Source organism: Ranitomeya variabilis, chromosome 3 (genome assembly GCF_051348905.1).
Source record: "Ranitomeya variabilis isolate aRanVar5 chromosome 3, aRanVar5.hap1, whole genome shotgun sequence".
In the NCBI taxonomy this organism is placed as follows: Eukaryota; Metazoa; Chordata; class Amphibia; order Anura; family Dendrobatidae; genus Ranitomeya; species Ranitomeya variabilis.
This window is the reverse complement of record NC_135234.1, coordinates 9719739-9791827: the sequence shown is the minus strand read 5'-3', so window position 1 is coordinate 9791827 and position 72089 is coordinate 9719739. Positions and strand designations below refer to the sequence as shown.

Here is a 72089-nt window from a genome sequence, read left to right as displayed (position 1 = left end):
CGGCCAAAGGAAGATGGCCGCCCCCACCGATCACCAATGAAATGTCGCACATCACGCTATTTTCACTCCCCTGTGCAGTGGATTCGGGACCTTGGGCATGCGCACACCACTACGCCACCAACGGAAAACTAAGCAAGATCTGGGGGAAGACACCACGCCCATCTGACCAGACCAGCCTGATTGACAGGCAAAAACGACTACTTTGGTAACGTATTTCGGCAGCATAGGTGGGGAATCGGGGTCCACAAAATACACTATTGCAATGCACAGCTCAGGCCCTATTTAACAGTATTTTTATCTCATACGGAAAAAACGGGGTGACAGGTTCCCTTTAAGAGAAAGCCAAAATAACCCCGGGACAGAAGGCGAGAGCAGGGGGGAGGTGCGGGACAGAGCCGCTTTAGGCTAGTTTCACACTAGCGTTAACTGCAATACGCCGCAAATGCGTCATTTTGCCGAAAATACGCATCCAGCAAAAGTTCTTGCTGGATACGTTTTTTCGTCATAGACTAACATTAGCGACGCATTTGCGACGCATTGCCAAACGTCGCGTCCGTTTTGCGACGCTTGGGCGTGTGGTAGTGGACCGTCGGGAGAAAAAAACCTTACATGTAACGTTTTTTGCTCCCGACGGTCCACTTTTTCCGACCGCGCATGCGCGGCCGGAACTCCGCCCCCACCTCCCCGCACCTCACAATGGGGCAGCGGATGCGTGGGAAAAATGCATCCGCTGCCCCCGTTGTGCGGCGGAGACCACACTAGCGTCGGGAACGTCGGCCCGACGCACAGCGACGGGTTGTTCCCGACGCTAGTGTGAAACTAGCCTTAGTCAGGAGAAGCTGAGGAGCTGCAGCCGGTTTACATCAGCCACCCCTGTACCAGAGAGGAGATTGTGAGTTGTGTATATGAGCTGGTATCTCTGGTGTGTGTGTGTGTGTGTGTGGTATCTGTAGTGTGTGTGTGATATCTGTAGTATGATGTGTGTGTGTGTGATATCTGTAGTGTGTGTATGTGTGTGTGTGTGTGTGTGATATCTGTAGTGTGTGTGATATCTGTAGTGTGTGTGTGTGTGTTATCTGTAGTGTGTGTGTGTGTGTGTGTGATATCTGTAGTATGATGTGTGTGTGTGTGATATCTGTAGTATGTCTGTGTGTGTGTGTGATATCTGTAGTGTGTGTGTGTGATAACTGTAGTATGTGTGTGATATCTGTAATATGATGTGTGTGTGATATCTGTAGTATGATGTGTGTGTGTGATATCTGTAGTGTGTGTGTGATATCTGTAGTATGTGTGTGTGTGAGGCAGCGGCGTAACTACTACGGTCGCAGCTGCAAGCGGCTCTGGCAGGTCAGGGGGCCGTGAGTCCCCTTGAGCCTGTCTCCCTTATGCTTGTGTCCCCATGTGCCAGTCTCCCTTGCCCATTAGTCCCTGTGTGTCCCCATGTGCCTGTCTCCCTTGTCCCCTTATGCTTGTGTCCCTTGTCCCCGTGTGCCAGTCTCCCTTGCCCATTAGTCCCTGTGTGTCCCCTTGAGCCTGTCTCCCTTATGCTTGTGTCCCCGTGTGCCAGTCTCCCTTGCCCATTAGTCCCTGTGTGTCCCCATGTGCCTGTCTCCTATGTCCCCTTGTGCTTCTGTCAGTCTCCTTTGTCCCCTTGTGCTTGTGTCAGTCTCCTTTGCCCACTAGTCCCTGTGTGTCAGTCTCCCTTTCCCACTTGTCCCTGTGTGTCCCCTTGTGCTTGTATCCCTTGTCCCCTTGTGTCAGTCTCTTGCTCACTAGTCCCTATGTGTCCCCTTGTGCCTGTCTCCCTTGTCCCCTTGTGCTTGTCCCTTGTCCCCGTGTGTCAGTCTCCATTGCCCACTAGTCCCCTTGTATCAGTCTCCCTTGCCCACTATTCCCCGTGTGTCAGTCTCCCTTGCCCACTAGTCCGTGTCCCCGTGTGCCAGTCTCTCTTGTCCACTAGTCCCCGTGTGCCCTTTGTGTCAGTCTCCCTTGCCCACTTGTGTCAGTCTCCCTTGCCCACTAGACCCCTTGTATCCTTCTCCCCTGCCTCCTAGCCCCCATGTGTCCCCTAGTGCCTGTCTTCCTTGCCCCCTTGTTCCCTCTCCTCTGCCCCCTCGTCACCATTTGCTCGTGTCTTTGTCACTGCCCCTGTATGGAGGGGCTGCATTATACTATGAGGGGGGGGGCTGCATTGTATTCTATGGGGCTTACATTGAATTTTATGGCGGGGGGGGGCCCCATTTGGAAGTTCGCACCGGGGCCCATAACTTTGTAGTTACGCCACTGCCGGTCATCCTGGGATTTTTGGTACCAGAGATTTGGTTGCTAGGTCCTTTTGGTGGCCTTCCTTGTCGCGGGATGTGCGTTCTTTTGTGCAGTCCTGTGGGACTTGTGCCCGGGCCAAGCCTTGCTGTTCCTGCGCTAGTGGGTTGCTTTTGCCTTTGCCTGTTCCGGAGAGGCCTTGGACGCATATTTCCATGGATTTTATTTCGGATCTTCCTGTGTCCCAGAGGATGTCTGTTATCTGGTTGGTTTGTGACCGGTTCTCTAAAATGGTCCATTTGGTACCTTTGCCTAAATTGCCTTCCTCCTCTGATTTGGTTCCATTATTTTTTCAGCATGTGGTTCGTTTGCATGGCATTCCAGAGAATATTGTGTCTGACAGAGGTTCACAGTTTGTCTCCAGGTTTTGGCGGGCCTTTTGTGCTAAGATGGGCATTAATTTGTCTTTTTCTTCGGCGCTCCATCCTCAGACAAATGGCCAAACTGAGCGAACTAACCAAACCTTGGAAACCTATTTGAGATGCTTTGTGTCTGCTGATCAGGATGATTGGGTGGCTTTCTTGTCGTTGGCCGAGTTTGCCCTTAATAATCGGGCCAGTTCGGCTACTTTGGTTTCGCCTTTCTTTTGTAATTTTGGTTTCCATCCTCGTTTTTCTTCAGGGCAGGTTGAGTCTTCTGATTGTCCTGGTGTGGATTCTGTGATGGACAGGTTGCAGCAGATTTGGACTCATGTGGTGGACAATTTGACGTTGTCCCAGGAAAAGGCTCAGCGTTTTGCTAACCGCCGTCGGTGTGTTGGTCCTCGGCTTCGTGTGGGGGATTTGGTCTGGTTATCCTCTCGTCATGTTCCTATGAAGGTTTCTTCCCCTAAGTTCAAGCCTCGGTTTATTGGTCCTTATAAGATTTCTGAGATTATCAATCCAGTGTCTTTTCGTTTGGCCCTTCCAGCCTCTTTTGCCATCCACAATGTTTTCCATAGATCGTTGTTGCAGAGATATGTGGTACCTGTGGTTCCCTCTGTTGATCCTCCTGCCCCGGTGTTGGTTGAGGGGGAGTTGGAATATGTGGTTGAGAAAATTTTGGATTCTCGTTTTTCGAGGCGGAGGCTTCAGTATCTTGTCAAGTGGAAGGGTTATGGCCAAGAGGATAATTCTTGGGTGGTTGCCTCCGATGTCCATGCCGCCGATTTGGTTTGTGCTTTTCATTTGGCTCGTCCTGATCGGCCTGGGGGCTTTGGTGAGGGTTCGGTGACCCCTCCTCAAGGGGGGGTACTGTTGTGAATTCCGCTCTTCGGCTCCCTCTGGTGGTTGTAAGTGGCATTTTTGGGCTCCCTCCTGTGGTTTTGAGTGGCATGGCTGCTTCTGGGATTTAGCATCAGCAGCTGTTTTCACTGATCGTCTTTCTGGCTCGGCTATATTAGTCTGGCCTGTTCTCTCATTCAATGCCAGTTGCCAATTGTTGAGCTTGGAGTCATGGCTCTCTGAGGATTTCCCTGCCACTCTGACCATTTCAGCAAAGCTAAGTCCTTGCTTGTGTTTTTGCAGTTCACTTGTTGTGGACTTTGTTGTTCAGCATTTTCTATGTTTTGCTCATTTGTCCAGCTTATCAGTATGTATCTAGTCAGCTAAGCTGGAAGCTCTGGGCAGCAGAGTTTGCCCTCCACACCTTTAGTCAGGTGTGGAGATTTTTGCATTTCTCTGCGGTGGACTTTTTCTGGTTTTTATTACTGACCGCACAGTGTTCTGTCCTGTACTAATTCTGTCTAGCTAGTAGTGGCCTCCTTTGCTAAATCTTGTTTCATACTACGTATGTCATTTCCTTCTCCTCTCACAGTCATTATTTGTAGGGGGCTGTCCTATCCTTTGGGGATTTTCTCTGAGGCAAGATAGCTTTCCTGTTTCTACCTTTAGGGGTAGCTAGTTCTCCGGCTGTGACGAGGTGTCCAGGGAGTGACAGGAACATCCCACGGCTACTGCTAGTGTCTGTGTTAAGATCAGGAACTGCGGTCGGTATAGTTACCACCTGCTCAGAGCTAGTCGCATGTCGCTCCTTAATCACCAGACCATAACATGTCCCCCACCATGGATGAGTGATCCCCTCCATGGATGAGAAGCCCCCGCACATGGTGAGTGACCCCCTCCATGGATGAGAAGCCCCCGCACATTGTGAGTGATCCCCCTCCATGGATGAGAAGCCCCCACACATTGTGAGTGATCCCCTCCATGGATGAGAAGCCCCCACACATTGTGAGTGATACCCTCCATGGATGAGAAGCCCCCACACATTGTGAGTGACCCCATCCATGGATGAGAAGCCCCCGCACATTATGAGTGATCCCCTCCATGGATGAGAAGCCCCCGCACATTGTGAGTGACCCCCTCCATGGATGAGAAGCCTCCGCACATTGTGAGTGACCCCCTCCATGGATGAGAAGCCCCCGCACATTGTGAGTGATCCCCTCATGGATGAGAAGCCCCCACACATTGTGAGTGACCCCCTCCATGGATGAGAAGCCTCCACACATTGTGAGTGATCCCCTCCATGGATGAGAAGCCCCCACACATTGTGAGTGATCCCCTCATGGATGAGAAGCCCCCACACATTGTGAGTGACCCCCTCCATGGATGAGAAGCCCCCACACATTGTGAGTGATCCCCTCCATGGATGAGAAGCCCCCACACATTGTGAGTGATCCCCTCCATGGATGAGAAGCCCCCGCACATTGTGAGTGATCCTCTCCATGGATGAGAAGCCCCCGCACATTGTGAGTGATCCCCTCCATGGATGAGAAGCCCCCACACATTGTGAGTGATCCCCTCCATGGATGAGAAGCCCCCGCACATTGTGAGTGACCCCCTCCATGGATGAGAAGCCCCCACACATTGTGAGTGATCCCCTCCATGGATGAGAAGCCCCCACACATTGTGAGTGATCCCCTCCATGGATGAGAAGCCCCCACACATTGTGAATGATCCCCTCCATGGATGAGAAGCCCCCGCACATTGTGAGTGACCCCCTCCATGGATGAGAAGCCCCCACACATTGTGAATGATCCCCTCCATGGATGAGAAGCCCCCACACATTGTGAGTGACCCCCTCCATGGATGAGAAGCCCCCGCACATTGTGAGTGACCCCCTCCATGGATGAGAAGCCTCCACACATTGTGAGTGATCCCTTCCATGGATGAGAAGCCCCCACACATTGTGAGTGACCCCTCCATGGATGAGAAGCCCCAACACATTGTGAGTGATCCCCTCCATGGATGAGAAGCCCCCACACATTGTGAGTGATCCCCTCCATGGATGAGAAGCCTCCACACATTGTGAGTGATCCCCTGCATGGATGAGAAGCCTCCACACATTGTGAGTGATCCTCTCCATGGATGAGAAGTCCCCACACATTGTGAGTGATACCCTCCATGGATGAGAAGCCCCCACACATTGTGAGTGACCCCTCCATGGATGAGAAGCCCCCACACATTGTGAGTGATCCCCTCCATGGATGAGAAGCCCCCACACATTGTGAGTGATCCCCTCCATGGATGAGAAGCCCCCACACATTGTGAATGATCCCCTCCATGGATGAGAAGCCCCCACACATTGTGAGTGACCCCCCATGGATGAGAAGCCCCCACACATTGTGAGTGACCCCCTCCATGGATGAGAAGCCCCCACACATTGTGAGTGATCCCCTCCATGGATGAGAAGCCCCCACACATTGTGAGTGATCCCCTCCATGGATGAGAAGCCCCCACACATTGTGAGTGACCCCTCCATGGATGAGAAGCCCCCACACATTGTCAGTGATCCCCTCCATGTATGAGAAGCCCCCGCACATTGTGAGTGCCCCCCTCCATGGATGAGAAGCCCCCGCACATTGTGAGTGATCCCCTCCATGGATGAGAAGCCCCCACACATTGTGAGTGACCCTCTCCATGGATGCGAAGCCCCCACACATTGTGAGTGATCCCCTCCATGGATGAGAAGCCCCCGCACATTGTGAGTGATCTCCTCCATGGATGAGAAGCCCCCACACATTGTCAGTGATCCCCTCCATGGATGAGAAGCCCCCACACATTGTGAGTGATCCCCTCCATGGATGAGAAGCCCCCACACATTGTGAGTGACCCTCTCCATGGATGCGAAGCCCCCACACATTGTGAGTGATCCCCTCCATGGATGAGAAGCCCCCACACATTGTGAGTGACCCGCTCCATGGATGAGAAACCCCCACACATTGTGAGTGATCCCCTCCATGGATGAGAAGCCTCCACACATTGTGAGTGACCCCTCCATGGATGAGAAGCCCTCACACATTGTCAGTGATCCCCTCCATGGATGAGAAGCCCCCGCACATTGTGAGTGATCCCCTCCATGGATGAGAAGCCCCCGCACATTGTGAGTGACCCCCTCCATGGATGAGAAGCCCCCACACATTGTGAGTGATCCCCTCCATGGATGAGAAGCCCCCACACATTGTGAGTGATCCCCTCCATGGATGAGAAGCCCCCGCACATTGTGAGTGATCCCCTCCATGGATGAGAAGCCTCCACACATTGTGAGTGATCCCCTCCATGGATGAGAAGCCCCCGCACATTGTGAGTGATCCCCTCCATGGATGAGAAGCCCCCACACATTGTGAGTGATCCCCTCCATGGATGAGAAGCCCCCACACATTGTGAGTGACCCCTCCATGGACGAGAAGCCCCTGCACATTGTGAGTGATCCCCTCCATGGACGAGAAGCCCCTGCACATTGTGAGTGATCCCCTCCATGGATGAGAAGCCCCCGCACATTGTGAGTGACCCCCTCCATGGATGAGAAGCCCCCACACATTGTGAGTGATCCCCTCCATGGATGAGAAGCCCCCACACATTGTGAGTGATCCCCTCCATGGATGAGAAGCCCCCGCACATTGTGAGTGATCCTCTCCATGGATGAGAAGCCCCCACACATTGTGAGTGACCCCCTCCATGGATGAGAAGCCCCCACACATTGTGAGTGATCCCCTCCATGGATGAGAAGCCCCCGCACATTGTGAGTGACCCCCTCCATGGATGAGAAGCCTCCACACATTGTGAGTGACCCCCTCCATGGATGAGAAGCCCCCACACATTGTGAGTGATCCCCTCCATGGATGAGAAGCCCCCGCACATTGTGAGTGACCCCCTTCATGGATGAGAAGCCCCCACACATTGTGAGTGACCCCCTCCATGGATGAGAAGCCCCCACACATTGTGAGTGATCCCCTCCATGGATGAGAAGCCTCCACACATTGTGAGTGATCCCCTCCATGGATGAGAAGTCCCCACAAATTGTGAGTGATACCCTCCATGGATGAGAAGCCCCCACACATTGTGAGTGACCCCTCCATGGATGAGAAGCCCCCACACATTGTGAGTGATCCCCTCCATGGATGAGAAGCCCCCACACATTGTGAGTGATCCCCTCCATGGATGAGAAGCCCCCACACATTGTGAATGATCCCCTCCATGGATGAGAAGCCCCCACACATTGTGAGTGACCCCCCATGGATGAGAAGCCCCCACACATTGTGAGTGACCCCCTCCATGGATGAGAAGCCCCCACACATTGTGAGTGATCCCCTCCATGGATGAGAAGCCCCCACACATTGTCAGTGATCCCCTCCATGGATGAGAAGCCCCCACACATTGTGAGTGACCCCTCCATGGATGAGAAGCCCCCACACATTGTCAGTGATCCCCTCCATGGATGAGAAGCCCCCGCACATTGTCAGTGATCCCCTCCATGGATGAGAAGCCCCCACACATTGTGAGTGACCCTCTCCATGGATGCGAAGCCCCCACACATTGTGAGTGATCCCCTCCATGGATGAGAAGCCCCCACACATTGTGAGTGACCCCCTCCATGGATGAGAAGCCCCCACACATTGTGAGTGACCCCTCCATGGATGAGAAGCCCCCGCACATTGTGAGTGACCCCCTCCATGGATGAGAAGCCCCCACACATTGTGAATGACCCCCTCCATGGATGAGAAGCCTCCACACATTGTGAGTGATCCCCTCCATGGATGAGAAGCCCCCATACATTGTGAGTGATCCCCTCCATGGATGAGAAGCCCCCGCATATTGTGAGTGACCCCTCCATGGATGAGAAGCCCCCACACATTGTGAGTGACCCCCTCCATGGATGAGAAGCCCCCACACATTGTGAGTGACCCCCTCCATGGATGAGAAGCCCCCACACATTGTGAGTGATCCCCTCCATGGATGAGAAGCCTCCACACATTGTGAGTGACCCCCTCCATGGATGAGAAGCCCCCACACATTGTAAGTGACCCCCTCCATGGATGAGAAGCCTCCACACATTGTGAGTGACCCCCTCCATGGATGAGAAGCCCCCACACATTGTGAGTGATCCCCTCCATGGATGAGAAGCCCCCACACATTGTGAGTGACCCCCTCCATGGATGAGAAGCCCCCGCACATTGTGAGTGACATCCTCCATGGATGAGAAGCCTCCACACATTGTAAGTGATCCCCTCCATGGATGAGAAGCCCCCACACATTGTGAGTGACCCCTCCATGGATGAGAAGCCCCCGCACATTGTGAGTGATCCCCTCCATGGATGAGAAGCCCCCGCACATTGTGAGTGATCCCCTCCATGGATGAGAAGCCCCCACACATTGTGAGTGATCCCCTCCATGGATGAGAAGCCCCCGCACATTGTCAGTGACCCCCTCCATGGATGAGAAGCCCCTGCACATTGTGAGTGACCCCGTCCATGGATGAGAAGCCCCCACACATTGTGAGTGATCCCCTCCATGTATGAGAAGCCCCCACACATTGTGAGTGATCCCCTCCATGGATGAGAAGCCCCCACACATTGTGAGTGACCCCCTCCATGGATGAGAAGCCCCCACACATTGTGAGTGACCCCCTCCATGGATGTGAAGCCCCCCGCACATTGTGAGTGATCCCCTCCATGGATGAGAAGCCCCCGCACATTGTCAGTGACCCCCTCCATGGATGAGAAGCCCCCGCACATTGTGAGTGACCCCCTCCATGGATGAGAAGCCCCCGCACATTGTGAGTGATCCCCTCCATGGATGAGAAGTCTCCACACATTGTCAGTGATACCCTCCATGGATGAGAAGCCTCCACACATTGTGAGTGATCCCCTCCATGGATGAGAAGCCCCCACACATTGTGAGTGACCCCCTCCATGGATGAGAAGCCCCCACACATTGTGAGTGACCCCCTCCATGGATGAGAAGCCCCTGCACATTGTGAGTGACCCCGTCCATGGATGAGAAGCCCCCACACATTGTGAGTGATCCCCTCCATGTATGAGAAGCCCCCACACATTGTGAGTGATCCCCTCCATGGATGAGAAGCCCCCACACATTGTGAGTGACCCCCTCCATGGATGAGAAGCCCCCACACATTGTGAGTGACCCCCTCCATGGATGTGAAGCCCCCCGCACATTGTGAGTGATCCCCTCCATGGATGAGAAGCCCCCGCACATTGTGAGTGATCCCATCCATGGAGGAGAAGCCCCCACACATTGTGAGTGACCCCCTCCATGGATGAGAAGCCCCCACACATTGTGAGTGATCCCCTCCATGGATGAGAAGCCCCCACACATTGTGAGTGACTCCCTCCATGGATGAGAAGCCCCCACACATTGTGAGTGACACCTCCATGGATGAGAAGCCCCCACACATTGTGAGTGATCCCTCCATGGATGAGAAGCCCCCGCACATTGTGAGTGACCCCCTCCATGGATGAGAAGCCCCCGCACATTGTGAGTGACCCCCTCCATGGATGAGAAGCCCCCACACATTGTGAATGATCCCCTCCATGGATGAGAAGCCCCCACACATTGTGAGTGACCCCCTCCATGGATGAGAAGCCCCCGCACATTGTGAGTGACCCCCTCCATGGATGAGAAGCCTCCACACATTGTGAGTGATCCCTTCCATGGATGAGAAGCCCCCACACATTGTGAGTGATACCCTCCATGGATGAGAAGCCCCCACACATTGTGAGTGACCCCTCCATGGATGAGAAGCCCCCACACATTGTGAGTGATCCCCTCCATGGATGAGAAGCCCCCACACATTGTGAGTGATCCCCTCCATGGATGAGAAGCCCCCACACATTGTGAATGATCCCCTCCATGGATGAGAAGCCCCCACACATTGTGAGTGACCCCCCATGGATGAGAAGCCCCCACACATTGTGAGTGACCCCCTCCATGGATGAGAAGCCCCCACACATTGTGAGTGATCCCCTCCATGGATGAGAAGCCCCCACACATTGTGAGTGATCCCCTCCATGGATGAGAAGCCCCCACACATTGTGAGTGACCCCTCCATGGATGAGAAGCCCCCACACATTGTCAGTGATCCCCTCCATGTATGAGAAGCCCCCGCACATTGTGAGTGCCCCCCTCCATGGATGAGAAGCCCCCGCACATTGTGAGTGATCCCCTCCATGGATGAGAAGCCCCCACACATTGTGAGTGACCCTCTCCATGGATGCGAAGCCCCCACACATTGTGAGTGATCCCCTCCATGGATGAGAAGCCCCCACACATTGTGAGTGATCTCCTCCATGGATGAGAAGCCCCCACACATTGTCAGTGATCCCCTCCATGGATGAGAAGCCCCCACACATTGTGAGTGATCCCCTCCATGGATGAGAAGCCCCCACACATTGTGAGTGACCCTCTCCATGGATGCGAAGCCCCCACACATTGTGAGTGATCCCCTCCATGGATGAGAAGCCCCCACACATTGTGAGTGACCCTCTCCATGGATGAGAAACCCCCACACATTGTGAGTGATCCCCTCCATGGATGAGAAGCCTCCACACATTGTGAGTGACCCCTCCATGGATGAGAAGCCCTCACACATTGTCAGTGATCCCCTCCATGGATGAGAAGCCCCCGCACATTGTGAGTGATCCCCTCCATGGATGAGAAGCCCCCGCACATTGTGAGTGACCCCCTCCATGGATGAGAAGCCCCCACACATTGTGAGTGATCCCCTCCATGGATGAGAAGCCCCCACACATTGTGAGTGACCCCTCCATGGATGAGAAGCCCCAACACATTGTGAGTGATCCCCTCCATGGATGAGAAGCCCCCACACATTGTGAGTGATCCTCTCCATGGATGAGAAGTCCCCACACATTGTGAGTGATACCCTCCATGGATGAGAAGCCCCCACACATTGTGAGTGACCCCTCCATGGATGAGAAGCCCCCACACATTGTGAGTGATCCCCTCCATGGATGAGAAGCCCCCACACATTGTGAGTGATCCCCTCCATGGATGAGAAGCCCCCACACATTGTGAATGATCCCCTCCATGGATGAGAAGCCCCCACACATTGTGAGTGACCCCCCATGGATGAGAAGCCCCCACACATTGTGAGTGACCCCCTCCATGGATGAGAAGCCCCCACACATTGTGAGTGATCCCCTCCATGGATGAGAAGCCCCCACACATTGTGAGTGATCCCCTCCATGGATGAGAAGCCCCCACACATTGTGAGTGACCCCTCCATGGATGAGAAGCCCCCACACATTGTCAGTGATCCCCTCCATGTATGAGAAGCCCCCGCACATTGTGAGTGCCCCCCTCCATGGATGAGAAGCCCCCGCACATTGTGAGTGATCCCCTCCATGGATGAGAAGCCCCCGCACATTGTGAGTGACCCTCTCCATGGATGCGAAGCCCCCACACATTGTGAGTGATCCCCTCCATGGATGAGAAGCCCCCACACATTGTGAGTGATCTCCTCCATGGATGAGAAGCCCCCACACATTGTCAGTGATCCCCTCCATGGATGAGAAGCCCCCACACATTGTGAGTGATCCCCTCCATGGATGAGAAGCCCCCACACATTGTGAGTGACCCTCTCCATGGATGCGAAGCCCCCACACATTGTGAGTGATCCCCTCCATGGATGAGAAGCCCCCACACATTGTGAGTGACCCTCTCCATGGATGCGAAGCCCCCACACATTGTGAGTGATCCCCTCCATGGATGAGAAGCCCCCACACATTGTGAGTGACCCTCTCCATGGATGAGAAACCCCCACACATTGTGAGTGATCCCCTCCATGGATGAGAAGCCTCCACACATTGTGAGTGACCCCTCCATGGATGAGAAGCCCTCACACATTGTCAGTGATCCCCTCCATGGATGAGAAGCCCCCGCACATTGTGAGTGATCCCCTCCATGGATGAGAAGCCCCCGCACATTGTGAGTGACCCCCTCCATGGATGAGAAGCCCCCACACATTGTGAGTGATCCCCTCCATGGATGAGAAGCCCCCACACATTGTGAGTGATCCCCTCCATGGATGAGAAGCCCCCGCACATTGTGAGTGATCCCCTCCATGGATGAGAAGCCTCCACACATTGTGAGTGATCCCCTCCATGGATGGGAAGCCCCCGCACATTGTGAGTGATCCCCTCCATGGATGAGAAGCCCCCACACATTGTGAGTGATCCCCTCCATGGATGAGAAGCCCCCACACATTGTGAGTGACCCCTCCATGGACGAGAAGCCCCTGCACATTGTGAGTGATCCCCTCCATGGATGAGAAGCCCCCGCACATTGTGAGTGACCCCCTCCATGGATGAGAAGCCCCCACACATTGTGAGTGATCCCCTCCATGGATGAGAAGCCCCCACACATTGTGAGTGATCCCCTCCATGGATGAGAAGCCCCCGCACATTGTGAGTGATCCTCTCCATGGATGAGAAGCCCCCGCACATTGTGAGTGACCCCCTCCATGGATGAGAAGCCCCCACACATTGTGAGTGATCCCCTCCATGGATGAGAAGCCCCCGCACATTGTGAGTGACCCCCTCCATGGATGAGAAGCCTCCACACATTGTGAGTGACCCCCTCCATGGATGAGAAGCCCCCACACATTGTGAGTGACCCCCTCCATGGATGAGAAGCCCCCACACATTGTGAGTGACCCCTCCATGGATGAGAAGCCCCCACACATTGTGAGTGACCCCCTCCATGGATGAGAAGCCCCCACACATTGTGAGTGACCCCTCCATGGATGAGAAGCCCCCACACATTGTGAGTGATCCCCTCCATGGATGAGAAGCCCCCGCACATTGTGAGTGACCCCCTTCATGGATGAGAAGCCCCCACACATTGTGAGTGACCCCCTCCATGGATGAGAAGCCCCCACACATTGTGAGTGATCCCCTCCATGGATGAGAAGCCTCCACACATTGTGAGTGATCCCCTCCATGGATGAGAAGTCCCCACAAATTGTGAGTGATACCCTCCATGGATGAGAAGCCCCCACACATTGTGAGTGACCCCTCCATGGATGAGAAGCCCCCACACATTGTGAGTGATCCCCTCCATGGATGAGAAGCCCCCACACATTGTGAGTGATCCCCTCCATGGATGAGAAGCCCCCACACATTGTGAATGATCCCCTCCATGGATGAGAAGCCCCCACACATTGTGAGTGACCCCCCATGGATGAGAAGCCCCCACACATTGTGAGTGACCCCCTCCATGGATGAGAAGCCCCCACACATTGTGAGTGATCCCCTCCATGGATGAGAAGCCCCCACACATTGTCAGTGATCCCCTCCATGGATGAGAAGCCCCCACACATTGTGAGTGACCCCTCCATGGATGAGAAGCCCCCACACATTGTCAGTGATCCCCTCCATGGATGAGAAGCCCCCGCACATTGTCAGTGATCCCCTCCATGGATGAGAAGCCCCCACACATTGTGAGTGACCCTCTCCATGGATGCGAAGCCCCCACACATTGTGAGTGATCCCCTCCATGGATGAGAAGCCCCCGCACATTGTGAGTGACCCCCTCCATGGATGAGAAGCCCCCACACATTGTGAGTGACCCCTCCATGGATGAGAAGCCCCCGCACATTGTGAGTGACCCCCTCCATGGATGAGAAGCCCCCACACATTGTGAATGACCCCCTCCATGGATGAGAAGCCTCCACACATTGTGAGTGATCCCCTCCATGGATGAGAAGCCCCCATACATTGTGAGTGATCCCCTCCATGGATGAGAAGCCCCCGCATATTGTGAGTGACCCCTCCATGGATGAGAAGCCCCCACACATTGTGAGTGATCCCCTCCATGGATGAGAAGCCTCCACACATTGTGAGTGACCCCTCCATGGATGAGAAGCCCCCACACATTGTCAGTGATCCCCTCCATGGATGAGAAGCCCCCGCACATTGTGAGTGACCCCCTCCATGGATGAGAAGCCCCCGCACATTGTGAGTGATCCCCTCCATGGATGAGAAGCCCCCGCACATTGTCAGTGATCCCCTCCATGGATGAGAAGCCCCCGCACATTGTGAGTGATCCCCTCCATGGATGAGAAGCCCCCACACATTGTGAGTGATCCCCTCCATGGATGAGAAGCCCCCACACATTGTGAGTGACCCCCTCCATGGATGAGAAGCCCCCGCACATTGTGTGTGATCCCCTCCATGGATGAGAAGCCCCCACACATTGTGAGTGACCCCCTCCATGGATGAGAAGCCTCCACACATTGTGAGTGATCCCCTCCATGGATGAGAAGCCCCCACACATTGTGAGTGACCCCCTCCATGGATGAGAAGCCCCCACACATTGTGAGTGACCCCCTCCATGGATGAGAAGCCCCCACACATTGTGAGTGACCCCCTCCATGGATGAGAAGCCTCCACACATTGTGAGTGATCCCCTCCATGGATGAGAAGCCCCCACACATTGTGAGTGATCCCCTCCATGGATGAGAAGCCCCCGCACATTGTGAGTGACCCCCTCCATGGATGAGAAGCCCCCACACATTGTCAGTGATCCCCTCCATGGATGAGAAGCCCCCACACATTGTGAGTGATCCCCTCCATGGATGAGAAGCCCCCACACATTGAGAATGATCCCCTCCATGGATGAGAAGCCCCCGCACATTCTGAGTGACCCCCTCCATGGATGAGAAGCCCCCACACATTGTGAATGATCCCCTCCATGGATGAGAAGCCCCCGCACATTGTGAGTGATCCCCTCCATGGATGGGAAGCCCCCGCACATTGTGAGTGATCCCCTCCATGGATGAGAAGCCTCCACACATTGTGAGTGATCCCCTCCATGGATGAGAAGCCCCCGCACATTGTGAGTGACCCCCTCCATGGATGAGAAGCCCCCACACATTGTGAGTGACCCCCTCCATGGATGAGAAGCCCCCACACATTGTGAGTGATCCCCTCCATGGATGAGAAGCCCCCACACATTGTGAGTGACCCCCTCCATGGATGAGAAGCCCCCGCACATTGAGAATGATCCCCTCCATGGATGAGAAGCCCCCGCACATTCTGAGTGACCCCCTCCATGGATGAGAAGCCCCCACACATTGTGAATGATCCCCTCCATGGATGAGAAGCCCCCGCACATTGTGAGTGATCCCCTCCATGGATGGGAAGCCCCCGCACATTGTGAGTGATCCCCTCCATGGATGAGAAGCCTCCACACATTGTGAGTGATCCCCTCCATGGATGAGAAGCCCCCGCACATTGTGAGTGACCCCTCCATGGATGAGAAGCCCCCACACATTGTGAATGATCCCCTCCATGGATGAGAAGCCCCCACACATTGTGAGTGACCCCCTCCATGGATGAGAAGCCTCCACACATTGTGAGTGATCCCCTCCATGGATGAGAAGTCCCCACACATTGTGAGTGATACCCTCCATGAATGAGAAGCCCCCACACATTGTGAGTGACCCCTCCATGGATGAGAAGCCCCAACACATTGTGAGTGATCCCCTCCATGGATGAGAAGCCCCCACACATTGTGAGTGATCCCCTCCATGGATGAGAAGCCTCCACACATTGTGAGTGATCCCCTCCATGGATGAGAAGCCTCCACACATTGTGAGTGACCCCCTCCATGGATGAGAAGCCCCCACAAATTGTGAGTGATCCTCTCCATGGATGAGAAGTCCCCACACATTGTGAGTGATACCCTCCATGGATGAGAAGCCCCCACACATTGTGAGTGACCCCTCCATGGATGAGAAGCCCCCACACATTGTGAGTGATCCCCTCCATGGATGAGAAGCCCCCACACATTGTGAGTGATCCCCTCCATGGATGAGAAGCCCCCACACATTGTGAATGATCCCCTCCATGGATGAGAAGCCCCCACACATTGTGAGTGACCCCCCATGGATGAGAAGCCCCCACACATTGTGAGTGACCCCCTCCATGGATGAGAAGCCCCCACACATTGTGAGTGATCCCCTCCATGGATGAGAAGCCCCCACACATTGTGAGTGATCCCCTCCATGGATGAGAAGCCCCCACACATTGTGAGTGACCCCTCCATGGATGAGAAGCCCCCACACATTGTCAGTGATCCCCTCCATGTATGAGAAGCCCCCGCACATTGTGAGTGCCCCCCTCCATGGATGAGAAGCCCCCGCACATTGTGAGTGATCCCCTCCATGGATGAGAAGCCCCCACACATTGTGAGTGACCCTCTCCATGGATGCGAAGCCCCCACACATTGTGAGTGATCCCCTCCATGGATGAGAAGCCCCCACACATTGTGAGTGATCTCCTCCATGGATGAGAAGCCCCCACACATTGTCAGTGATCCCCTCCATGGATGAGAAGCCCCCACACATTGTGAGTGATCCCCTCCATGGATGAGAAGCCCCCACACATTGTGAGTGACCCTCTCCATGGATGCGAAGCCCCCACACATTGTGAGTGATCCCCTCCATGGATGAGAAGCCCCCACACATTGTGAGTGACCCCTCCATGGATGAGAAGCCCTCACACATTGTCAGTGATCCCCTCCATGGATGAGAAGCCCCCGCACATTGTGAGTGATCCCCTCCATGGATGAGAAGCCCCCGCACATTGTGAGTGACCCCCTCCATGGATGAGAAGCCCCCACACATTGTGAGTGATCCCCTCCATGGATGAGAAGCCCCCACACATTGTGAGTGATCCCCTCCATGGATGAGAAGCCCCCGCACATTGTGAGTGATCCCCTCCATGGATGAGAAGCCTCCACACATTGTGAGTGATCCCCTCCATGGACGAGAAGCCCCTGCACATTGTGAGTGATCCCCTCCATGGATGAGAAGCCCCCGCACATTGTGAGTGACCCCCTCCATGGATGAGAAGCCCCCGCACATTGTGAGTGACCCCCTCCATGGATGAGAAGCCCCCACACATTGTGAGTGATCCCCTCCATGGATGAGAAGCCCCCACACATTGTGAGTGATCCCCTCCATGGATGAGAAGCCCCCGCACATTGTGAGTGACCCCCTCCATGGATGAGAAGCCCCCACACATTGTGAGTGATCCCCTCCATGGATGAGAAGCCCCCGCACATTGTGAGTGACCCCCTCCATGGATGAGAAGCCTCCACACATTGTGAGTGACCCCCTCCATGGATGAGAAGCCCCCACACATTGTGAGTGACCCCCTCCATGGATGAGAAGCCCCCACACATTGTGAGTGACCCCTCCATGGATGAGAAGCCCCCACACATTGTGAGTGACCCCCTCCATGGATGAGAAGCCTCCACACATTGTGAGTGACCCCCTCCATGGATGAGAAGCCCCCACACATTGTGAGTGACCCCTCCATGGATGAGAAGCCCCCACACATTGTGAGTGATCCCCTCCATGGATGAGAAGCCCCCACACATTGTGAGTGACCCCCTTCATGGATGAGAAGCCCCCACACATTGTGAGTGACCCCCTCCATGGATGAGAAGCCCCCATACATTGTGAGTGATCCCCTCCATGGATGAGAAGTCCCCACAAATTGTGAGTGATACCCTCCATGGATGAGAAGCCCCCACACATTGTGAGTGACCCCTCCATGGATGAGAAGCCCCCACACATTGTGAGTGATACCCTCCATGGATGAGAAGCCCCCACACATTGTGAGTGACCCCTCCATGGATGAGAAGCCCCCACACATTGTGAGTGATCCCCTCCATGGATGAGAAGCCCCCACACATTGTGAGTGATCCCCTCCATGGATGAGAAGCCCCCACACATTGTGAGTGATCCCCTCCATGGATGAGAAGCCCCCACACATTGTGAGTGATCCCCTCCATGGATGAGAAGCCCCCACACATTGTGAGTGACCCCTCCATGGATGAGAAGCCCCCACACATTGTCAGTGATCCCCTCCATGGATGAGAAGCCCCCACACATTGTGAGTGACCCTCTCCATGGATGCGAAGCCCCCACACATTGTGAGTGACCCCCTCCATGGATGAGAAGCCCCCACACATTGTGAGTGATCCCCTCCATGGATGAGAAGCCCCCACACATTGTGAGTGACCCCTCCATGGATGAGAAGCCCCCGCACATTGTCAGTGATCCCCTCCATGGATGAGAAGCCCCCACACATTGTGAGTGACCCTCTCCATGGATGCGAAGCCCCCACACATTGTGAGTGATCCCCTCCATGGATGAGAAGCCCCCACACATTGTGAGTGACCCCCTCCATGGATGAGAAGCCCCCACACATTGTGAGTGACCCCTCCATGGATGAGAAGCCCCCGCACATTGTGAGTGACCCCCTCCATGGATGAGAAGCCCCCACACATTGTGAATGACCCCCTCCATGGATGAGAAGCCTCCACACATTGTGAGTGATCCCCTCCATGGATGAGAAGCCCCCATACATTGTGAGTGATCCCCTCCATGGATGAGAAGCCCCCGCATATTGTGAGTGACCCCTCCATGGATGAGAAGCCCCCACACATTGTGAGTGATCCCCTCCATGGATGAGAAGCCTCCACACATTGTGAGTGACCCCTCCATGGATGAGAAGCCCCCACACATTGTCAGTGATCCCCTCCATGGATGAGAAGCCCCCGCACATTGTGAGTGACCCCCTCCATGGATGAGAAGCCCCCGCACATTGTGAGTGATCCCCTCCATGGATGAGAAGCCCCCACACATTGTCAGTGATCCCCTCCATGGATGAGAAGCCCCCGCACATTGTGAGTGATCCCCTCCATGGATGAGAAGCCCCCACACATTGTGAGTGATCCCCTCCATGGATGAGAAGCCCCCACACATTGTGAGTGACCCCCTCCATGGATGAGAAGCCCCCACACATTGTGAGTGACCCCCTCCATGGATGAGAAGCCCCCACACATTGTGAGTGATCCCCTCCATGGATGAGAAGCCCCCACACATTGTGAGTGACCCCCTCCATGGATGAGAAGCCCCCGCACATTGTGAGTGACCCCCTCCATGGATGAGAAGCCCCCGCACATTGTGAGTGACCCCTCCATGGATGAGAAGCCACCACACATTGTGTGTGATCCCCTCCATGGATGAGAAGCCTCCACACATTGTGAGTGATCCCCTCCATGGATGAGAAGCCCCCACACATTGTGAGTGATCCCCTCCATGGATGAGAAGCCCCCACACATTGTGAGTGATCCCCTCCATGGATGAGAAGCCCCCACACATTGTGAGTGACCCCCTCCATGGATGAGAAGCCCCCGCACATTGTGAGTGACCCCCTCCATGGATGAGAAGCCCCCGCACATTGTCAGTGATCCCCTCCATGGATGAGAAGCCACCACACATTGTGTGTGATCCCCTCCATGGATGAGAAGCCTCCACACATTGTGAGTGATCCCCTCCATGGATGAGAAGCCCCCACACATTGTGAGTGATCCCCTCCATGGATGAGAAGCCCCCGCACATTGTGAGTGATCCCCTCCATGGATGAGAAGCCCCCACACATTGTGAGTGACCCTTCCATAGTTATTTATCTGATGAATCCCCCTGAGATGTCTAGGACAAAGACTGAGTTCTACCAGAATGGGATCTGAGCCTTCTCCAAACTACGACTCTTGGGAGACATTATGGCCGCCCTTCTCACTTGCGCCTGAAATCCCAATTTCACTGGTGTCCGCATCATCATCAGCTCCGTCTCCCATCACTCAACCATGTGCAGAACCCGGGGAACGGAGGCGAGGGGAGTCGTGTTCGTTTTTTCACTCATTCGTAGAGGGAATATGTGGAGCCGTTGCTTTTTGTTGGGGGAGCTGTGGGGGACTATAGGGGCCATCATCCTGTGTTGGGGCAGCCCAGGACCACCCTGTGTGATGGTTGGTGTGGGTAGTCATACTGTGTCTGGAATTATATTTTAGGGGGCAGTGGGGACATCATACTGTTTTTGGGGATCTGTTGATCATAGTACTCAGGCTGAATAACAGGAGCAGACGAGTTGCTGCTTTATATAAACGTTATAAAAATCAGTAAATGATAGAAGTCTCGATCCGGTCAATAAGCAATTAAATTGTTACAAAATAATAATCATATTCCTAGATCAGCGCCGACCTAGAGCTCCGCGTAGCTGTGAGTATGACCCCCTTCTCTCCTATATTCTTTTTCCCGGTCCCCATTGTTTTCTGCATTTTTCAGGTTATTTCAGAATCTTCTGGAGTAAACAGGATGGAAAGTTTCCTCAGAAGAGACCTTGAAAGTTCTCACAAGTTTCTTTCCATCTCATCCCTGAGCAGAGATTAGTCCTTGTGTCTACAGATAAGATACTGAGTATGGGGGGGGATCATTGAAGGTCAGCAGCTCAGCCAGAAAGAATCCCCCATGAGAACAGAGATTATGCTGCGCCCCCTTCCGAATATTGAGCTCCACCAAAGGCGGTCCAGAAGGATCAAATCTCAGCTTTGATTCGTTCCAGTGGAGGCAAAACTAGAAGTGGGGGGCACTGTCAGCAGCCTTATGTGGTGGTCCAAGATGTCACTCAGGGGCTAGTGTTTTGTTGCCCCCCACAAGTGTGATTCAGCCATTGTCCAAGTCGTCTTTTATATTGACAGTAGATTCAGAGAACAGGTAATAGATTCCCTGTATACAATAGTAGTCGCATCTTCCGGCGTCCATGTGATGTCAGCAGCGTAATCAGGTCACTTCTGAGCCGCAAAGAAGATGGCGAGAAAGTATGTGCTCCAAGGGAGCCGAAGATACAGGGAAGGACGGGGTAGGAATATGATTGTGCGCTGTATAGAGACTGTACAGTATGGAGGGGACAGTGCGCAGAGGGGACAAAGGGGAGAAAAGTGTGAGGGGGGACAGTATAGAGAATGGGCACTATAGAAGAGGACAGTGTAAGCGCACAGAATAGAGAGGCAATGTGAATAGGTGGCCCAGTATGGAAAGGAGGCAGTGAGTGGCATGGTACACTGAAGTTAAGGACAGTGGTTACAGCCAATAAGGGTGGATAGTGTAATGGTTACATTGAATAAGGGTGGACAGTGTCATAATTATAACTAACACGGAAGGGCAGTGTAGTGGTTACAGCTAATAGGGGTGGACATTGTAGTGGTTACAGCTAATTAGTGTGGACAGTGTCATTTTTATAACTAATAAGGAAGGACAGTGTAGAGGTTACAGCTAGTAGGGGTGGAGTGTAGAGGTTACATCTAATAAGGGTGGACATTGTCATAGTTATAAATGGTAAGGACAGTGTAGTGGTTACAGCTAATAGGGGTGGACAGTGTAGTGGTTACAGCTAATAAGAGTGGACAGTGTAGTGGTGACCGCTAATAAGAGTGGACACATTTACAGCTAATAAGGGTGGACAGTTTCGTAGTTATAACTAATAAGGAAGGAAAGTGCAGTTGTTACAGTTAATAAGGGTGGACAATGTCATGCTTAAAGCTAATAAGAGTGAACAGTGTAATGGTTACAGCTAATAAGGGTGGACAGTCTCGTGGTTACAGCTAATAAGGGCAGACAGGGTAGTGGGTATTGTTAACAATGGCAGACAGGGTAATGGTTATTGTTAATAAGAGCAGACAGTGCAGTGGTTATAGTTAATAAGAGCAGACAGTATAGTGGTTATAGATAAGGATGGACAGTGTTGTGGTTACAGCTAATAAGGGCAGACAGTGTAGCGCTTATAGTTAATAAGGGCAAACAGTGTTGTGGTTATAGATTTTTAAAGATACAGCACTCTCATTGGATGATGCTCTTTATACTTTCATATGTTCAAAGAATATTTAATCCAAATTAAATATGAATTTTACAGGAATAACTGTGACTCTTTTAATATGTAACGCTTCAGCTCCTCCTGAGCCTTGTTCACATATTTTAAGTGTTGTGGTTATAGTTAATAAGGGCGGACAGTGTTGTTGTTACAGCTAATAAGGGTGGACAGTGTAGCGGTTACAGATCATAAGGGGAGACAGTGTAGTGGTTACAGCTAATAAGGACAGACAGTGTAGTAGTTGTAGCTAATAGGGGCGGACAGTGTAGTGGTTACAGCTAATAAGGGTGGACAGTGTCATGGTTACAGCTAATAAGGGCGGACAGTGTATTGGTTGCAGTTAATAAGGGAAGACAGTGTATCTGTTACAGCTAATAAGGGAAGACAGTGTAGTGGTTACAACTAATAAGTGAGGACAGTGTAGTGGTTACAGCTAGTAATGGCGGACAGTGTTGTCGCTAAAGCTAGTAAGGAAAAACAGTGCAGTGCTTACAGCTAATAATGGTGGACAGTGTAGTGTTTACAGCCAATAAGGGCGGAAAGTGTAGTGGTTACCGCAAATAAGGGCGAACAGTGTAGTGGTTAAAGCTAATAAGGGTGGACATTGTAATGGTTAAAGCTAATAAGGGCGGACAGTGTAGTGGTTACAGCTAATAAGGTAGGACAGTGAAGTGGTTAAAGCTAATAAGGTCGGACAGTGTAATGGTTAAAGCTAATAAGGGTGGACAGTGTAATGGTTACAGCTAATAAGGGCGGACAGAGTAGTGGTTATAGCTATTAAGGGAGTACAGTGTAGTGGTTAAAACTAATAAGGGCAGACAGTGTAATGGTTAAAGCTAATAAAGGCGGACAGTGTAGGGGTTACAGCTAATAAGGGTGGAAAGTACAGTGGTTAAAGCTAATAAGGGCGGACAGTGTAATGGTTAAAGCTAATAAGGGCGGACAGTTTCGTAGTTATAACTAATAAGGAAGGACAGTGTAGTGGTTACAGTTAATAAGGGTGGACAGTCTCGTGGTTACAGCTAATAAGGCCGGACAGTGTCATAGTTACAGCTAATAAAAGGGGACAGTGTAGTGGTTACAGCTAATAAGGGAAGACAGTGTAGTGGTTACAGCTAGTAATGGTGGACAGTAATGTGGCTAAAGCTAATAAGGGAAAACAGTGCTTTGATAACAGCTAATAATGGTGGACAGTGTAGTGGTTACAGCAAACAAGGGCGGACAGTGTAGTGGTTAAAGCTTATGAAGTTGGACAGTGTAATAGTTAAAGCTAATAAGGGCGGACAGTGTAGTGGTTACAGCTAATAAGGGTGAACAGTGTAGTGGTGACCGCTAAAAGAGTGGACACGGTTACAGCTAATAAGGGTGGAAAGTTTCGTAGTTATAACTAATAAGGAAAGACAATGTAGTGGTTACAGCTTATAAGGGTGGACAATGTAGTGCTTAAAGCTAATAAGGGCAAACAGTGTAATGGTTACAGCTAATAAGGATGGACAGTCTCGTGGTTACAGCTAATAAGGGTGGGCAGGGTAGTGGGTATTGTTAATAAGGGCAGACAGGGTAGTGGTTATTGTTAATAAGAGTGGACACTGTAGTGTTTATAGTTAATATGGACGGACATTGTAGTGGTTATAGATAAGGATGGACAGTGTTGTGGTTACAGCTAATAAGGGCGGACAGTGTAGCGCTTATAGTTAATAAGGGCAGACAGTGTTGTGATTATAGATTTTTAAAGATACAGCACTCTCATTGGATGATACTCTTTATACTTTCATATGTTCAAAGAATATTTCATCCAAATTAAACATGAATTTTACAGGAATAACTGTGAGTCTTTCAATATGTAATGTTTCGGCTCCTCCCGAGCCTTGTTCACATATTTTAAGTGTTGTGCTTATAGTTAATAAGGGCTGACAGTGATGTTGTTACAGTTAATAAGGGTCGACAGTGTAGCGGTTACAGTTCATAAGGGCAGATAGTGTAGTGGTTACAGCTAATAGGGGTGGACAGTGTAGTGGTTACAGCTAATTGTTACGAAACTGCAACACAGGACTAGAGTAGAAGGGGGAAAACTGATCCTGCACTATAGCTAGGCTGATAACCCTACGATTGAGTGGGCGACCCATTCCTTGCAAATAGACCCACCGACGATCCTAGGTTAATCTCAAGCGAAGAGCTATAGATAGGGGGAAGGAGGTCCCTAAAAGATCTAAGGCCTGGGTACAAAAACGGGTCACCTCCTAATAGAAAACACAGAGAAGGCTGCAAATACCAACTGAAAACAGAAACTAAGACTAGCAGAACCAGATGTCCCAGCACTGCACAAAACATACACAATCAAAGCACCAAGCCAGACCTAAAGCTGATTAATACTGTTGTCCAGCAAGGACTGGGAGGCAGGTGCTGGTTAATAAAGAATGATTCAATAACCTGACCCAAGACAAACCCAGCACCAGAGGGAAAAGACCTACAGCCAGAACTCCACAACAAAATGGCGGATAGTCACAAACTAAACAGATTCTAACACTAATAAGGGTGGACAGTGTATCGGTTACAGTTAAGGGAAGACAGTGTATCTGTTACAGCTAATAAGGGCAGACAGTGAAGTGTTTACAGCTAATAAGGGTGGTCAGTGCCGTAGTTACAGCTAATAAGGGCAGACAGTGTCATAGTTACAGCTAATAAGGGCGGACAGTGTAGTGGTTACAGCTAATAAGGGCAGACAGTGTCATAGTTACAGCTAATAAGGGCGGACAGTGTAGTGGTTACAGCTAATAAGGGAAGACAGTGTAGTGGTTACAGCTAGTAACGGCGGACAGTGTAGTGGTTGAAGTTCAAAAGAAAGATATTGTGAGGACGCTAGAGTCACCTAAAAGGTGGACCCGCTGGACCGTGACAGCGAACCTTGCCAGAGCGAGTAGACCCGGTGGACCACCCCCTATACAGGGAGCATTAGGGGCAGGCCCAAGGGAGACTATTGCCACGGCAGCTAGTACCTAAGGGAGATGTACAGAAGTGGGAGTAATACGACTGGAGTACAGGTCACTAGGACAGGATAGGAAGCAGACAGAACGATTAGGAAAAACACGGAAGCAAGGATAATAAGACGACCCAGGGAGACTGGCACTATAAGGCACCGGGAGACTGGCAGGAGGGGAATGAGACACAGAGTGACTGGGAAGATGAAGGCACGGTAGCGAGGATTTCCAGGAGACACTGGTAGACTGGCAGGAGACGGTGGAGACACAGAGTAACTGGAATGTAGAAGGCATGACAACGAAGACAATCAGGAGACACTGGAAGACCGGAACTATAAGGCAAAACAAAGGAGAGAGGACAGGTGAGGAACAACTAGAGGTAACAGGCTAATAGGGCAGGATGGAAAACGGAGTGACCGAAGGTAGTGGAGCCAGAATCAAATGCAATACACAAATGACCATCAGGCACCGCCTGGAGGAAGAGGCGGCCTGATAAGGAGAGCGGCAGAATACCTTCCAGGTGGAAGTCCTCCAGGGCACAGAGTGTAACAGACAGCGCGGCCAGAATCAGCGAGGTAAGTGTGCGCGTGCGCCGCAGAACCCAGTGCGCGCGCGCACCCGAGGAGGACCAGGAGCTGGGCACGTGAGAGGAGCAGCAGCCTGGGAACGAGCAGGGACGCGTCGGGACGCCGCAGAGTGGTAAGTATGGCGGAATCCAGGTGGCGAGGCAAGCAGGAGCGTAACAGTTATTTTGTGCAGGGAGCACAGTGAGGGGCAATTGTTCAGGGATACATTGTGGGGCAGATATTTACCTTCAAGATAATTATTGTCATGCAGTTATTTTTAAAGGCATCGTGTCGGGATGTGCTGCCGAAGACCGGAGAAGACGGAAGTCTGCAGAGAAGGGTTGGGGCTGTGAAAAGTCATCATGGTGTCTGGACAAGTTACAGATGGAAAAAAAGAGAACAACTCCTATCAGAAAAGATGTCACTTGTAAGGTACCTGGATGTGTTTATTTGTGATACGGTCAGTGTCTCATCAGTATTGTGGTTGCTGTATGGTCCGTAGTCTGATGATGGCTGGTAACACCGACTCCAAGCAGTATCTCCTTACCATGGTTAAGCACATACTGGGTGTTGTAGGTTCATGCAATACAAGTGTATATCGGGCTGACCTGACATTGTAATTGATCACTGTACTAAGCTTGGTGATGTATTCCTGTAGTGAGGTGGTTCTAATGCTGTATTCCTGTACTATTGGTGGTTCTGGTGATGTACTCCTGTACTTATTGTAGTTTTAGTGTATTCCTGTACTACTGGTGGTTCTGGTGAAGTATTCCTGTACTATTGGTGGTTCTGGTGATGTGTTTCTGTACTGATTGTAGTTTTAGTGCTGTATTCCTGTAGTGATGGTTGTTCTGATGCTGTATTTCCTGTACTAATGGTGGTTCTGGTGATGTATTCCTGAGCACTCCACCTATCAGCCTATGGTGGTTTCAAGCGGGATCCTATCTATCCATATAATTGTGGGTGAGCAGCCAAGGAGAGGTATCATATTAAGTTAGGTTCCCAGCAAAGAGGATCACCTTGTCGTTGGAGTTTGCCATGCATAAATTAACCAATGTATGCGTTATGTATCTTCATTTATGTCTATTTTCTAGAGCACTAATACAATACAAGTCCAATTTAACATATTTCATGTTTGCATTCTATAGCGGTACAGAGTGCTACTTTATTTGTTGGTTATATATGGAGATGGCTGCTCTTAGCTTGCACCTGTTCACACCTGTTTTCTGTTTGGAAGTGACGGTCAGTCTTTGATATGTATTCTTGTACTGATTGTGGTTCTAGTACTGTATTCCTGTACTGATGGTACTTCTGGTAATGTATTCCTGTTAATGTCTACACATGCATTAGTCCACTGTCAGATAATGTAAGACATGGCTATGTCAAGAAAGTATTGTGTCCACTGACAATTAAAGGTTCCTACATTCCTATTCTAGAGTTAGTGTTTGTAAGAGTGATGATCTGAGGATGTTCCTGATTTAGCTATTGCCTATACTAGACCCAGTCTTGACTCTTGTAGCCACAGGAGTATAAATGCCCCCAATAATGAGGATTCCCTTTCATCTCGGTTCGTCTGTTTCAGCATTTTTCACGGTTCTAGATTTTATTTGAGATATGATCATTAATATTCATGTGACCTAGAACCTGGCGATGGCGGCGGACTAGATGTGGCGGCTGAGAGGCTGTGCTAACTAAGGCGTAGACTTATAGAAGAATCTCCAGGTAATCAGATACTTCAGGTCCATTAATCCAGAACTGATCCAGAAGTGAAGAATCAGAAGAGAGAAAGTGGCACAGAAATATCACCGGCTCATCTCAGATGGAGGGGGCTCCACTCTGTGGATAGAGGGGCCGCACTCTGTGGATAGAGGGGCCGCACTCTGTGGATAGAGGGGCCGCACTCTCGGGATGGAGGGGGCCGCACTCTCGGGATGGAGGGGGCCGCACTCTCGGGATGGAGGGGGCCGCACTCTCGGGATGGAGGGGGCCGCACTCTCGAGATGGAGGGGCCGCACTCTCGAGATGGAGGGGCCGCACTCTCGGGATGGAGGATCCGCATTCTCGGGATGGAGGGGGCCGCACTCTCGGGATGGTGGGGCCGCACTCTCAGGAAGGAGGGACGCGGATCTGCAGTCATCATCGTCCTTCCCCGTCAGGATCGACTTCAGAGCTTAGAGAACTGGATGAGGTTTCGGTTGATCTCGGACACGTTGCGGCACCCTGCGGAGCAGAATGGAGAAGTGACAGATCCCAGGAACACTCCTGTAATCCAGAACCCAGTGGGTCACCGATCTGATGATCTGGCATTAAACTAAAATAATCCCAGTGGATCCCGGCTGCCCAAATAGATTCCCAGGCTCACCAGAGAGCGCCATGGACAGGCGGAACTCGTCAGCCAGGATCTGCAGCACCCCCCGGACGCCTTCTTCTCCCTGGTGTAAGACAGAAGCTGGGTAATGGCTGCACCCCAATATCTGCTGTGTGAGTGAAGGGGCCGTGAGGAAGGTTCTCCTACCTTGTATGCGAGACCCCACACAATGGGGCGGCCAATGAACACACACTTGGCTCCCAGGGCCAAGGCCTTCAGGACGTCGCTCCCTGTCCGGATCCCCCCGTCTATATACACCTCGATGTGACCCTGCACCGCGTCCACGACCTCAGACAGGGCGTCAATCTGTGGACACAAGTCCTAGACAGGGTCAGGTGCAACCACAGCTCTGGTGGGTCAGAGACCACCATTATCTGCCGCACGTCATATCTGGTGTCTGTACCGGGGGGCCTCTATGGGTACAGAGCACCAACGGGGGGTGACGGAGGCTCCTGGTCCTACAAAAGCCACTGCAAGATGATAAAATGCAGAGCAGGAAGGTAAAGCACAAAAACTCAGCTGAACCAAGCAGCGCTGAAGGGTAAAGCATTGGGGATGGATGAAGCATTCTGCCTGAGATATGATGAGAACTTCAGACGACCGATGGCTCCACCTTACACCGGTAAGGCGCGGTACGTACCGTGGCGAGCTCTCCGTCCAGCTGCCGGCCGCCGTGGTTGGACACGATGATTCCCTGCACTCCATGCTCCACCGCCAACTCCGCGTCCTCCTTGGTCAGAATCCCTTTGATGATGATTGGCAGCCGAGTCAGACTTCTCAGCCAATGAACATCCTTCCAGCTAATGGACGGGTCCAGAGTGTTCACTGGGACCCCATAATTATCGGGGCCACAATGTTCCTGGCGAAACATCAGTAACACACCAATCATTGTTAGGGACACAATAGGAAAAGCCACCGGACACCAGGGACACAATAACAAAAGCCACCAGACACCAAGGAGATTGTAATAAAGCCCACCAGACACCAGGGACACAAAAATAAAAGCCACCAGACACCAGGGACACAATAACAAAAGCCACCAGACACCAAGGAGATTGTAATAAAGCCCACCAGACACCAGGGACACAAAAATAAAAGCTACCGGACACCAGGGACACAATAAGAAAAGCCGCCAGACACCAGGGACACAATAAGAAAAGCCGCCAGACACCAGGGACACAATAAGAAAAGCTACCGGACACCAGGGACACAATAAGAAAGCCCACCAGACACCAGGGATATAATTATAAATGAACGAAAAATAATGAGACATTTACCTCAAAAACTCCCTCGAAGTTCTTAACCTTGAGGTGCGGAGGGAGTCGAAAGTTGTTGCGGATGTCGCTCCTCCTCTTGCCGGTGTACGGGACGTCCACAGTGAGGACCAGAGCCTTGAATCCCAGCGCCTCCACCCGGTGCACCAGCTGCTCTGACAGCTTACGGTCCCGATACACGTAGAGCTGGAACCAGCGGAAACCATCAGGGGCGGCGGTGACGATCTCCTCCACGGAGCAGGTGGAGTAGGTGCTGGCCACGTAGCACAGGTTCAGGGTCTCTGCCGCTGAGGGACAGAAGAGAAGGAAATCCACGTCACTGTCCAGAGAAGTCACATGCAGGGCTAGCAGAAGGGGTAACCAACCGTCCTCCACCCCTGGACCACCAGGGCCGCGGCATCTCACCACCTAAGACCACTAGGGATTTACAGTTCTGGGGGGAGTAAAGCTCTGATAACCATTGATAAGACCAGCAGCAGATCGATAGGGTCCACCACAAAGAACCATCGGCGGGGCCACAGCAGAGCGATAGGGCCACCACAGGACGACAGAGCCATAGGAGAATGACGGGGCCACAACAGGATGACAGGGCCACAGGAAAACGATGGGGCGGCCGCAGGACGAAGGGGCCACAGGAGAACGATGGGGCCAAAGGAGAACAATGGGACCACCGCAGAACGATGGGGCCACAACAGGACGATGGGACCACAGCAGGACAACGGGGCCACCACAAGAAGATGGGGTCACAGCAGGATGATGGGGGTCACAGGAGAATGATGGCGCCACTGCAGGATGATGGGGCCACAGGAGAACAATGGGACCACCGCAAGATGATGGGGCCACAGGAGAACAATGGGGCCACTGCAGCTCCTGAGAGCAGTCATGGTTTACACCGCACCGGAGCGAATACTCTGCCAGAACGAGTGATGTGGAGCAAATATGGAGTGTAGACTTATGTGCAGAACTCGTCACACCCTGTGAAGTTTTCCACATTTTTCACGTTACACCACAAAGTAACAAGTGTCAATAACGTGTAAGCGTCTGTGCCCACGGTCAGGAATCGGCCTCTGATCACTGCGGAATCACCGCCCCCGATACATTGTACTGGGACATTTATATTGAAGTGTGGAGAGCCGCGCCCCATGTCCGCCTCCGCGGTGACCGTGGGCATCTGTGGACGTATAGACTGCAGAGACCTCTGTGTCATAACCAGTGAATTCCCCCCTTCCCACCAATCCCGTAATGAAAACACAGACAGGCCTGGATGGGTTGAACAGGTCGGTCACAGGTTATTCATTTGATAAGCAGAGTAGGGCAATTACATTTCGCAACGGGCTGATCGCTGAAGGCCCCGTCTGTGACCGCCAGGCGAGCAAGCCGATGAGCGGTTACCAACCTTTGCCCCATCTCCACTACCGCTATGATGTAATAACAGAATAATAATAATATATATATTTTTTTAACATTTTAATAATAGCAGAGCAGCATATTCATGAGTATATAAGGGAGGGAGGGTGGGACAACAGCTTCCAAGGGTCAGCCTGGGAGAAAGAGGAAGGCGCTGACCCCGGCACCTGGATTTAACCCCTGAGGGTGTGGCCGGACGCTCCTTAACCTTTCTTCCGGTTGGTCAGTTGGGCGTCCCAATTATGGCGTCACCTGGGGAGTAGTGGGAGGGGGAATTGGGCGCTGCACAGAGGTTACTTCTAGCTTTAACCCTATGTGCTCCGCAGTCAGAGGCACGTTCCTTTATCAGTACCGTGCCTGCCAGTGGGCTTCACTGTGCTGTAACATCCGGACCACAACATGAAGCGCAAACTCCCCAAAATCTTGTCAGATGACACATGCACTCGCAGGGTGCAGCAGGCCCCCGACAATAAATGCTAAAGCAGCACAGTGCAAGCTACTGATGAGAGCAGCCACCCATCGCCCAAACATCAGAGGGGTTGGCCGCCTAGTAGAGATGAGCGGTGTTCGAGTCGGACTGTTCGCCAATTTCAAATTCGAGCTGTTTTGGGCGGTGTTTGAGTCGTTCGATGAACCCGAACAATTTGCTTAAAATCCGGCTGTTCGAGTTTCTGTTCGATAACTGTTCGTTCACCAAAAGCCTAACTTGATTTGCACATTAAAACTGTTCATCATTGTTAATGGACTGTTTCAGTTTATAGTGGCGGGGGAGGGGGATAGATCTGTGCTGAAATAATGCCGATCTCCATTTTTTTTTTCTTTCCCGCATTTACAGAGGGGCGGGGCAGTCTCTCAGCCTATCAGCAGTGCGCACACACAGCAATGTGCATGTGATGCAGACAAGCAAGGGCATGTGTCATTGGCTGTGTATGTCACATGTCACTCCTTGCCCAATGAGAACCAGCCATTTGCCCCGCTGCGGGCACTATACAGTCAAAGAGTCTTTTTTTGCCAGCGAATTGTCAGAGAGATCGGTTTAGGGAGTCGGGACTAGTTGTAATATCAGCCCTTTTCAGGGTAGGTTACAGCAGTTCATAGCACTGTTTGCCAGGCAGGTCTGAGCCAGTGCTGTGCAAGTGTTAGTCACAGCATTTGGTGTAATCTAGCTCAGACAATCCTTTTGGGCCTAGGAGCAGTGTCTGGTAGTCATCTGAGTAGCCCGCCTGTGAAGCTACACCGCCTGTGTATCTCAATTTTTACGGCATCTAACCCAGTAAATAGTTTTGGGGTTTGGGCTTAGTAGCAGTGTCTGCACGTCAGTGGAGTAGCCCAGCCACCCACCGCCTCTTTACCTAACTACTATTTTGTAACGGCATCTGGCCCAGGAAATCCTTTTGGCCTTGTATAATTTAGTGCTACTCAGCAGAGTACCCCACCCATGATGCAAACTACACCGCCTCTTTACCTAAGTACTATTTTGTAATGGCATCTGGCCCAGGAAATCCCTTTGGGCCTAGTAGAAATTTCTGCTACTCAGCAGAGTACCCCACCCATGAACCAAGCTACACCGTCTTCTTCCTTTCTCAATCTAACCCCTCGGCTCTGTGGTGTCCACTCTCCCTCCAGCTCTCTCCTTCTCACAGGTGTTTTCACACTGTGGCAAATCTTTTGGGCCCAGGCATAAGAAGTCGAAGTAATGGATAATTGTGCCGCCTTACAAACGTCCATGACGACCCATTCGAGGAAGCAACTAAACGCCTCAAATAGTGAGCAGGATATGGAGCACCCCATGGGCCAACAGCGATCTATGTAGTATGCTCCTTCACAGAAGCAGCCCAATGGGAGGACACTATTCGGAGGCACAGGTAGTAACCGGAACGCCCCCTCAATGTCTGTTTTGGCCATTAGGGTGCCCCTTACCAACCTCTTGACCCGCCTGATTGCCTCGTCAAAGGAGGTACAGTACATAGTACTGTACTTGGTTCCACATCGATGTTGTCGTTTACTGACCTGCCCCTTGGATATGACAAATGGTGGATTAGTCTGAATGTATTGGGTTCATTTTTTGGCACGACTCCCAACGGGGGTACCACTACGTCTTCTAAGGAAAGTGTTCTGAATGGACCCGCCGCCATTCTACCTAAAGATATTTCTTTTTTTATTTTTTTTATCAGACGTCTGGCTGTTGGTAGAGTGAGTTTAGATTTTTACTCCAGCCTTTCCTGATTTTAGAAGGGCATGACATGCCTGCCTATATCTGTGTCTCCTCCTCCTTTTACTCCTCCACCTCTTTTCTTCTCGCATGACTATGTGTAGTTGTGACTTTTCCATGTGTTTGTTGTGTCTTCTGAGCAGTTTGTCAGCTTTTGGACACCTTTTAAGGTGTTTTCTGTGTGTTTTCTATGTGTTTGTGTTTAACTGCCATTGGTTTCAATGGAAAAACTTTTGAATGATAATGCAAAATTAGTATTAAACAAAAAACTAAACCAAAAAACTAATTTATATTAACTTTATTTCAAATATAGGAATAACAAACCAACACAACCCCTAAAAAAACCTTTTCTATATAAGAATAGGTTAAAATTAGCCTATTTGTTCATGGGCAAAAACAGAAGGTTAGGGGGTACCCGACTATACTCTGATCACTACGCGTCCCTACGGTACTCCCTGCCTATCTGCGGAGGTTGGCACCCTCTTGGACGCAATGTGGCGCCCCCGCTCCTCGGCGGCTGTCCCTGGATGCCCTGCGGGTCCCTAGTAATTGGATATTAAGGACACATCACAGTTGCCCACACCTAGGGCAGACCTATACATGAACAAATAAAAAAATGCCAAATGATCTTCCACTATGGTGCCTCAACAATGAAGTTAAACAAAGTGCCTCAAAGGACTTGATGAAGCAACCTGTGGCACCCCTACCCGTGTGCTCTAAGCCTCCTTCACTGGCTATTAGGCCCTTACACCTCCCTACCAGGACTGCCCTGCCTGACAGCGGAGGTTGGCACCCTCTTGAGCGCAAAATGGCGCCCCCGCTCCTCGGCGGCTGTCCCTTGTAGCCCTAGGCCAACCCCTACACCAAAGGATGATTCTGTAGGGAAATGCCTATGGAGCTGTACTAGTGGGCTACCATGGAAATATAAATATGTAGTGACCTCAACAGAAATTACACAAATTGGTAGCCCACTAGTACAGCTCCATAGGCATTTCCCTACAGAATCATCCTTTGGTGTAGGGGTTGGCCTAGGGCTACAAGGGACAGCCGCCGAGGAGCGGGGGCGCCATTTTGCGCTCAAGAGGGTGCCAACCTCCGCTGTCAGGCAGGGCAGTCCTGGTAGGGAGGTGTAAGGGCCTAATAGCCAGTGAAGGAGGCTTAGAGCACACGGGTAGGGGTGCCACAGGTTGCTTCATCAAGTCCTTTGAGGCACTTTGTTTAACTTCATTGTTGAGGCACCATAGTGGAAGATCATTTGGCATTTTTTTATTTGTTCATGTATAGGTCTGCCCTAGGTGTGGGCAACTGTGATGTGTCCTTAATATCCAATTACTAGGGACCCGCAGGGCATCCAGGGACAGCCGCCGAGGAGCGGGGGCGCCACATTGCGTCCAAGAGGGTGCCAACCTCCGCAGATAGGCAGGGAGTACCGTAGGGACGCGTAGTGATCAGAGTATAGTCGGGTACCCCCTAACCTTCTGTTTTTGCCCATGAACAAATAGGCTAATTTTAACCTATTCTTATATAGAAAAGGTTTTTTTAGGGGTTGTGTTGGTTTGTTATTCCTATATTTGAAATAAAGTTAATATAAATTAGTTTTTTGGTTTAGTTTTTCATTGGTTTCAATGGGGTTCGACGGTGTTCCTTGAACAGTTTGGCGAACATCTCCCTGTTTGACGAACCGAAACGAACCCGAACACTAGGGAGGTGGCTCATCTCTACTGCCTAGTAGCAAAAATGCACACAGGTAAGGCTGCATAAGACACTATTCACACAGATAGATGTGATGCACAGTGTCCGGACAACCTATTGATCACGCCATAGTATTAGCAGGTGAGCCGTCCAGCACTATATATATATACATGCAACACACAAGGAACAACATAAAGGGGCCCTGCTGCACCCTGCAAAAAGATGATAAAAAGTGCAAAAAATATGAAAAATTAAATAATGTATGTAATACATTAGATGAGGTATTAGTTACAATTTTGGCCAAAATGGATAAGCCTGCAACCCAACGTCAAGGGTCCTCACCAACCTGCAAGTCCTACTCTAATATCAAAAACAGCTAACATAGAAAAACTCATGTTGCATGTATATATATACTCACCGGCCACTTTATTAGGTACACCTGTCCAACTTCTTGTTAACACTTAATTTCTAATCAGCCAATCACAGCAGCCTTACCTGTGTGCATTGTTGCTACTAGGCGGCCAACCCCTCTAATGTTTGGGCGATGGGTGGCTGCTCTCATCAGTAGCTTGCACCTGTGCTGCTTTAGCATTTATTATCGGGGGCCGGCTGCACCCTGCGAGTGCATGTGTCATCTGACAAGGCTCTGGGGAGTCCGCTCTTCATGTTGTGTTTTTTTTGAGCAACATCCGGACCACCCACAAGTACAAAGCGTCCGACCCGCAGCGATGACTGACAGCAACAGAGGAAATGATACAATGTTACTGACTGTTAAATAAATATACATCTGATAATTCTGCCGTGCATTAGTCTTCAGCCCCAATAGTCAGTACATTGTAGGACCACCTTTCTCTGCAGTCTTTTGGGGTCTGTCTCTTCACCTTTCTCTGCAGTCTTTTGGGGTCTGTCTCTCCTTTCTCTGCAGTCTTTTGGGGTCTGTCTCTCCTCCTTTCTCTGCAGTCTTTTGCGGTCTGTCTCTCCTCCTTTCTCTGCAGTCTTTTGGGGTCTGTCTCTCCTCCTTTCTCTGCAGTCTTTTGTGTTCCGTCTCTCCCTCCTTTCTCTGCAGTCTTTTGGGGTCTGTCTCTCCCACCTTTCTCTGCAGTCTTTTCTGGTCTGTCTCTCCTCCTTTCTCTGCAGTCTTTTGGGGTCTGTCTCTCCTCCTTTCTCTGCAGTCTTTTGGGGTCTGTCTCTCCTCCTCTCTCTGCAGTCTTTTGGGGTCTGTCTCTCCCTCCTTTCTCTGCAGTCTTTTGCGGTCTGTCTCTCCTCCTTTCTCTGCAGTCTTTTGGGGTCTGTCTCTCCTCCTTTCTCTGCAGTATTTTGGGTTCTGTCTCTCTCCTTTCTCTGCAGTCTTTTGGGGTCTGTCTCTCCCTCCTTTCTCTGCAGTCTTTTGGGGTCTGTCTCTCCTCCTTTCTCTGCAGTCTTTTGGGTTCTGTTTCTCCTCCTTTCTCTGCAGTCTTTTGGGGTCTGTCTCTCCCCTTTCTCTGCAGTCTTTTGGGGTCTGTCTCTCCTCCTTTCTCTGCAGTCTTTTGGGGTCTGTCTCTCCTTTCTCTGCAGTCTTTTGGGGTCTGTCTCCCTCCTTTCTCTGCAGTCTTTTGGGGTCTGTCTCCCTCCTTTCTCTGCAGTCTTTTGGGGTCTGTCTCTCCCTCCTTTCTCTGCAGTCTTTTGCGGTCTGTCTCTCCTCCTTTCTCTGCAGTCTTTTGGGTTCTGTCTCTCTCCTTTCTCTGCAGTCTTTTGGGGTCTGTCTCTCCCTCCTTTCTCTGCAGTCTTTTGGGGTCTGTCTCTCCTCCTTTCTCTGCAGTCTTTTGGGGTCTGTTTCTCCTCCTTTCTCTGCAGTCTTTTGGGGTCTGTCTCTCCCCTTTCTCTGCAGTCTTTTGGGGTCTGTCTCTCCTCCTTTCTCTGCAGTCTTTTGGGTTCTGTCTCTCTCCTTTCTCTGCAGTCTTTTGGGGTCTGTCTCTCCTTTCTCTGCAGTCTTTTGGGGTCTGTCTCCCTCCTTTCTCTGCAGTCTTTTGGGGTCTGTCTCCCTCCTTTCTCTGCAGTCTTTTGGGGTCTGTCTCTCCCACCTTTCTCTGCAGTCTTTTGGGGTCTGTCTCTCCTCCCTTCTCTGCAGTCTTTTGGGGTCTGTCTCTCCTCCTTTCTCTGCAGTCTTTTGGGGTCTGTCTCTCCTTTCTCTGCAGTCTTTTGGGGTCTGTCTCTCCTCCTTTCTCTGCAGTCTTTTGGGGTCTGTCTCTCCTCCTTTCTCTGCAGTCTTTTGGGGTCTGTTACTCCTCCTTTCTCTGCAGTCTTTTGGGGTCTGTCTCTCCCCTTTCTCTGCAGTCTTTTGGGGTCTGTCTCTCCTCCTTTCTCTGCAGTCTTTTGGGTTCTGTCTCTCTCCTTTCTCTGCAGTCTTTTGGGGTCTGTCTCTCCTTTCTCTGCAGTCTTTTGGGGTCTGTCTCCCTCCTTTCTCTGCAGTCTTTTGGGGTCTGTCTCCCTCCTTTCTCTGCAGTCTTTTGGGGTCTGTCTCTCCCACCTTTCTCTGCAGTCTTTTGGGGTCTGTCTCTCCTCCCTTCTCTGCAGTCTTTTGGGGTCTGTCTCTCCTCCTTTCTCTGCAGTCTTTTGGGGTCTGTCTCTCCTTTCTCTGCAGTCTTTTGGGGTCTGTCTCTCCTCCTTTCTCTGCAGTCTTTTGGGGTCTGTCTCTCCAGCTTTGCCCATCTACAGGTGACATTCTCCCCTTCTTCTTTCCCCCGCGCTCTCGCTCAGTGACATTGGATGGAGACGTCTGTGATCAGTGATTTTCACGTCTTGTCTCAGATTCTCTGGGATTTGTCTCTGGACGGTGACTGCACCGATCACACACAGGAATCTGCTCTGATCTGCACCCTCCATTGTGGCTCTGGCAGGATGTTGAGGGTCGTTGTCCTGCTGGAAGGTGAACCTACGCTCCAGTCTCACGTCTCCTGCAGCCTCTAACAGGTTTTCCTCCGGGATTGTTCTGTATTTAGCTCCGTCCATCTTCCCATCACATTTGTCCTGCTTCCCTGCCCCTGTTGATGAAAAGTCTCCCCACAGCTGACTGCTGCCTCCACCATGTGAGATAGTGGGGATGGTGTTTTCAGGGTAATTTGCAGTGTTCGTTTTTTGCATTTAGCAGAAAAAGTTATTTAGTCTTTCTTCTTGCCGCTCTTCCATAAAGGTCAGATTTGTGGATATACGACTAAGGGTCCCTTTCCACTTGCGAGGAAAACGGATGCGTGCAATCCGATAAAAAATCGGATTGCACTCTGACCAACGTTATTTAATAGGTGTCTTTTCATTTGCGATTTTTTTCTCAGCCGAAATCGGACTGAGAAAAATCTGGATCGGCTGAGAAAAAAATCGCAGCATGCTGCGTATTGCTGCGATTCTCGGACGAGACTCGCCAATGCAAGTCAATGGGTGCGAGAAAAAAATCGCACAGCACTCGCAACATGCGAGTTCTGTCTGATTATTACGCACCAGTGTCCTTTGAAAAGCCGGCAATTCAGTGCGGTGTACAGTAAAATCACACTGACAGGTTAGAATAGAGAAGATATATACACATAGAATAGGTATATATACATATATATATGTCAGTGAGACACCTATATATGTATATTTATATTTAATGCAGCGCTAGATAGCTTAAAAGCCTCTAATTCAATTGCCGGCTTTTTCCTTCTCCTTCACAAACCCGACATGATATCAGACATGGTTTACATACAGTAAACCATCTCATATCCCTTTTTTTATTACATATTCCTCTTCACTAATGTAACAAGTGTCTGTGTGCACAATTTGGGGGATCTAGCTATTAAATTATTATTATTATTATTATTATTATTATTATTTATTGTTATAGCGCCATTTATTCCATGGCGCTTTACAAGTGAGGAGGGGTATACATAATAAAAACAAGTACAATAATCTTGAACAATACAAGTCATAACTGGTACAGGAGGAGTGAGGACCCTGCCCGCGAGGGCTCACAATCTACAAGGGATGGGTGAGAATACAGTAGGTGAGAGGACCCTGCCCGCGAGGGCTCACAATCTACAAGGGATGGGTGAGGATACAGTAGGTGAGGATAGAGCTGATCGTGCAGCGGTTGGTTGATCGGTGGTTACTGCAGGTTGTAGGCTTGTCGGAAGAGGTGGGTCTTCAGGTTCTTTTTGAAGGTTTCGATGGTAGGTGAGAGTCTGATGTGTTGTGGTAGAGGGTTCCAGAGTAGGGGTGATACGCGAGAGAAATCTTGTATACGATTGTGGGAAGAGGAGATAAGAGGGGAGTAGAGAAGGAGATCTTGTGAGGATCGGAGGTTGCGTGTAGGAAAGTACCGGGAGATGAGGTCACAGATGTAAGGAGGAGACAGGTTGTGGATGGCTTTGTACGTCATGGTTAGGGTTTTGTACTGGAGTCTCTGGGCAATGGGGAGCCAGTGAAGGGATTGACAGAGGGGAGAGGCCGGAGAATAGCGGGGGGACAGGTGGATTAGTCGGGCAGCAGAGTTTAGAATAGATTGGAGGGGTGCGAGAGTGTTTGAGGGGAGGCCACAGAGCAGGAGGTTGCAGTAGTCAAGACGAGAGATGATGAGGGCATGGACTAGGGTTTTTGCAGATTCTTGGTTGAGGAATGAACGGATTCGTGCAATATTTTTGAGTTGAAGTCGGCAGGAAGTGGAAAGGGCTTGGATGTGTGGTTTGAAGGAGAGATCAGCGTCAAGGATAACCCCGAGGCAGCGAACTTGTGGGACTGGGGAGAGTGGGCAGCCATTTACTGTAATGGATAGGTTCGTTGGGGGGGTCACGTGAGATGGGGGAAAGATGATGAATTCTGTTTTGTCCATGTTAAGTTTCAGAAATTTAGCGGAGAAGAAGGATGAAATAGTGGACAGACATTGAGGGATTCTGGTTAGTAGGGAGGTGATATCTGGTCCAGAGATGTAGATCTGTGTGTCATCAGCATAGAGGTGATACTGAAAGCCATGAGATTCTATGAGCTGTCCCAGGCCAAAGGTGTAAATGGAGAAGAGCAGGGGCCCAAGGACTGAACCTTGTGGGACTCCGACAGATAGGGGGCGAGGTGAGGAGGTGGTGTGTGAGTGGGAGACGCTGAATGTCCGGTCTGTTAGGTATGATGAGATCCAGGATAGGGCCAAGTCTGTGATGCCAAGGGATGAGAGGGTCTGTAATAATAGGGAATGGTCCACTGTGTCAAAGGCAGCCGACAGGTCGAGGAGGAGGAGAACAGAGTAGTGTCGCTTGCTCTTGGCGGTTAAAAGGTCAGTGGTGACCTTAGTTAGGGCAGTTTCAGTGGAATGGTGTGGCCGGAAGCCAGATTGTAAGCGGTCAAAGAGGGAGCAAGAAGAGAGATGGGAGGACAGTTCAAGGTAGACGTGTTGTTCCAGTAGTTTTGAGGCATAGGGGAGAAGTGATATAGGGCGATAGCTAGATACAGAGGATGGGTCAAGAGAGGGCTTTTTGAGGATAGGTGTGATGGAGGCATGTTTAAAGCTTGAGGGTTAAATTGCGGAAAAACTTGGCGTGGGCTCCCGCGCAATTTTCTCCGCCAGAGTGGTAAAGCCAGTGACTGAGGGCAGATATTAATAGCCAGGAGAGGGTCCATGGTTATTGGCCCCCCCGTGGCTAAAAACATCTGCCCCCAGCCACCCCAGAAAAGGCACATCTGGAAGATGCGCCTATTCTGGCACTTGGCCACTCTCTTCCCACTCCCTGTAGCGGTGGGATATGGGGTAATGAAGGGTTAATGCCACCTTGCTATTGGAAGGTGACATTAAGCCAGATTAATAATGGAGAGGCGTCAATTATTACACCTATCCATTATTAATCCAATTTTTGGAAAGGGTTAAAAAACACACACACACACATGATTAAAAAGGATTTTAATGAAATAAACACAGCGGTTGGTTTAATAATTTATTGCTCTCTCATTCCATTTTCATACCCTCGCTTGGCAAAACAATAAACACACAAGATACATACCCTCTCTGATGAACTGTCACGTCCCACGAAGTAATCCATCTGAAGGGGTTAACTAATATTACAGGCAGAGCTGCGATAATCCACTCGCTCGTACCTGTAATCCCCGGGTGCTGAAAGGAAAGCAGTGATCTGTACTTACATTCAGTCGCGGTGATGCGCCCCTGCTGGATGTTCTCATGAACTGCAGCCTGGGAACTTTTTCCCACGCTCCAGGTCATATGAGGACATCCACCAGGGGGCGCATCACCGCGATTGAATGTAAGTATAGATCACTGCTTTCCTTTCAGCACCCGGGGATTACAGGCACGAGCGAGTGGTTTATCGCAGCTCTGCCTGTAATATTAGTTAACCCCTTCAGATGGATTACATCGTTGGACCTGACAGTACATCAGAAGGTATGTATCTTGTGTGTTTATTGTTTTGCCAAGCGAGGGTATGAAAATGGAATGAGAGAGCAATAAATTATTAAAACAACCGCTGTGTTTATTTCATTAAAATACTTTTTAATCATGTGTGTGTGTTTTTTAACCCTTTCAAACAATTGGATTAATAATGGATAGGTGTAATAATTGACGCCTCTCCATTATTAATCTGGCTTAATGTCACCTTCCAATAGCAAGGTGGCATTAACCCTTCATTACCCCATATCCCACCGCTACAGGGAGTGGGAAGAGAGTGGCCAAGTGCCAGAATAGGCGCATCTTCCAGATGTGCCTTTTCTGGGGTGGCTGGGGGCAGATGTTTGTAGCCAGGGGGGGGGCAATAACCATGGACCCTCTCCTGGCTATTAATACCTGCCCTCAGTCACTGGCTTTACCACTCTGGCGGAGAAAATTGCGCGGGAGCCCACGCCAATTTTTTCCGCCATTTAACCCTTTATTTTAGCAGCTACAGCGGCCAAATTTTGCACATACACACTACTAACATTAGTAGTGTGGAATATGCAAAAAAAATGGGGATATGAGATGGTTTACTATATGTAATCATGTCTCATATCCTGTCGGGTTTGGGAAGGAGAAATTAAAAGCCGGCAATTGAATTAGCGGCTTTTATGCTATCTAGCGCTGCATTAAATATAAATATACATATATAGGTGTCTCACTGACATATATATATGTATATATACCTATTCTATGTGTATATATCTACTCTATTCTAACCTGTCAGTGTGATTTTACTGTACACCGCGCTGAATTGCCGGCTTTTCAAAGGACACCGGTGCGTACAAATCGGACAGTAATACGGATGTCATACGGATGATGCGATTATAAAAAACGGATGATGCGATTAAAAATCGCATTGTACTCGCATGACACTCGCATGCAAATCGCATACGTTCCATCCGTTTTTTCGGTCCAGATTACGGACCGTTTTTTATCTCGCAAGTGGAAAGGGACCCTAATAGTCGTCCTGTGGACAGATTCTCCCTGAGCTGTGGATCTTCGCGGCTCCTCCAGTGACCATGGATCTCTTTGCTGCTTCTCTAATTAGTGCTCTCCTTCCTTGCCATGTCAGGTTAGGTGGACGGCCATGTCTTGGTAGTTTGCAGTTGTGCCATGCTCCTTACATTTTTGGATGATGGATTGCACAGTGCTGCATGCGATGTTCAGAGCTTGGGCTATTTTCTGTAACCTAACCCTGCTTTCCTCTTCTCCACAACTTTATCCCTCACCTGTCCGGTGGGCTCCTTGATTTTCATGATGTTGCTTGATCCCGAATGTTCTCACACAAACCTCTGAGGCCTTCACCGAACATCTGTCCTTATACTGAGAAGAAATCACACCCAGGAGGACGCAGTGCACTAATTATGTGACTTCTTAGGGCGATCCGTCACTCAGCATGTTATTCAAAGGCATCGGACTGCAGGGGGCTGAATACTAATGCACCTCACAATGTTCAGATTTATAGAATAATTAGTGCACCTTGTATCAATCCCTTTACACTTCACAAATACTTGTTACTATGTCTTGTATCACAGAAAGTCCCCAAAAATACTGTATATACACCTGTCATAACCTGGGCACCTCCTGTATACAATTATATATGTTCAGCCGGTATAACCTGGGCATCTCCTGTATATAATTATATATGTACAGCCGGTATAACCTGGGCATCTCCTGTATATAATTATACATGTACAGCTGGTATAACCTGGGCATCTCCTGTATACAATTATATATGTTCAGCCGGTATAACCTGGGTATCTCCTGTATATAATTATATATGTACAGCCGGTATAACCTGGGCATCTCCTGTATATAATTATACATGTACAGCTGGTATAACCTGGGCATCTCCTGTATATAATTATATGTGTACAGCCGGTATAACCTGGGCATCTCCTGTATACAATTATATATCTTCAGCCGGTATAACCTGGGATCTGCTGTATATAATTATATATATGTACAGCCGGTATAACCTGGGCATCTCCTGTATATAATTATATATATGTACAGCCGATATAACTTGGGCATCTCCTGTATATAATTATATATGTACAGCCGGTATAACCTGGGCATCTCCTGTATATAATTATATATGTACAGCTGGTATAACCTGGGCATCTCCTGTATATAATTATATATGTACAGCCGGTATAACCTGGGCATCTCCTGTATATAATTATATATGTATAGCTGATATAACCTGGGCATCTCCTGTATATAATTATATATGTACAGCCGGTATAACCTGGGCATCTCCTGTATATAATTATATATGTACAGCCGGTATAACCTGGGCATCTCCTGTATATAATTATATATGTACAGCCGGTATAACCTGGGCATCTCCTGTATATAATTATATATGTACAGCCGGTATAACCTGGGCATCTCCTGTATATAATTATATATGTACAGCTGGTATAACCTGGGCATCTCCTGTATATAATTATATATGTACAGCCGGTATAACCTGGGCATCTCCTGTATATAATTATATATGTACAGCCGGTATAACCTGGTCATCTCCTGTATATAATTATATATGTACAGCCGGTATAACCTGGGCATCTCCTGTATATAATTATATATGTACAGCCGGTATAACCTGGGCATCTCCTGTATATAATTATATATGTACAGCTGGTATAACCTGGGCATCTCCTGTATATAATTATATATGTACAGCCGGTATAACCTGGGCATCTCCTGTATATAATTATATATGTACAGCCGGTATAACCTGGGCATCTCCTGTATAGTGATATGGAGCACGCTGGTACAACCTGGGTATTATGAGGTCCCTACCTCTGGCTGTGCTCTTCTCCCCGTCGGGCCAGGCCAGGCAGTGGAAGGCTGTAGGTGCGATCCCGATGGGGCAGCTGATCTCGGTGCCCAGGACGGTGGTCCTGGTGTCCATTACTGAGACGTCTCGCAGCATGCGGGGTCTCAGACGAATCCTGCGGAGCAGAGTGTCAGTAAATACCCGGCGCATTAAGCTCTGCCAACCCCGAGAGTCGCCTCTTACCTCCTGAAGGCTTGTAAGTTGTCATCCCGGGTGCAGCAGTCGTCGGCTCCCGCAGCGTAATACTCCCAGGTGGCTTTAGGTAAATGGTCTTTGGCGTAAGCTTCATAGTCCGACAGGCAAATGAGGGACATCTCGGCCTCCCCCTGCCCCGACCTGGGAGATGGAGGGAACGGTTATAGCGCCGCCCTATAGGTGACTATGAGAAGTGTCATCACCAGGAACAGCAACAATTCTAGAGGAATAAACTGCACTGACACCTACTACAGGCGGGAGACTACCGCAATCTATCCAGCTCTGCTACATCAGGAAGTGGAGTCTGCACCGGGGAGCGCGAGGACGTGTTACATCGGGTCTTATCCTCCAGAGCTGCACTCACTATTCTGCTGTTACATCAGGTCTTGTCCTCCAGAGCTGCACTCACTATTCTGCTGTTACATCAGGTCTAATCGTCCAGAGCTGCACTCACTATTCTGCTGTTACATCAGGTGTTATCCTCCAGTCACCTCCAGAGCTGCACTCATTGTTCTGCTGTTACATCAGGTCTAATCCTCCAGAGCTGCACTCACTATTCTGCTGTTACATCAGGTCTTGTCCTCCAATTACCTCCAGAGCTGCACTCACTATTCTGCTGCACAGTGGCTCAGTGGTTAGCACTATACGGTGGCTCAGTGATTAGCACTGCAGTTTTGCAGCATTGGAGTCCTGGGTTCAATTCCCACCAGTGACGACATCTGCAAGGAGTTTGTATGTTCTCCCCGTGTTTGCGGGGGTTTCCTCCGGGTTCTCCGGTTTCCTCCCACATTCCAAAGACAAACTGATAGGGAATTTAGATTGTGAGACAGCGATGATAATGTGTGCAACCTGTAAAGCGCTGCGGAATATGTTAGCGCTATATAAAAATAATGATTATTATTACATCGTATCTTATCCTCCAGGCCAGCTTGGGGGACATGTAGACTAGGATGGGGGACATATATATACCAGGATAAGGGGCGTCTAGGCCAGGATGGGGGACATATATATACCAGGATAAGGGGCGTCTAGGCCAGGATGGGGGACATATATATACCAGGATAAGGGGCGTCTAGGCCAGGATGGGGGACATATATATACCAGGATAAGGGGCATCTAGGCCAGGATGGGGGACATATATATACCAGGATAAGGGGCGTCTAGGCCAGGATGGGGGACATATATATACCAGGATAAGGGGCGTCTAGGCCAGGATGGGGGACATATATATACCAGGATAAGGGGCGTCTAGGCCAGGATGGGGGACATATATATACCAGGATAAGGGGCGTCTAGGCCAGGATGGGGGACATATATATACCAGGATAAGGGGCGTCTAGGCCAGGATGGGGGACATATATATACCAGGATAAGGGGCGTCTAGGCCAGGATGGGGGACATTTAATGATTTCAGTTCTTCAATACAAAACGTGAATCAAATATATATTTTATAGAGTCATTACACACAGAGTGATCTACTTCATGTGTTTATTTCTGTTAATGTTGATGATTACGGTTTACAGCCAATGAAAACCCAAAAGTCATTATCTCAGTAAATTAGAATAATTAACAAACACCTGTAAAGGCTCCTAAGCATTTATAAAGGTCCTTAGTCTGTTCCATTAGCTCCACAATCATGGGGAAGACTGCTGATTGACAGATGTCCAGGAGGCGTCACTGACACACTCCACAAGGAGGGGAAGCCACAAAAGGTCATTGGTAAAGAAGCCGGCTGTTCACACAGTGCTGGATTTATAACACCAGCTTGAAAAAATGATTTTAAAATCTGAAATATTGTGCTATTGAAATGTCTGTTCAGTAAATGCGCTCAGTACTTGGTCGTGGCTCCTTTTGCATAAATTACTGCATCAATGCGGCGTGGCATGGAGGCGATCAGCCTGTGGCTGCTGAGGGGTTATGGAAGCCCAGGTCGCTTTGATAGCAGCCTTCAGCTCGTCTGCATTGTTGGGTCTGGTGTCTCATCTTCCTCTTGACAATATCCCATAGATTCTCTATGGGGTTAAGGTCAGGTGAGTTTGGTGCCAATCAAGCCCAGTGATACTGTTGTTTTTACACCAGGTATTGGTACTTTTCACGGTGTGCAAATGTAAGGTACCCAAGTGAGGTCATCATGGAGGAGCTCTGGTCCCCACTCGCTCTGGCCTCCTACAGACAAGGAGAGTCTCAGTCCCAGTGTGCTGCTATGTCGGTGGTGCTCTCCACTTACTTCCGGCCTGCAGGCCTCTTCTGACTCCAGGAATCTCTCTTCTGGAATCAGGGCAGCAAACAGTCCAGGAGACAGGTGGTTCATATGAAACAAACTATTACTGAGAGAATGGCAGTCTGTACAATATGTACCAACAGGTATGAAGGATACGTTAGCCCTGGTTCTCGGGATGTGGGGCATATCCCCCTTCCTGGCTTTCCTAGCCCTTGGCGACTGCAGCATTTCTGGATTGCGATACCTTCTGCCACATGTAGTCTGAGTCCATCTTTCTATCTAGCTCTACAAGCTGTGTGCGCCCCTGGCCCCCGACGTCCATCTCCAGGTTGCCCTTGGCCAGTAGATGGAATCACACAAAAGGTATTTGTGGCAATCTGCTATATCCTCGCCTACTGTATCCTCACCCATCCCTTGTAGATTGTGAGCCTTCGCGGGCAGGGTCCTCTCTCCTCCTGTATCCTCACCCATCCCTTGTAGATTGTGAGCCCTCGCGGGCAGGGTCCTCTCTCCTCCTGTATCCTCACCCATCCCTTGTAGATTGTGAGCCTTCGCGGGCAGGGTCCTCTCTCCTCCTGTATCCTCACCCATCCCTTGTAGATTGTGAGCCTTCGCGGGCAGGGTCCTCTCTCCTCCTGTACCAGTTATGACTTGTATTGTTCAAGATTATTGTACTTGTTTTTATTATGTATACCCCTCCTCACATGTAAAGCGCCATGGAATAAATGGCGCTATAATAATAAGTAATAATAATAATATCCCGAGTATGGAGCTCACGCTTTTCCTTAGCAGCCGGCTATCCCTGCTGCCTTCCCATTATCTACCTGTAACTTCCTGCCTCTAACACTCAGTTTCCCCCCTCACTGGGGTTGGTCACTACAGTTAACTCTTTCCTAGCCAACTGCAGGCCATGAGGACATTCTACCTGTACCACACAAAAGTATATAAACACATTTAATCCTTGGGGGTCTAGAAGCAATCATGAGCTTCCACCATCATTACACACAGGGGCCAAGTCCTGCTGGAGAATGACATTTCCATCTCCAGAAAGCTTGTCGGCAGAGGGAAGCATGAAGAGCTCTACAATGTCCTTGTAGACGGCTGCGCTGTCTTTGGTCTTGATAACATACAGTGGACCTACACCAGCAGATGACATGGCTCCCAAACCATCACTGATGGTGGAGACTTCACACTAGACCTCCAGCAGCTTGGATTGTGGCCTCTCCACTCCTCCTCCAGACTCTGGGACCTTGGACCACTGACAACAGTCCGGTTCTTTCCTCCTTGGCCCAGGTAAGAGGCTTCTGGCGTTGTCTATTGGTCATGAGTGGCTGACACAAGGAATGTGACACTTGTAGCCCATGTCCTGGACACGTCTGTGTGTGGTGAAGCAATGACTCCAGCAGCAGTCCGCTCCTTGTGAATCTCCCCCACATTACTGAATGGCCTTTTCTTAACAATCCTTTCCAGGCTGCAGTTATCCCGGTTGCTTGTGCACCTTTTTCTACCACACTTTTTCCTTCCACTCCACTTTCCATTAATATGCTTGGATACAGCACTGTGTGAACAGCCGGCTTCTTTACCAATGACCTTTTGTGGCTTCCCCTCCTTGTGGAGTGTGTCAGTGACGCCTTCTGGACATCTGTCAATCAGCAGTCTTCCCCATGATTGTGGAGCTACTGAAACAGACTAAGGACCTTTATAAATGCTTAGGAGCCTTTACAGGTGTTTGTTAATTATTCTAATTTACTGAGATAATGACTTGTTGGTTTTCATTGGCTGTAAGCCATAATCATCAACATTAACAGAAATAAACATGTGAAATAGATCACTCTGTGTGTAATGACTCTATATAACATATAAGATTCACTTTTTGTATTGAAGAACTGAAATAAATTACCTTTTTGTTGATATTCTAATTTAGTGAGAAGCATCTGTACATGCCAGGATGGGGGATATACTGGCCAGGATGGGGGATATACTGGCCAGGATGGGGGATATACTGGCCAGGATGGGGGACATGCAGGCCAGGATGGGAGACATGTATGCCAGGATGGGGGACATGTATGCCAGGATGGGGGACATGTATGCCAGGATGGGGGACATGCAGGCCAGGATGGGGGACATGTATGCCAGGATGGGAGACATGTATGCCAGGATGGGGGACATGTATGCCAGGATGGGGGACATGCATGCCAGGATGGGGGACATGCATGCCAGGATGGGGGACATGCAGGCCAGGATGGGGGACATGCATGCCAGGATGGGGGACATGTATGCCAGGATGGGGGACATGCATGCCAGGATGGGGGACATGCAGGCCAGGATGGGGGACATGCATGCCAGGATGGGGGACATGCAGGCCAGGATGGGGGACATGCATGCCAGGATGGGGGACATGCAGGCCAGGATGGGGGACATGCAGGCCAGGATGGGGGACATGCATGCCAGGATGGGGGACATGTATGCCAGGATGGGGGACATGTATGCCAGGATGGGGGACATGTATGCCAGGATGGGGGACATGCAGGCCAGGATGGGGGACATGCAGGCCAGGATGGGAGACATGTATGCCAGGATGGGGGACATGTATGCCAGGATGGGGGACATGCATGCCAGGATGGGGGATATACTGGCCAGGATGGGGGACATGCATGCCAGGATGGGGGACATGTATGCCAGGATGGGGGACATGTATGCCAGGATGGGGGACATGTATGCCAGGATGGGGGATATACTGGCCAGGATGGGGGATATACTGGCCAGGATGGGCGATATACTGGCCAGGATGGGGTATATACTGGCCAGGATGGGGGACATGCAGGCCAGGATGGGGGACATGCAGGCCAGGATGGGGGACATGCAGGCCAGGATGGGGGATATACTGGCCAGGATGGGGGATATACTGGCCAGGATGGGCGATATACTGGCCAGGATGGGGTATATACTGGCCAGGATGGGGGACATGCAGGCCAGGATGGGGGACATGCAGGCCAGGATGGGGGACATGCAGGCCAGGATGGGGGACATGCAGGCCAGAATGGGGGATATGCAGGCCAGGATGGGGGACATGTATGCCAGGATGGGGGACATGCAGGCCAGGATGGGGGACATGTATGCCAGGATGGGGGACATGCAGGCCAGGATGGGGGACATGTATGCCAGGATGGGGGATATACTGGCCAGGATGGGGGATATACTGGCCAGGATGGGGGACATGCAGGCCAGGATGGGGGACATGCAGGCCAGGATGGGGGATATACTGGCCAGGATGGGAGACATGCAGGCCAGGATGGGAGACATGTATGCCAGGATGGGGGACATGCAGGCCAGGATGGGGGACATACTGGCCAGGATGGGGGATATACTGGCCAGGATGGGAGACATGTATGCCAGGATGGGGGATATACTGGCCAGGATGGGAGACATGTATGCCAGGATGGGGGATATACTGGCCAGGATGGGGGATATACTGGCCAGGATGGGGGATATACTGGCCAGGATGGGAGGCATGTATGCCAGGATGGGGGATATACTGGCCAGGATGGGGGATATACTGGCCAGGATGGGAGACATGTATGCCAGGATGGGGGATATACTGGCCAGGATGGGGGATATACTGGCCAGGATGGGGGATATACTGGCCAGGATGGGAGACATGTATGCCAGGATGGGGGACATGTATGCCAGGATGGGGGACATGCAGGCCAGGATGGGGGACATGCAGGCCAGGATGGGGGACATGTATGCCAGGATGGGGGATATACTGGCCAGGATGGAGGATATGCATGCCAGGATGGGGGACATGCAGGCCAGGATGGGGGACATGTATGCCAGGATGGGGGACATGTATGCCAGGATGGGGGACATGTATGCCAGGATGGGGGATATACTGGCCAGGATGGAGGATATGCAGGCCAGGATGGGGGACATGCAGGCCAGGATGGGGGACATGTATGCCAGGATGGGGGATATACTGGCCAGGATGGAGGATATGCTGGCCAGGATGGGGGACATGCAGGCCAGGATGGGGGACATGCAGGCCAGGATGGGGGATATACTGGCCAGGATGGGAGACATGCAGGCCAGGATGGGAGACATGTATGACAGGATGGGGGCATGCAGGCCAGGATGGGGGACATACTGGCCAGGATGGGGGACATACTGGCCAGGATGGGGGACATACTGGCCAGGATGGGGGACATACTGGCCAGGATGGGGGATATACTGGCCAGGATGGGGGATATACTGGCCAGGATGGGGGATATACTGGCCAGGATGGGAGACATGCAGGCCAGGATGGGGGACATACTGGCCAGGATGGGGGATATACTGGCCAGGATGGGGATATACTGGCCAGGATGGGAGACATGTATGCCAGGATGGGGGATATACTGGCCAGGATGGGGGATATACTGGCCAGGATGGGAGACATGTATGCCAGTATGGGGGACATGTATGCCAGGATGGGGGACATGTATGCCAGTATGGGGGACATGCAGGCCAGGATGGGGGACATGTATGCCAGGATGGGGGATATACTGGCCAGGATGGGGGATATACTGGCCAGGATGGGGGACATGCAGGCCAGGATGGGGGACATGCAGGCCAGGATGGGGGATATACTGGCCAGGATGGGAGACATGTATGCCAGGATGGGGGACATGTATGCCAGTATGGGGGACATGTATGCCAGGATGGGGGACATGCAGCCGGTGAAATAAGTACTGAACACGTCACCAGTGTTCTCAGTAAATCTATGGCAAAGCTGCTATTGACATGAAATACTCACCAGATATCGGTAACAACCCATCCAATCCAACACAGGAAAGAAATCACCAGAGATGTCCATAAATTAAGTGAAATAATGAGAAATGACACAGGGTAAAGTATCCAACAGATGAAAAAAGAGAGGAACAAAAAGCTCAGGAAAGTCCTGACACCGGCTGAGATCTGTCAGCAATTAGGAGCAATCCTGTCACTAAAATAATATCAGCTGGTTCACCTGATGGTCTGTAAAAAGGTGTCTCATTACCAAGGGGCCACACAGGAAATATCTCATGATGGGGAACACCTGGGAGCTGTCTCAAGACCTCTGCAACCTTATTGTTGCAAATCACCGGCTGTGTATCTCAGGATCAGGATTCGCTTTATGGAGACGTTTCAGGTTGTACAGATAACGCAGATTAATCATTCACCTTCTATCGTTCTACTTTATGAGTTTATGAAGTGTTTTCATGATGTGACCTGTGAAATCTTTTGTGTGTGCAGACAAGGATAAAGACATAAAGGCTCTGTCCCCACAGTATATGTGGCTTGTAGCACTGATATAACCCCCAGACGTTACATGATATCAGCCGCTGTATTACGAGCTCTGGGGGGCGCGCTTGCCTTTCCTGCTCACAGGGTGCTGGGCATTATCACTGCCGTGTTGTGCCATTACCAGACTTGCAGCATTGGCAGTCTGCACCCCCTCGCAGCCCCCGGCCCACACTCACGTGCCGCTCACCTGTATATCGGCTCTGGATCCAGCAGGTCCGGCTGTACGGGGGCCCTTGTACCCCTCTCTGTCTAAAGTCCAAGACCCAACACCTTCTGCCATCCAATCGCGTCCAACAACAGCGCAGACGTACGCCGCCGCCTGTCACTATGCTTCCTGAACAAACAGTCCGCAAAGGATTAACCCCGTCCTGACCTCTGGCTTTGTATCTGGGAGCACATTGTCCCGTAGCCGGGGGATGTGGTCAGGGTGGAGGGACAGGAGAGCTCAGGGACATATTACACAAGACCTGCGCCCAACGGAGCGGCACTGTCCAGGAAGAAAGTGATGATGGCAACTAGAAAATAACACTGCCAACCAATATCTGGATAACACCGCCATACAGTGTCTGCATAATATTATTGTTTACTATTATAGCGCTATTTATTCCACGGCGCTTTACATGTGAGGAGGGGTATACATAATAAAAACAAGTACAATAATCTTAAACAATACAAGTCATAACTGGTACAGGAGGAGAGAGGACCCTGCCCGCGAGGGCTCACAATCTACAAGGGATGGGTGAGGATACAGGAGGAGAGAGGACCCTGCCCGCGAGGGCTCACAATCTACAAGGGATGGGTGAGGATACAGGAGGAGAGGGTAGAGCTGGTCATGCAGCGGTTGGTTGATCGGTGGTTACTGCAGGTTGTAGGCTTGTCGGAAGAGGTGGGTCTTCAGGTTCTTTTTGAAGGTTTCGATGGTAGGTGAGAGTCTGATGTGTTGTGGTAGAGAGTTCCAGAGTAGGGGGGATACGCGAGAGAAATCTTGTATACGATTGTGGGAAGAGGAGATAAGTGGGGAGTAGAGAAGGAGATCTTGTGAGGATCAGAGGTTGCGTGCAGGAAAGTACCGGGAGACGAGGTCACAGATGTAAGGAGGAGACAGGTTGTGGATGGCTTTGTACGTCATCGTTAGGGTTTTGTACTGGAGTCTCTGGGCAATGGGGAGCCAGTGAAGGGATTGACAGAGGGGAGAGGCCGGGGAATAGCGGGGGGACAGGTGGATTAGTCGGGCAGCTGAGTTTAGAATAGATTGGAGGGGTGCGAGAGTGTTTGAGGGGAGGCCACAGAGCAGGAGGTTACAGTAGTCGAGGCGAGAGATGATGAGGGCATGGACTAGGGTTTTTGCAGATTCTTGGTTGAGGAATGTACGGATCCGTGAAATATTTTTGAGTTGAAGTCGGCAGGAAGTGGAAAGGGCTTGGATATGTGGTTTGAAGGAGAGATCAGTGTCAAGGATTACCCCGAGGCTGCGAGCTTCTGGGACTGGGGAGAGTGGGCAGCCATTTACTGTAATGGATAGGTTCATTGGGGGGTCGCGTGAGATGGGGGAAAGATGATGAATTCTGTTTTGTCCATGTTAAGTTTTAGAAATCTAGCGGAGAAGAAGGATGAAATAGCGGATAGACATTGTGGGATTCTGGTTAGTAGGGAGGTGATATCTGGTCCAGAGATGTAGATCTGTGTGTCATCAGCATAGAGGTGATACTGAAAGCCGTGAGATTCTATGAGCTGTCCCAGGCCAAAGGTGTAAATGGAGAAGAGCAGGGGCCCTAGGACTGAACCTTGCGGGACTCCAACAGAGAGAGGGTGGGATGAGGAGGTAGTGTGGGAGTGGGAAACGCTGAATGTGCGGTTGAAAAGGTATGAGGAGATCCAGGAGAGGGCGAGGTCTTTGATGCCAAAGGATGAGAGGATCTGTAGTAGGAGGCAGTGGTCAACTGTGTCAAAAGCAGAGGACAGATCTAGAAGGAGGAGGACAGAGTATTGTCCGTTAGCTTTGGCGGTGGTGTGTGAGTGGGAGACGCTGAATGTCCGGTCTGTTAGGTATGATGAGATCCAGGATAGGGCCAAGTCTGTGATGCCAAGGGATGAAAGGGTCTGTAATAATAGGGAATGGTCCACTGTGTCAAAGATGGAGGACAGGTCCAGGAGGAGGAGGACAGAGTAGTGTCGCTTGCTCTTGGCGGTTAAGAGGTCGTTGGTGACCTTAGTTAGGGCAGTTTCAGTGGAGTGGTGTGACCGGAAGCCAGATTGTAAGCGGTCGAAGAGGGAGCAAGAAGAGAGATGGGAGGAGAATTCAAGGTAGACGTGTTGTTCCAGTAGTTTTGAGGCATAGGGGAGAAGTGATATAGGGCGATAGCTAGATACAGAGGATGGGTCAAGAGAGGGCTTTTTGAGGATAGGTGTGATTGAGGCATGTTTAAAGCTTGAGGGGAAAACACCAGTTGTTAGTGATGAAGAGATGGGTTAGGGTTGGAATGAAGACTGTGGTGAGGTTTAGGATGAAGTGGGAAGGGATCGGGTCAAGTGCACAGGTGGTGAGATGCGATCTTGAGAGTAGAGTGGAGAGTCGATTTTCTGTAATGGTGGAGAAGTTGGTTTTGGAGGTGGAGGGCTGGGAAGTCGGGAGGAAGGGCTCTGGGGGTTGTTGACCAAAACTGTCTCTGATGTTATGAATCTTCTGCTTGAAAAATGAGGCAAAGTCTTCAGCTGAGATGAGTGGGGAGGGATGAGGTGCTGGGGGACGGAGGAGAGAATTGAAGGTGTAGAATAACTGTTTAGGGTTGTGAGACAGGGAGGATATGAGAGATGAGAAGTAGGTTTGTTTTGCTGTGGCGAGTGTGGTCTTGAAAGTAGTGAGGGACTGTTTGAATGCGATGAAGTGCTTGTTGGAGTGGGATCTTTTCCATCTCCGCTCAGCAACCCTGAAAGTCTGCCTCAGTTCTTTGGTCAGGCTGGTGTGCCAGGGCTGTCTGTTGATTTTGCAAGCTTTAGTATGTGTGAGAGGGGCAAGAGATTCCAGAGCTACAGCTATTGTGGCGTTATACAAAGCGCCAGCGGCATCCGCATTGTGTAGAGAATTTATGTCTGTGAGAGGGAGGAGGGATTCAGAGAGCGAGTGTAGATCAAGGTGTTTAAGATTTCTGCGAGGGTGTGCAAGTTGGGGTGGGGATTGTAGACAAGGAGTGGAGAGGGAAGAGAATGTGAGTAGGTTGTGGTCAGAAAGAGGTAGAGGTGAGTTAGAGAGGTTAGATAGGGAGCAGAGGCGGGTGAAGAGGAGGTCCAGCGTGTGACCATCTTTCTGAGTGGTTGCAGAAGACCATTGAGTGAGGCCGAAGGAAAAAGTGAGAGATAGAAGTTTAGTGACAGCTGAGAGGGGAGTGTCAATGAGGATGTCGCCCATGATGATAGTGGGGATGTCAGCGGAGAGGAAATGAAGTAGCCAGGTGGTAAAGTGGTCAAAGAAGGTGGTGGCGGCTGACAATGTCCGTATAATGCCGCCAGTCTCTATATCATGCCTCCATACAGTGTTTATATAATAATGCCATAGTGTCCATATAATGCCGCTGCACCGTGTCCATATAATACTGCTGAACTGCATCCATACAATACCACTGAACTGTGTCCATGCAATACCGCTGCACTGCGTCCATATAATAATGCTGCACCATGTCCAAATAATACCAATGTACCGCATCTATATAACCCCACTGTACCGCATCCATATAATACCAATGTACCGCATCTATATAAAACCGTTGTACCGCGTCCATAAAATACCACTGTACTGCATTCATATAATACCGCTGCACTGCGTCCACATAACACTGCTGCACCGTGTCCACCTAATAATGCTGTACCTTGTCCCTATAGTACCGCTGCACCGTGTCCATATATCGCTGTACTGCGTCCATATAATACTGCTGCACCGTGTCCATATAATACCGCTGCACCGTGTCCATATAATACCGCTGAACCACGTACATATAATACTGCTGCACCGTGTCTATATAATACCGCTGCACCACATCCATATAATACCGCTGCACCGTGTCCATATAATATCGTTGTACCGCGTCCATATAATACTGCGGCACTGAGTCCATATAATACCGCTGTACCGCGTCCATATAATACTGCTGCAGAGTCCATATAATACCGCTGCACCGCATCCATATAATACCGCTGCACCGTGTCCATATATCGTTGTACCGCGTCCATATACCGCTGCACCGTGTCCATATAATACCGCTGCACCGTGTCCATATAATACCGCTGCACCGTGTCCATATAATACCGCTGCACCGTGTCCATATAATACCGCTGCACCGTGTCCATATAATACCGCTGCACCGTGTCCATATAATACCGCTGCACCGTGTCCATATAATACCGCTGCACCGTGTCCATATAATACCGCTGCACGTGTCCATATAATACCGCTGCACCGTGTCCATATAATACCGCTGCACCGTGTCCATATAATACCGCTGCACCGTGTCCATATAATACCGCTGCACCGTGTCCATATAATACCGCTGCACCGTGTCCATATAATACCGCTGCACCGTGTCCATATAATACCGCTGCACCGTGTCCATATAATACCGCTGCACCGTGTCCATATAATACCGCTGCACCGTGTCCATATAATACCGCTGCACCGTGTCCATATAATACCGCTGCACCGTGTCCATATAATACCGCTGCACGTGTCCATATAATACCGCTGCACCGTGTCCATATAATACCGCTGCACCGTGTCCATATAATACCGCTGCACCGTGTCCATATAATACCGCTGCACCGTGTCCATATAATACCGCTGCACCGTGTCCATATAATACCGCTGCACCGTGTCCATATAATACCGCTGCACGTGTCCATATAATACCGCTGCACCGTGTCCATATAATACCGCTGCACCGTGTCCATATAATACCGCTGCACCGTGTCCATATAATACCGCTGCACCGTGTCCATATAATACCGCTGCACCGTGTCCATATAATACCGCTGCACCGTGTCCATATAATACCGCTGCACCGTGTCCATATAATACCGCTGCACCGTGTCCATATAATACCGCTGCACCGTGTCCATATAATACCGCTGCACCGTGTCCATATAATACCGCTGCACCGTGTCCATATAATACCGCTGCACCGTGTCCATATAATACCGCTGCACCGTGTCCATATAATACCGCTGCACCGTGTCCATATAATACCGCTGCACCGTGTCCATATAATACCGCTGCACCGTGTCCATATAATACCGCTGCACCGTGTCCATATAATACCGCTGCACCGTGTCCATATAATACCGCTGCACCGTGTCCATATAATACCGCTGCACCGTGTCCATATAATACCGCTGCACCGTGTCCATATAATACCGCTGCACCGTGTCCATATAATACCGCTGCACCGTGTCCATATAATACCGCTGCACTGAACCATATACCAGCATACAGTGCGCAATTAATAGCCCAATACAGTGGCCAAACAATGAGGAGGCTGATGGTAAGTCCCCACCTGCCGCTACTCAGTTTGCTCCTTGGAATCCCGTCATCTTGTGGACATACAGCGCCACGGTCTGTGGATATCCGGTAACAGAACGAGTCACGACTGCACTGTCAGGTTATAACCTAAAGGGGGCGGAATACGACAAGTGATGGAAGAGCGGAGACAGCACGGGGGACAGCACGGAGCGCTAAGATCGCAGCAGCTGCCGCAGATTATGGGGATCCGAAAAAGCAGAAATGTAAAAAGCACAGAATTAATGGAATAATGGGAGAGGGCGGGGGAGGGGCGGAGGCCGGGGGCGAAACCGAGAGCGACATTATATTAGGACGAGGCGCTGCGGACTGAGCCGGCAGAGAGCGCAGCACCCGCACCAAAACCAGCACCAAAAGCACCAACACTGCACCGCGGCACCCACCGCACCGAAGCATTCACACTGTAGCACCCACCACCCACCTCCCTGCACTATATTCACACCAGACTCCTTCCTGCAGTATATTCACACCAGGCTCCTCCCTGCAGTATATTCACACCAGGCTCCTCGCTGCAGTATATTCACACCAGGCTCCTCGCTGCAGTATATTCACACCAGGCTCCTCCCTGCAGTATATTCACACCAGGCTCCTCCCTGCAGTATATTCACACCAGGCTCCTCCCTGCAGTATATTCACACCAGGCTCCTCCCTGCAGTATATTCACACCAGGCTCCTCCCTGCAGTATATTCACACCAGGCTCCTCGCTGCAGTATATTCACACCAGGCTCCTCCCTGCAGTATATTCACACCAGACTCCTCGCTGCAGTATATTCACACCAGGCTCCTCGCTGCAGTATATTCACACCAAGCTCCTCCCTGCAGTATATTCACACCAGGCTCCTCCCTGCAGTATATTCACACCAGGCTCCTCCCTGCAGTATATTCACACCAGGCTCCTCCCTGCAGTATATTCACACCAGGCTCCTCCCTGCAGTATATTCACACCAGGCTCCTCCCTGCAGTATATTCACACCAGGCTCCTCCCTGCAGTATATTCACACCAGGCTCCTCCCTGCAGTATATTCACACCAGGCTCCTCCCTGCAGTATATTCACACCAGGCTCCTCCCTGCAGTATATTCACACCAGGCTCCTCCCTGCAGTATATTCACACCAGGCTCCTCCCTGCAGTATATTCACACCAGGCTCCTCCCTGCAGTATATTCACACCAGGCTCCTCCCTGCAGTATATTCACGCCAGGCTCCTCCCTGCAGTATATTCACGCCAAGCTTCTCCCTGCAGTATATTCACGCCAGGCCCCTCCCTGCAGTATATACACGCCAGGCTCCTCCCTGCAGTATATTCACGCCAGGCTCCTCCCTGCAGTATATTCACGCCAGGCTCCTCGCTGCAGTATATTCACACCAGGCTCCTCCCTGCAGTATATTCACACCAGACTCCTCGCTGCAGTATATTCACACCAGACTCCTCGCTGCAGTATATTCACACCAGGCTCCTCCCTGCAGTATATTCACACCAGGCTCCTCCCTGCAGTATATTCACACCAGGCTCCTCCCTGCAGTATATTCACACCAGGCTCCTCCCTGCAGTATATTCACACCAGGCTCCTCCCTGCAGTATATTCACACCAGGCTCCTCCCTGCAGTATATTCACACCAGGCTCCTCCCTGCAGTATATTCACACCAGGCTCCTCTCTGCAGTATATTCACACCAGGCTCCTCCCTGCAGTATATTCCCACCAGGCTCCTCCCTGCAGTATATTCCCACCAGGCTCCTCCCTGCAGTATATTCCCACCAGGCTCCTCCCTGCAGTATATTCCCACCAGGCTCCTCCCTGCAGTATATTCCCACCAGGCTCCTCCCTGCAGTATATTCCCACCAGGCTCCTCCCTGCAGTATATTCCCACCAGGCTCCTCCCTGCAGTATATTCCCACCAGGCTCCTCCCTGCAGTATATTCACACCAGGCTCCTCCCTGCAGTATATTCACACCAGGCTCCTCCCTGCAGTATATTCACACCAGGCTCCTCCCTGCAGTATATTCACACCAGGCTCCTCCCTGCAGTATATTCACACCAGGCTCCTCCCTGCAGTATATTCACACCAGGCTCCTCCCTGCAGTATATTCACACCAGGCTCCTCCCTGCAGTATATTCACACCAGGCTCCTCCCTGCAGTATATTCACACCAGGCTCCTCCCTGCAGTATATTCACACCAGGCTCCTCCCTGCAGTATATTCACGCCAAGCTTCTCCCTGCAGTATATTCACGCCAGGCCCCTCCCTGCAGTATATACACGCCAGGCTCCTCCCTGCAGTATATTCACGCCAGGCTCCTCCCTGCAGTATATTCACGCCAGGCTCCTCGCTGCAGTATATTCACACCAGGCTCCTCCCTGCAGTATATTCACACCAGACTCCTCGCTGCAGTATATTCACACCAGACTCCTCGCTGCAGTATATTCCCACCAGGCTCCTCGCTGCAGTATATTCACACCAGGCTCCTCGCTGCAGTATATTCACACCAGGCTCCTCCCTGCAGTATATTCACACCAGGCTCCTCCCTGCAGTATATTCACACCAGGCTCCTCCCTGCAGTATATTCACACCAGGCTCCTCCCTGCAGTATATTCACACCAGGCTCCTCCCTGCAGTATATTCACACCAGGCTCCTCCCTGCAGTATATTCACACCAGGCTCCTCCCTGCAGTATATTCACACCAGGCTCCTCCCTGCAGTATATTCACACCAGGCTCCTCCCTGCAGTATATTCACACCAGGCTCCTCCCTGCAGTATATTCACACCAGGCTCCTCCCTGCAGTATATTCACACCAGGCTCCTCCCTGCAGTATATTCACACCAGGCTCCTCCCTGCAGTATATTCACACCAGGCTCCTCCCTGCAGTATATTCACACCAGGCTCCTCCCTGCAGTATATTCACGCCAAGCTTCTCCCTGCAGTATATTCACGCCAGGCCCCTCCCTGCAGTATATACACGCCAGGCTCCTCCCTGCAGTATATTCACGCCAGGCTCCTCCCTGCAGTATATTCACACCAGGCTCCTCGCTGCAGTATATTCACACCAGGCTCCTCCCTGCAGTATATTCACACCAGACTCCTCGCTGCAGTATATTCACACCAGGCTCCTCCCTGCAGTATATTCACACCAGGCTCCTCCCTGCAGTATATTCACACCAGGCTCCTCCCTGCAGTATATTCACACCAGGCTCCTCCCTGCAGTATATTCACACCAGGCTCCTCCCTGCAGTATATTCACACCAGGCTCCTCCCTGCAGTATATTCACACCAGGCTCCTCCCTGCAGTATATTCACGCCAAGCTTCTCCCTGCAGTATATTCACGCCAGGCCCCTCCCTGCAGTATATACACGCCAGGCTCCTCCCTGCAGTATATTCACGCCAGGCTCCTCCCTGCAGTATATTCACGCCAGGCTCCTCGCTGCAGTATATTCACACCAGGCTCCTCCCTGCAGTATATTCACACCAGACTCCTCGCTGCAGTATATTCACACCAGACTCCTCGCTGCAGTATATTCCCACCAGGCTCCTCGCTGCAGTATATTCACACCAGGCTCCTCGCTGCAGTATATTCACACCAGGCTCCTCCCTGCAGTATATTCACACCAGGCTCCTCCCTGCAGTATATTCACACCAGGCTCCTCCCTGCAGTATATTCACACCAGGCTCCTCCCTGCAGTATATTCACACCAGGCTCCTCCCTGCAGTATATTCACACCAGGCTCCTCCCTGCAGTATATTCACACCAGGCTCCTCCCTGCAGTATATTCACACCAGGCTCCTCCCTGCAGTATATTCACACCAGGCTCCTCCCTGCAGTATATTCACACCAGGCTCCTCCCTGCAGTATATTCACACCAGGCTCCTCCCTGCAGTATATTCACACCAGGCTCCTCCCTGCAGTATATTCACACCAGGCTCCTCCCTGCAGTATATTCACACCAGGCTCCTCCCTGCAGTATATTCACACCAGGCTCCTCCCTGCAGTATATTCACGCCAAGCTTCTCCCTGCAGTATATTCACGCCAGGCCCCTCCCTGCAGTATATACACGCCAGGCTCCTCCCTGCAGTATATTCACGCCAGGCTCCTCCCTGCAGTATATTCACACCAGGCTCCTCGCTGCAGTATATTCACACCAGGCTCCTCCCTGCAGTATATTCACACCAGACTCCTCGCTGCAGTATATTCACACCAGGCTCCTCCCTGCAGTATATTCACACCAGGCACCTCCCTGCAGCGGACTTTTTTATTGTCATTTTTTACTTTTGTTGTGAAATCTGTAAAAAACATAAAAAAGCAAAATAAGGCTGCGTGTCCATGGTCCGGATTGTTGGCGCTTTGGACGGAGCAAAAAACCCGCTCCGTGCAAAGTGCCGCCCCTTTCTGTACGCGCGATGATTCCGGAGGTGTTCATTGCACACATCCGGAATCTCCGCACCCCACACATAGGACCCCGTTATTTACCTTGTGGCGACGGAGCGGAAGGTAAACAGACATGCTGAGTTCTAAAAAGACGCGCCGCATGTCCGTAAACGCAGGGCCGCCGGGTGCATGTTCGCACGCATAATCCCCTCCACTGTGCTGTAACATCTGGACGCTGCGGGTTGAATGCTGCAGTTGTACGCAGCTCATCTGGATGTAATCCGGCCCGTGGACACGCACCTTAAGAAGGTGACTTCAAGCTCGTGTCTCTGAACGCCACAGAGGACGTGTAATACTCAGGTCACAGCCCTCTCCTGCTCCTCCTGGCCGCTCATACACAGAGCACTACAGAGCTCAGCAGCCCCCCAGGAGCTGACACCCCACATTCCCTCTGCAGGGTCTGATCAGTGCAGTATTGTCAGAACTATCGATGGACAAACACGTCACCCAGCTCTCCCAGAGGCCAGAACTACAGCCAGGACCAACCCCAGCTACCAGGAGAGGGTTCCCCGAACCATCAGGCTGCTCTGCGCTCACTGCACCCCTGATAACTGATACAGCCATGTCCCGTACCCCTGAGCTGCCATCTGCTGAGCCGTGTATCTGATCCTCTCCTGTGTGATACTGACTGCTGAGCCGTGTATCTAATCCTCTCCTGTGTGATACTGTCTGCTGAGCCGTGTATCTAATCCTCTCCTGTGTGATACTGACTGCTGAGCCGTGTATCTAATCCTCTCCTGTGTGATACTGACTGCTGAGCCGTGTATCTAATCCTATCCTGTGTGATACTGACTGCTGAGCTGTGTATCTGATCCTCTCCTGTGTGATACTGACTGCTGAGCCGTGTATCTGATCCTCTCCTGTGTGATACTGACTGCTGAGCCGTGTATCTAATCCTCTCCTGTGTGATACTGTCTGCTGAGCCGTGTATCTAATCCTCTCCTGTGTGATACTATCTGCTGAGCCGTGTATCTAATCCTCTCCTGTGTGATACTGACTGCTGAGCTGTGTATCTAATCCTATCCTGTGTGATACTGACTGCTGAGCTGTGCATCTGATCCTCTCCTGTGTGATACTGACTGCTGAGCCGTGTATCTAATCCTATCCTGTGTGATACTGACTGCTGAGCTGTGTATCTGATCCTCTCCTGTGTGATACTGACTGCTGAGCCGTGTATCTAATCCTCTCCTGTGTGATACTGTCTGCTGAGCCGTGTATCTGATCCTCTCCTGTGTGATACTGACTGCAGAGCCGTGTATCTAATCCTATCCTGTGTGATACTGACTGCTGAGCTGTGTATCTAATCCTATCCTGTGTGATACTGTCTGCTGAGCCGTGTATCTGATCCTCTCCTGTGTGATACTGACTGCTGAGCCGTGTATCTAATCCTATCCTGTGTGATACTGCTGAACCGTGTATCTAATCCTCTCCTGTGTGATACTGACTGCTGAGCTGTGTATCTAATCCTCTCCTGTGTGATACTGACTGCTGAGCTGTGTATCTAATCCTATCCTGTGTGATACTGACTGCTGAGCTGTGTATCTAATCCTCTCCTGTGTGATACTGACTGCTGAGCCATGTATCTAATCCTATCCTGTGTGATACTGTCTGCTGAGCCGTGTATCTAATCCTCTCCTGTGTGATACTGACTGCTGAGCCGTGTATCTAATCCTCTCCTGTGTGATACTGACTGCTGAGCCGTGTATCTAATCCTCTCCTGTGTGATACTGACTGCTGAGCTGTGTATCTAATCCTCTCCTGTGTGATACTGACTGCTGAGCCGTGTATCTAATCCTATCCTGTGTGATACTGACTGCTGAGCCGTGTATCTAATCCTCTCCTGTGTGATACTGACTACTGAGCTGTGTATCTAATCCTCTCCTGTGTGATACTGATTGCTGAGCCGTGTATCTAATCCTCTCCTGTGTGATACTGTCTGCTGAGCCATGTATCTAATCCTATCCTGTGTGATACTGTCTGCTGAGCCGTGTATCTAATCCTCTCCTGTGTGATACTGACTGCTGAGCCGTGTATCTAATTCTCTCCTGTGTGATACTGACTGCTGAGCCGTGTATCTAATCCTCTCCTGTGTGATACTGACTGCTGAGCCGTGTATCTAATCCTCTCCTGTGTGATACTGTCTGCTGAGCCGTGTATGTAATCCTATCCTGTGTGATACTGTCTGCTGAGCCGTGTATCTAATCCTATCCTGTGTGATACTGTCTGCTGAGCCGTGTATCTAATCCTCTCCTGTGTGATACTGACTGCTGAGCTGTGTATCTAATCCTATCCTGTGTGATACTGTCTGCTGAGCCGTGTATCTAATCCTATCCTGTGTGATACTGTCTGCTGAGCCGTGTATCTAATCCTCTCCTGTGTGATACTGACTGCTGAGCCGTGTATGTAATCCTATCCTGTGTGATACTGACTGCTGAGCTGTTTATCTAATCCTCTCCTGTGTGATACTGACTGCTGAGCCGTGTATCTAATCCTCTCCTGTGTGATACTGACTGCTGAGCAGTGTATCTAATCCTCTCCTGTGTGATACTGACTGCTGAGCCGTGTATCTAATCCTCTCCTGTGTGATACTGTCTGCTGAGCTGTGTATCTAATCCTATCCTGTGTGATACTGTCTGCTGAGCCGTGTATCTAATCCTATCCTGTGTGATACTGTCTGCTGAGCCGTGTATCTAATCCTCTCCTGTGTGATACTGACTGCTGAGCAGTGTATCTAATCCTCTCCTGTGTGATACTGACTGCTGAGCCGTGTATCTAATCCTCTCCTGTGTGATACTGTCTGCTGAGCTGTGTATCTAATCCTCTCCTGTGTGATACTGACTGCTGAGCCGTGTATCTAATGCTCTCCTGTGTGATACTGTCTGCTGAGCCGTGTATCTAATCCTCTCCTGTGTGATACTGACTGCTGAGCCGTGTATGTAATCCTCTCCTGTGTGATACTGACTGCTGAGCCGTGTATCTAATGCTCTCCTGTGTGATACTGTCTGCTGAGCCGTGTATCTAATCCTCTCCTGTGTGATACTGTCTGCTGAGCCGTGTATCTAATCCTCTCCTGTGTGATACTGACTGCTGAGCCGTGTATCTGATCCTCTCCTGTGTGATACTGACTGCTGAGCCGTGTATCTAATCCTCTCCTGTGTGATACTGACTGCTGAGCCGTGTATCTAATCCTATCCTGTGTGATACTGACTGCTGAGCTGTGTATCTAATCCTCTCCTGTGTGATAGTATGCTGAGCTGTGTATCTGATCCTCTCCTGTGTGATACTGACTGCTGAGCTGTGTATCTAATCCTATCCTGTGTGATACTGACTGCTGAGCCGTGTATCTAATCCTATCCTGTGTGATACTGACTGCTGAGCCGTGTATCTGATCCTCTCCTGTGTGATACTGTCTGCTGAGCCGTGTATCTAATCCTCTCCTGTGTGATACTGACTGCTGAGCCGTGTATCTAATGCTATCCTGTGTGATACTGACTGCTGAGCCGTGTATCTAATCCTATCCTGTGTGATACTGTCTGCTGAGCCGTGTATCTAATCCTATCCTGTGTGATACTGACTGCTGAGCTGTGTATCTAATCCTCTCCTGTGTGATACTGTCTGCTGAGCTGTGTATCTAATCCTCTCCTGTGTGATACTGACTGCTGAGCCGTGTATCTAATCCTATCCTGTGTGATACTGACTGCTGAGCCGTGTATCTAATCCTCTCCTGTGTGATACTGACTGCTGAGCCGTGTATCTGATCCTCTCCTGTGTGATACTGTCTGCTGAGCCGTGTATCTAATCCTATCCTGTGTGATACGGTCTGCTGAGCCGTGTATCTAATCCCATCCTGTGTGATACTGTCTGCTGAGCCGTGTATCTAATCCTCTCCTGTGTGATACTGTCTGCTGAGCCGTGTATCTAATCCTATCCTGTGTGATACTGACTGCTGAGCCGTGTATCTAATCCTATCCTGTGTGATACTGTCTGCTGAGCCGTGTATCTAATCCTCTCCTGTGTGATACTGACTGCTGAGCCATGTATCTAATCCCATCCTGTGATACTGTCTGCTGAGCCGTGTATCTAATCCTATCCTGTGTGATACTGTCTGCTGAGCCGTGTATCTAATCCTATCCTGTGTGATACTGACTGCTGAGCCGTGTATCTAATCCTCTCCTGTGTGATACTGTCTGCTGAGCCGTGTATCTAATCCTATCCTGTGTGATACTGACTGCTGAGCTGTGTATCTAATCCTCTCCTGTGTGATACTGACTGCTGAGCTGTGTATCTAATCCCATCCTGTGTGATACTGACTGCTGAGCTGTGTATCTAATCCTCTCCTGTGCGATACTGACTGCTGAGCCGTGTATCTAATCCTCTCCTGTGTGATACTGTCTGTTGAGCCGTGTATCTAATCCTATACTGTGTGATACTCACTGCTGAGCCGTGTATCTAATCCTCTCCTGTGTGATACTGACTGCTGAGCTGTGTATCTAATCCTATCCTGTGTGATACTGTCTGCTGAGCTGTGTATCTAATCCTCTCGTGTGATACTGACTGCTGAGCTGTGTATCGAATCCTCTCCTGTGTGATACTGACTGCTGAGCTGTGTATCTAATCCGATCCTGTGTGATACTGACTGCTGAGCTGTGTATCTAATCCTATCCTGTGTGATACTGACTGCTGAGCTGTGTATCTAATCCTATCCTGTGTGATACTGACTGCTGAGCCGTGTATCTAATCCTATACTGTGTGATACTGACTGCTGAGCTGTGTATCTAATCCTATCCTGTGTGATACTGACTGTTGAGCCGTGTATCTAATCCTCTCCTGTGTGATACTGACTGCTGAGCCTGTATCTAATCCTATACTGTGTGATACTGTCTGCTGAGCCGTGTATCTAATCCTATCCTGTGTGATACTGACTGCTGAGCCGTGTATCTAATCCTATCCTGTGTGATACTGACTGCTGAGCCGTGTATCTAATCCTCTCCTGTGTGATACTGACTGCTGAGCCGTGTATCTAATCCTCTCCTGTGTGATACTGACTGCTGAGCCTGTATCTAATCCTATCCTGTGTGATACTGTCTCAGCTCAGTGGTGCTGACATGTGGGGGTCCGGGATTGGCGCAGGGGTGGCACGCTGTGCTCGGGGCCTCGCTGACCCGTGTAATCACTTGCAGCCTCCGCCGGCTCCCCCAGGTCCCGGTACACACGGTGCCGCAGGCTGTAATAATGCGGTAATTATGATGTGATGGGTCAGGTGACGCGTCGGGCGCTGCCAGCGTCGGTGACTGCCCTCCGGCACATGTGGAATCTGTTACCAGGATTAGGCCGGTCACAATGACGCAGCGCGGGGACGTCTGCAGCACAACGGGGCGGAATAACCATGAGGTCACAGCCGCGACCTGAAACGACCGGGGAAACAGCACCAAAACCGCAGCAGCGCAAAAACCAGCACAAGATCACAGAAGCCAAAGACACGTACTGGACCACGAGGATCACATGTGTGCTATTACACGGGGAGTGTCTGTATTACACATATGATATTACACGATGGGAGTGTCTGCATTACATGTTATATTATATGGGAGTGTCTACATTACATGTGTGATATTATATGGGAGTGTCTACATTACATGTGTGATATTATATGGGAGTGTCTACATTACATGTGTGATATTATATGGGAGTGTCTGCATTACATGTGTGATATTATATGAGACTGTCTGCATTACATGTGTGATATTATATGGGAGTGTCTGTATTACATGTGTGATATTATATGAGACTGTCTGCATTACACATGTGATATTATATGGGAGTGTCTACATTACATGTGTGATATTATATGGGAGTGTCTACATTACATGTGTGATATTATATGAGACTGTCTGCATTACATGTGTGATATTATATGGGAGTGTCTGCATTACATGTGTGATATTATATGGGAGTGTCTGCATTACATGTGTGATATTATATGGGAGTGTCTGCATTACATGTGTGATATTATATGGGAGTGTCTGTATTACATGTGTGATATTATATGGGAGTGTCTGTATTACATGTGTGATATTATATGGGAGTGTGTATTACATGTGTGATATTATATGGGAGTGTGTATTACATGTGTGATATTATATGGGAGTGTCTGTATTACATGTGTGATATTATATGGGAGTGTGTATTACATGTGTGATATTATATGGGAGTGTGTATTACATGTGTGATATTATATGGCAGTGTCTGCATTACATGTGTGATATTACAAGGCTATTCCATGTGAGAAATTGCCAAGAAACTGAAGATTTCCTACAACGGTGTGTCCTACTCCCTTCAGAGGAGAGCACAAACAGGCTCTAACCAGAGTGTCTGCATTACATGTGTGATATTATATGGGAGTGTCTGCATTACACATGTGATATTATATGGGAGTGTCTGCATTACACATGTGATATTATATGGGAGTGTCTGCATTACATGTGTGATATTATATGGGAGTGTCTGTATTACATGTGTGATATTAAACGATGGGAGTGTCTGCATTACACATGTGATATTATATGGGAGTGTCTGCATTACATGTGTGATATTATATGGGAGTGTCTGTATTACATGTGTGATATTAAACGATGGGAGTGTCTGCATTACATGTGTGATATTATATGGGAGTGTCTGCATTACATGTGTGATATTATATGAGACCGTCTACATTACATGTGTGATATTATATGGGAGTGTCTGCATTACATGTGTGATATTATATGGGAGTGTCTGCATTACATGTGTGATATTATATGGGAGTGTCTGTATTACATGTGTGATATTATATGAGACCGTCTACATTACATGTGTGATATTATATGGGAGTGTCTGCATTACATGTGTGATATTATATGGGAGTGTCTGCATTACATGTGTGATATTATATGGGAGTGTCTGTATTACATGTGTGATATTATATGAGACTGTCTGCATTACATGTGTGATATTATATGGGAGTGTCTGTATTACATGTGTGATATTATATGAGAGTGTCTGTATTACATGTGTGATATTATATGGGAGTGTGTATTACATGTGTGATATTATATGGGAGTGTGTATTACATGTGTGATATTATATGGCAGTGTCTGCATTACATGTGTGATATTACAAGGCTATTCCATGTGAGAAATTGCCAAGAAACTGAAGATTTCCTACAACGGTGTGTCCTACTCCCTTCAGAGGAGAGCACAAACAGGCTCTAACCAGAGTAGAGAGAAGTGTGAGGCCGCGCTGCACAACTGAGCAACAAGACCAAGTACATCAGAGTCTGTAGTTTGAGAAATCGACGCCTCACAGGTCCTCAACTGACGCTTCATTAAATAGTACAAAACGCCAGTGTCAACGTCTACAGTGAAGAGGTGACTCCGGGATGCGGCCTTCAGGGCAGAGTGGCAAAGAAAAAGCCGTATCTGAGACTGGCTAATAAAAGGAGAAGATTAATATGGGCAAAAGAACACAGACATTGGACAGAGGAAGATTGGAAAAAAGTGTTATGGACAGAAATGTAGAAATTTTTGCAAATTTAATAAAAAATAAAACCTGAACTATCACATGGTCATAAGTCTTCAGCCCCTTTGCTCAGTATTGAGTAGAAGCACCTTTTGAGCTAGTACAGCCATGAGTCTTCTTGGGAATGATGCTACAAGTTTTCCTCCCCTGGATTTGGGGATCCTCGGCCATTCTTCCTTGCAGATCCTCTCCAGTTCCGTCAGGTTGGATGGTGAACGTTGGTGGACGGCCATTTTCAGGTCTCTCCAGAGATGCTCCATTGGGTTAAGGTCTGGGCTCTGGCTGGGCCGGTCAGGAATGGTCACAGAGTTGTTCTGAAGCCGCTTCTTCTTTGTTATTTTAGCTGTGTGCTTAGGGTCATTGTCTTGTTGGAAGGTGAACCTTCGGCCAAGTCTGAGGTCCAGAGCACTCTGGAAGAGGTTTTCATCCAGGATATCTTTGTACTTGGCCGCATTCATGTTTCCTTCAAAGACAACCAGTCGTCCTGTCCCTGCAGCTGAAAACATCCCCATAGCATGATGCTGCCACCACCATGCTTCACTGTGGGGATTGTATTGGGCAGGTGATGAGCAGTGCCTGGTTTCTCCACACATACCGCTTAGAATTATCACCATAAAGGTCTATCTTCATCTCATCAGACCAGAGAATCTTATTTCTCACAGTCTGGGAGTCCTTCATGGTTTTTTTTTCAGCAAACTCTATGCGGCTTTCATATTTCTTGCACTGAGGAGAGGCTTCCGTCGGGCCCCTCTGCCATAAAGGCCTGACTGGTGGAGGCTGAAGTGATAGTTGACTTTGTGGAACTTTCTCCCATCTCCCTACTGCATCTCTGGAGCTCAGCCACAGTGATCTTGGGGTTCTTCTTTACCTTCTCACCAAGGCTCTTCTCCCACGTTTGCTCAGTTTGGCTGGACGGCCAGGTCTAGGAAGACTTCTGGTGGTCCCAAACTTCTTCCATTTAAGGATTACGGAGGCCACTGTGCTCTTAGGAACCTTCAGTACTGCAGAAATTCTGTTGTAACCATGGCCAGATCTGTGCCTTGCCACAATTCTGTCTCTGAGCTCCTTCGCCAGTTCCTTTGGCCTCATGATAATCATTTGGTCTGACATGCACTGTGAGCTGTGAGGTCTTATATAGACAGGTGTGCGCCTCTCCGAATCAAGTCCTATCAGTGTAATTACACACAGCTGGACTCCAGTGAAGGAGGAGAACCATCTCAAGGAGGATCACAAGGAAATGGACATCATGGGACTTACATATCAGTGTCTGAGCAAAGGGGCTGAAGACTTATGGCCATGTGATATTTCAGTTTTTTATTTGATAAGTTTGCAAAACTTTCTACATTTCTGTTTTTTTCAGTGAAGATGGGGTGCAGAGTGAACATTAATGAGGAAAAAAGGAACTTTATAGAATTTACCAAATGGCTGCAATGAAACAAAGAGTGAAAAATGTAAAGGGGTCTGAGTACTTTCCGTACCCACTGTATATAGGGGGCTGTGAGTACATTATAGTCTATGTGGGGGGCACAGAGGTCAGATGTGTCTGTGTTGTATTCTCTGCAGACGAGTCCTGGCTGGAGAAGTTGTCATGTCGGTCTGGGCCAGATGGAAAAAACGGGAAAGTGACGACTCCATCAGAAAGAACGTCAGTGGTAAGACATTATCTGTACCTGTGCTGTGATCTCTAGATGTCCTGCAGCAGCTGCCTCTACATGTGACATCAGTGCTGGTCTTTATATAGAGATTATTCTCCTCCACCCGCCGCTGGGGGGCGCCACCATACTGTCACCAGGGTCGCCGGTTAGAGACCGCTCAGATGTTTCCCCTGAGCTCAGCCCCCCCCCCGCCGCTGCGTGATGTAGAGGTCACGGATCACAGAAATGGAGACGGCGACACCAGCGGATTATATCATCACCGACCCCAGCACCAGGACTAGACACCCCCGAGCACTACACCCCCGGGACCAGACACCCCCGAGCACTACACCCCCGGGACCAGACACCCCCGAGCACTACACCCCCCGGGACCAGACACCCCCGAGCACTACACCCCCGGGACCAGACACCCCCGAGCACTACACCCCCCGGGACCAGACACCCCCGAGCACTACACCCCCGGGACCAGACACCCCCGAGCACTACACCCCCGGGACCAGACACCCCCCAGCACTACACCCCCCCGGGACCAGACACCCCCGAGCACTACACCCCCGGGACCAGACACCCCCGAGCACTACACCCCCGGGACCAGACACCCCCGAGCACTACACCCCCCGGGACCAGACACCCCCGAGCACTACACCCCCCGGGACCAGACACCCCCCAGCACTACACCCCCCGGGACCAGACACCGCCGAGCACTACACCCCCGAGCACTACACCCCCCGGGACCAGACACCCCCCAGCACTACATCCCCCGGGACCAGACACCCCCGAGCACTACACCCCCCGGGACCAGACACCCCCCAGCACTACACCCCCCGGGACCAGACACCCCCCAGCACTACACCCCCGGGACCAGACACCCCCCAGCACTACACCGCCGGGACCATACACCCCCGAGCACTACACCCCCGGGACCAGACACCCCCGAGCACTACACCGCCGGGACCATACACCCCCGAGCACTACACCCCCGGGACCAGACACCCCCGAGCACTACACCCCCGGGACCAGACACCCCCGAGC

At 50.5% G+C, this 72089-nt stretch overlaps 1 protein-coding gene across 2 annotated transcripts; it reads right to left on the bottom strand.

The window, feature by feature from the left end:
* Positions 1 to 27467: 27467 nt before the first annotated feature.
* HAO2 (hydroxyacid oxidase 2) lies at positions 27468 to 71350 on the bottom strand. 2 transcript variants are annotated; one of them, XM_077293612.1, is made up of 8 exons: positions 71073 to 71350; positions 44304 to 44456; positions 44084 to 44235; positions 29529 to 29812; positions 28892 to 29110; positions 28399 to 28557; positions 28246 to 28315; positions 27468 to 28103 (listed from the first exon to the last, which is right to left on the bottom strand). In XM_077293612.1, exons 2-8 carry the CDS (start codon positions 44432 to 44434, stop codon positions 28048 to 28050), a joined length of 1071 nt encoding a protein of 356 aa, XP_077149727.1. In that variant the 5' UTR covers positions 44435 to 44456; positions 71073 to 71350; the 3' UTR covers positions 27468 to 28047. The 2 variants fall into 2 exon arrangements, with proteins under 2 accessions (XP_077149727.1, XP_077149726.1); XM_077293611.1 differs by lacking the exon at positions 71073 to 71350 and adding an exon at positions 52046 to 52459.
* Positions 71351 to 72089: the final 739 nt, after the last annotated feature.

Bases quoted from the DNA above. Each gene is read 5' to 3' on its own strand.
- HAO2 (XM_077293612.1), bottom strand. From the start codon at position 44,434: ATGTCCCTCATTTGCCTGTCGGACTATGAAGCTTACGCCAAAGACCAT. The intron at 44,236-44,303 runs GTAAGAGGCGAC...TCTGCTCCGCAG, and splicing joins AACTTACAAGCCTTCAGGAG to GATTCGTCTGAGACCCCGCA. The intron at 29,111-29,528 runs GTAAATGTCTCA...ATGTTTCGCCAG, and splicing joins ACTTCGAGGGAGTTTTTGAG to GAACATTGTGGCCCCGATAA.